Source organism: Mobula birostris, chromosome 1 (assembly GCF_030028105.1).
Source record: "Mobula birostris isolate sMobBir1 chromosome 1, sMobBir1.hap1, whole genome shotgun sequence".
Lineage (NCBI taxonomy): Eukaryota > Metazoa > Chordata > Chondrichthyes > Myliobatiformes > Myliobatidae > Mobula > Mobula birostris.
This window is the reverse complement of record NC_092370.1, coordinates 128,870,301-128,924,572: the sequence shown is the minus strand read 5'-3', so window position 1 is coordinate 128,924,572 and position 54,272 is coordinate 128,870,301. Positions and strand designations below refer to the sequence as shown.

The window sequence follows — 54,272 nt, the reverse complement described above, 5'->3', positions numbered from 1 at the left end:
TAGATAGGCATTTCTGTGGCTGCAAACGAGACTCCAGGAGGGTATGTTGCCTCCCTGGTGCAAGGGTCAAGGATATCTCTGAGTGGCTGCAGGACATTCTGGAGTGGGAAGGTGAACAGCCAGTGGTCGTGGTGCACATGGTTGTTCGTCCATCATTGACGTCGATGAGGACCTCGACACCATAATGATGGTGTCGCGACTGGCGCATGATTTGGATTTAAGTGAGGGAGAGTTGCGCAGCGTCAGCCTCACTCTCTCTTCCCAATTCCCATCTGGATCCAGTGGCAAGACAGAGTCGAGATGGCTGGAGATGGGACTAGGTGCAGTAGATGACCAGGACATCTTCTGTGTCTTGTCCTGCTCTACATGTTCCACGACGCTTGCAGAGACCGCCTTCTTGACCATTGGACTTTCCATTTGTCTCGTCCGCTCAATCCGCCGGAGTCTGTCTTCACATGCTGGGATAGACAACTCCCTATAGCTACACATAGGTACCAACGATATAGGTAAAAAATGGGATGGGTCCAACAAGGTGAATTTAGGGAGTTGGGAGATAAACTAAAAAATAGGACCACAAAGGTAATAATCTCTGGATTACTACCAGTGCCACGTGCTAGTCAGAGTAGAAATAGGAGGATATTTCAGATGAACACGTGGCTTGAAAAATGGTGCAAGGGGGAGGGATTCAAATTTCTTGGGCATTGGAACCAGTTCTGGAGGAGGTGGAACCGGTACAAACCGGACGGTCTGCACCTGGGCTGGACTGGAACCAATGTCCTAGGGGGAGCGTTTGCTACTGTTGTTCAGGAGGATTTAAGCTAATGTGGCAGGGGGATGAGAACAAGTGCAGAGAGACAGAGGGGTGTAAAATGAGGGTAGAAGCAAAAAGTAGAAAGGCAAAAAGTAAAAGTGGCAGGCTGGCAAATCCAGGGCAAGAGTCAAAAAGGGCTACTTTTCAACATAATTGTATAAGGGCTAAGAGTGTTGTGAAAGCAAGACTGAAGGCTTTGTGTGTCAATGCAAGGAGCATTCGTAACAAGGTGGATGAATTGAATGTGCAGATAGTTATTAATGAATATGATATAGTTGGGATCACAGAGACATGGCTCCAGGGTGACCAAGGATGGGAGCTCAACATTCAGGGATATTCAATATTCAGGAGGTATAGACATGAAAGCAAAGGAGGTGGGGTGGCATTGCTGGTTAGAGAGGAGATTAACACAATAGAAAGGAAGGACATTAGCCGGGAGGATGTGGAATCGATATGGGTAGAGCTGCATAACATTAAGGGGCAGAAAACGCTGGTGGGAGTTGTGTACAGGCCACCTAACAGTAGTAGTGAGGTTGGGGATGGCATTAAACAGGAAATTAGAAATGCGTGCAATAAAGGAACAGCAGTTATAATGGGTGACTTCAACCTACATATAGATTGGGTGAACCAAATTGATAAGGGTGCTGAGGAAGAGAATTTCTTGGAAGGTATGCGGGATAGTTTTCTGAACCAAAATGTCGAGGAACCAACTAGAGAGGAGGCCATTCTAGACTGGGTGTTGAGCAATGAGGAAGGTTAGTTAGCAATCTTGTCATGCGAGGCCCCTTGGGTAAGAGTGACCATAATATGGTAGAATTCTTCATTAAGATGGAGAGTGATATAGTTAATTCAGTAACAAAGGTTCTGAACTTAAAGAAGGGTAACTTTGAAAGTATGAGACGTGAATTAGCTAAGATAGACTGGCAAATGATACTTAAAGGGTTGAGGGTGGATATGCAATGGCAAGCATTTAAAGGTCGCATGGATGAACTACAACAATTGTTCATCCCAGTTTGGCAAACGAATAAACCAGGGAAGGTAGTGCACCCGTGGCTGACAAGGGAAATTAGGGATAGTATCAATTCCAAAGAAGAAACATACAAATTAGCCAGAAAAAACGGCACACCTGAGGAGTGGGAGAAATTCAGAGTCCAGCAGAGGAGGACAAAGGGCTTAATTAGGAAAGGGGAAAAAAGATTATGAGAGAAAGCTGGCAGGGAACATAAAAACTGACTGTAAAAGCTTTTATAGATATGTGAAAAGAAAAAGATTGGTTAAGACAAATGTAGGTCCCTTACAGTCAGAAACAGGTGAATTGATCATGGGGAACAAGGACATGGCAGACCAATTGAATAACTACTTTGGTTCTGTCTTCGCTAAGGAGGACATAAATAATCTTCCAGAAATAGTAGGGGACCGAGGGTCTAGTGAGATGGAGGAACTGAGGGAAATATATGTTAGTAGGGAAGTGGTGTTACGTAAATTGAAGGGATTGAAGGCAGATAAATCCCCAGGGCCAGATGGTCTGCATCCCAGAGTGCTTAAGGAAGTAGCCCAAGAAATAGTGGATGCATTAGTGATAATTTTTCAAAACTCTTTAGATTCTGGATTAATTCCTGAGGATTGGAGGGTGGTTAATGTAACCCCACTTTTTAAAAAAGGAGGGAGAGAGAAACCGGGGAATTATAGACTGGTTAGCCTGACATCGGTGGTGGGGAAAATGCTAGAGTCAGTTATCAAAGATGTGATAACAGCACACTTGGAAAGCGGTGAAATCATCGGACAAAGTCAGCATGGATTTGTGAAAGGAAAATCATGTCTGACGAATCTCATAGAATTTTTTGAGGATGTAACTAGTAGAGTGGATAGGGGAGAACCAGTGGATGTGGTATATTTGGATTTTCAAAAGTCTTTTGACAAGGTTCCACACAGGAGATTAGTGTGCAAACTTAAAGCACACGGTATTGGGGGTAAGGTATTGATGTGGATAGGGAATTGGTTAGCAGACAGGAAGCAAAGAGTGGGAATAAATGGGTCCTTTTCAGAATGGCAGGCAGTGCCTAGTGGGGTACCGCAAGGCTCAGTGCTGGGACCCCAGTTGTTTACAATATATATTAATGACTTAGACGATGGAATTAAATGCAGCATCTCCAAGTTTGCAGATGACACGAAGCTGGACGGCAGTGTTAGCTGTGAGGAGGATGCTAAGAGATTGCAGGGTGACTTGGATAGGTGAGGTGAGTGGGCAAATTCATGGCAGATGCAATTTAATGTGGATAAATGTGAGGTTTTCCACTTTGGTGGCAAGAACAGGAAAACAGATTATTATCTGAATGGTGGCCGATTAGGAAAAGGGGAGGTGCAACGAGACCTGGGTGTCATTGTACACCAGTCATTGAAAGTGGGCATGCAGGTACAGCAGGCAGTGAAAAAGGCGAATGGTATGCTGGCATTCATTGCAAAAGGATTCGAGTACAGGAGCAGGGAGGTACTACTGCAGTTGTACAAGGCCTTGGTGAGACCACACCTGGAGTATTGTGTGCAATTTTGGTCCCCTAATCTGAGGAAAGACATTCTTGCCATAGAGGGAGTACAAATAAGGTTCACCAGATTGATTTCTGGGATGGCGGGACTTTCATATGAAGAAAGACTGGATTGACTAGGCTTATACTCGCTGGAATTTAGAAGATTGTGGGGGATCTTATTGAAACGTATAAAATTCTAAAGGGATTGGACAGGCTAGATGCAGGAAGACTGTTCCCGATATTGGGGAAGTCCAGAACGAGGGGTCACAGTTTGAGGATAAAGGGGAAGCCTTTTAGGACCAAGATGAGGAAAAACTTCTTCACACAGAGAGTGGTGAATCTGTGGAATTCTCTGCCACAGGAAACAGTTGAGGCCAGTTCATTGGCTATATTTAAGAGGGAATTAGATATGGCCCTTGTGGCTAAAGTGATCAGGGGGTATGGAGAGAAGGTCGGTACAGGGTTGTGAGTTCGATGATCAGCCATGATCATACTGAATGGCGGTGCAGGCTCGAAAGGCCAAATGGCCTACTCTTGCACCTATTTTCTATGTTTCTATGTTTCCAGAAGGCCAGAAGGCCAGAAGGGGACGTTCACTCATGATTGCACAGTCTTCAGCTCTCGTCAGAGTTCCTGAGGACTTGAAGCCCCCGTACCTGCGTGCAGCAAGATCTGGACAACATTCAGACGTGGGCTCAGAGTGGCAGGTGAGATTCCTGCCACCAAAGTGAGAGGCAATGAACATAGAACACGGAACAGTACAGGCACAGGACCAGGCCCTTTGGCTCAGCATGTGCTGAACACAATGTCAAATTAAACCGTGTGAGAGGGTGGTTGGATGGGAGGGTGGGAAAGGGGCTTGTTTTTCTGTCATAGTTGTTGATGATGATGATGCTCGTGTTGCTCTGCTGAACATGGTGTCATGCTGTGTTGGTGCCAGAATGTGTGGCAACACTTGTGGGCTGCCCCCAGCACATCCATAAGTTGTGTTGGTTGTTAATGCAAACGGGGCATCCCACTGTGTGTTTGGGTGTATGTGTGATAACTAAATGAATCTGAATCTGATGTTCCCATTATGCCCCTGAGCTACGCCTGGGGTTGGCGTGCCTGACACCGCCTCTCAAAATATCCATTCTGTTACCCAACCTGGCAGACATAGCAAAAGCAGACAACAGAGGTGCTCATAGTTTCCTTAAAAACTGCAATGTCCCCGCTGATCCTTGGGATTTGTCAGTCCATGACCGCTCAGAGTGAAGGAGGAAGATTCTGGGGTGTTATTGAGAACCTTGCGTCATTAATGTATACCCACAAGCTGTGTGTAGCATCTCATCGATTATCCACCCACCCACCCATCAAGTACCGACCGCTCCACTCTAAGGAAGAGGCTGTGTTCCCCACCTTGGCCCCCATCAGGCACCCACAAGTCCTCAGAACCAGGATGAACTAGTCATCCTCAATCGAAGGAAATGCCTAAGAAAAATAAGGCAAGGTGCCCCCGTGCATTAGTTGCTAGTTGACGTTCTCCATGGACTAAAACATCTGGGCCATGCAAAATACAGGTAACCACCATCTCCATGACAGAACCCTTGAAATGACTCAGCTAATTAGTGTGTGCCCAGCTCACTGTTTGCAGCTACAATCAGTGGCCACTTTATTAGGTACCTCCTGTATCTAGTAAAGTGGCCGCTGAGTGTATGTTTGTGGTCTTCTGCTGCTGTAGCCCATCTAGTTCAAGGTTCAATATGTTGTATGTTCAGAGGAGCTCTTCTGTGCGCCACTGTGGTAATGCCTGGTTAGTTTAGTCCCTGTTCCCTCCTAGCTTGAACCAGTATGGCCATTCTCCCCTGACCTCTCATTAACAAAGCCTTTTCACCCACTGAACTGCCGCCCATTGGATGTTTTTTGTTTCTCGCACCACTCTCTGTAAACTCTAGAGACAGCGGTGTGTCCCAGGAGATCAGCAGTTTCTAAGATTGTGAAAACCACCCTGTCTGGCACCAACAATCATTCCAGGGTCAAAGTCACTTAGATCACATTTCTTCTCCATTCTGATGTTTGGTCTGAACAACAATTGAACCTCTTGACCATGTCTGAGTGCTTTTATGCATTGAGCTGCTGCCTCGTGATTGGCTGATTAGACATTTGCATTAATGACCAGGTGTGCAGGTGTACCTAATAAAGTGGCCACTGAGTGTAGCTTTCAGCATTAAGGCAGTAAGTGTTATTGACAGTGCTGCCCAATTAATTTGATGGGAACTAGGACAGAGACAGAGACAGAGACAGTCTGGTCTGCAATCAGACCAAATTAGTATATGCAAGTAATTACAGTGCAGGAAAAAGCCGCATCGCTGACATTGAATTAAAAAGGACGTACTAACAGATCAGTTCAAATGTACAGCAGTAAATGGTTATACATTAGAATTACATGCATTCAGGGAATACTCTGGAATGGAGAAACGTCTATGACCGCTTGAAGGAAAATGGAAATGTCTTACTGCAGACAATAGAGCAAACACAGAAATCTGCTGTGTGCAAAGCCACAGGACAATACCTATTCCACCAGATTTTTCAAGAGTACACACAGAGTTAAGAATCACAAACTAGTGTAAGTTTCAATAACATCACAGGTGATGGTGTTGAAAAGCAAATGCAAAATCATAATTATTCATACATTCTTTCAATGGAGGCATGAACTAGTTTATTTTAACTGGGTTCATGTACTTTAAACATTTGCTGATTAATATTGCCGACATAACCTCCATTTTAAATGTGTTAAGTTGGCAATTTGTCATGTGAGTTGACACCTAACAATTTTCTACTTAATTAACAATCTGTACCAGTCTGAAGTTCCACTGGGAACCAGCATGCAGTTTATATGCTGGCACAGATAATCATAAAATATAAAAACTTGTAAAATGACTCAGTCGAGAATGACTTAGATCCCATGCATGTGAAAAATGGTAAAATAAAAAAATGTTTCTTTAGTTTAAACATGACTTTCAAAATTGAAATGCTGCCATTATTGCATTGAATAAATGGGATCATAATTTCAGATTATTCAGATTAATCTTTTCCAGTTTTGTATGTCATAAGGGGGCATTGATGGCGGACTCAAATGAAAGACGCAGACACTGAAGTACTAGGAACAGGACTAAGTGTGTCAAGAAAGCAAGGGAAGTGGGGAAGAAACAACGCTGGACAAGACACAGGCCCTGGACGAGACTAGGATACAGGGCCTGGGCTAGGACTAGCCTAAGAAAGCAGAACCAGGACAAGGAACTAGGAACTAGGAGCCTGGGCTAGGTCTCCGAGCCAGAGACTGGACAGGGACCCAGAACCTAGTTCTTGACTTGGGCTCAGACCACAGGACTAGGTGAGGACGAGACGTGGCTACAGGACTGGACATGGCTTGGGTTCTTCAAGACATGGCTACAGGACTGGACTTAGCTTGGGTTCTTCGAGGCTTGGGTATGGACTCTGAGCCAGAGACTGGTCTAGGACCCAGAACCTGGGTCTTGACTCGGGCTCGGACTCCAGAACTAGGCGAAGATATGACGTGGCTACAGGACTGGATGAGGCTTGGATTCTTCGAGGCTTTCCTGGGCAAGACAAGATACTCCTGGGCTGGACGAGGCACATGGACAGGACAAGAACCTGAAGCCTTGACTTGGTCTTGGCAGAACAGGAACACAGAGCCCTGGTCTTGGCAGAACAGGAACACAGAGCCTTGGTTTTGGCAGAACAGGAACACAGAGCCTTGGTCTTGGCAGAAAGGAATATGGAACACAGAGCTGGGACCCCTCCTTGGGAACAGGACTTGGGGCCGGGGCTCTACACAGAGTCAGGGCCCCTCCTAGGGAGCAGGACATAGGGCCAGGACTTATACACAGAACACTGAGAGACAGTTCTCCACTCAAGGTAGCGGCAAACAGCCGGACCTACCTAGCGAAGGCGTGGACACAGAGACAGTTCTCAACTCAAAGTAGTTGGCAAGTGGCCGGACCTACCTAGCAAAGGTGAGGACACAAAGAGACAGTTCCAAACAACAAAAGACAGTTCCTTATCTAGACACAGCAAGGCTCCGGTCTTGCTCCGGCAGTAGAACTTGACAGCGGTACAGGCGAGGTTGCAGACAAGTCTTCAGGCCAAGGCTTCAGGCAAAGTTTGCAGTCAAGGGAAGAGAACAGTCCACAACTGAAGCTGAACCCAGGAGCTATTTATGTAGCTAGCCCAAAATGAGAATCATGTGTTTCCATTAAGGCACACAACAGGACAAGAGAAAACCGGAAAACCTGGAATACTGATCGATGGACCGGACGGTGAACCAGAATATGGACTTCACAGACCGGACCATGACATTGTATCCAGCTCTTAGCTCCATCCCTCCCCATCCTGTCTTCTCTTATCATTTCAGATCTCCACCTCCCCCTCCCACTTTCAAATCTCTTACTATCTCTTCTTTCAGTTAGTCCTGACGAAGGGTCTCGGCCCGAATCGTTGACTGTACCTCTTCCAATAGATGCTGTCTGATCTGCTGTGTTCCATCAGCATTTTGTGTGTTGCTTGGATTTCCAGCATCTGCAGATTTCCTTGTGTTTGCATAATTTCAGATTACCCTGATTTGTATTGATTGAGGGAAGTGCTGCTTTGGAGGTTTGGGCTCTTGAAATTGTGACTGCGTTGTGAAATATAAAAAGGACTGCATTTGACCAAAGTGCAGCGTTGCAAATCTCAGCTGCATTGCGCTGCTGAGGAGAACACGTGCATGAGTCGTACTGATCAATGCAATGACTCTGAATAAGTTATCTCAACAGTAGTAGTAGAATTAGGCCATTCAGCCCATTGAGTCTGCTCCATCATTTTGTCCATCTCCACCCCATTCTTCTGCCTTCTCCCCATAACCTTTGGTGCACTTACTAATCAAGGACCTAACTTTAAATATACTCAAATGCCTTGGCCTCTAGCTCAAGAAATTCCTCCTCACCTCTGTTCTAAAGGGAATTCCTTGTACTCTGAGGCTGTGTATGTCCACTCTATCCAGGCCTTTCAAAATTCATTAAGCTTCAATGAGATTCCGCGCCCCCCACCCCCAACTCTTCTAAACTCCGATGAGTACAAGCCCAGAGCCATCAAACAATTCTCATATGTTAACCCTTTCATTCACAGTATCATTCCAGTGAACCTCCTCTGGATCCTCTCCAACGCTGACTGATCCTTTCTTAGATAAGGGGCCGAAAACTGTCAAAGTCAAAGAAAGTCAAAGTAAAGTTTATTATCAAAGTACTTATATGTTGTCATATAATACTTTGAGATTCACTTTATAGACAATAGACAATAGATGCAGGAGTAGGCCATTCGGCCCTTCGAGCCAGCACCGCCATTCACTGTGATCATGGCCGATCATCCACAATCAGTATCCAGTTCCTGCCTTATCCTCATAACCTTTGATTCCACTATCTTTTAGAGCTCTATCCATCTCTTTCTTGAAAGCGTCCAGAGACTTGGCCTTCACAGCCTTCTGGGGCAGAGCATTCCATATATCCACCACTCTCTGGGTGAAAGAAGTTTTTCCTCAACTCCGTTCTAAATGGCCTACCCCTTATTCTTAAACTGTGGCCTCTGGTTCTGGACTCACCCATCAGTGGGAACATGCTTCCTGCCTCCAGTGTGTCCAATCCCTTAATAATCTTATATGTTTCAATAAGATCCCCTCTCAGCCTTCTAAATTCCAGAGTATACAAGCCCAAGTCGCTCCAATCTTTCAACATATGACAGTCCTGTCATCCCAGGAATTAACCTTGTGAACCTACGCTGCACTCCCTCAATAGCAAGAATATCCTTCCTCAAATTTGGAGACTAAAACTGCACACAGTACTCCAGATGTGGTCTCACCAGGGCCCTGTACAGCTGCAGAAGGACCTCTTTGCTCTTATACTCAATTCCTTTGTTATGAAGGCCAGCATGCCATTAGCTTTCTTCAATGCCTGCTGTACTTGCATGCCTGCTTTCAGTGACTGATGTACAAGAACACCTAGATCTCATTGTACTGCCCCTTTTCCTAACTTGACTCCATTTAGATAATAATCTGCCTTCCTCTTCTTACCACCAAAGTGGATAACCTCACATTTATCCACATTAAACTGCATCTGCCATGCATCTGCCCACTCACCCAGCCTGTCCAAATCACCCTGCATTCTCATAACATCCTCCTCACATTTCACACTGCCACCCAGCTTTGTGTCATCGGCAAATTTGCTAATGTTACTTTTAATTCCATCATCTAAATCATTAATATATATTGTAAACAACTGTGGTCCCAGCACTGAACCCTGCGGTACCCCACTGGTCACCGCCTGCCATTCCGAAAGGGACCCGTTAATCGCTACTGTTTGTTTTCTGTCAGCCAGCCAATTTTCAATCCATGTCAGTACTCTGCCCCCAATACCATGTGCCCTAATTTTGCCCACTAATCTCCTACGTGGGATTTTATCAACTGCTTTCTGGAAGTCCAGATACACTACATCCACTGGCTCTCCCTTGTCCATTTTCATAGTTATATCCTCAAAAAATTACAGAAGATTAGTCAAGCATGATGTCCCCTTCATAAATCCATGCTGACTCGGACTGATCCTGTTACTACTATCCAGTTGTGTCGTAATTTCATCTTTTATAATTGACTGCAGCATCTTTCCCACCACCGACGTCAGGCTAACCGGTCTGTAATTCCCTGTTTTCTCTCTTCCTCCCTTCTTGAAGAGAGGGCCAATATTATCCGCCCTCCAATCCACAGGAACTGATCCTGAATCTATAGAACATTGGAAAATGATTACCAATGCGTCCACAATTTCTAAAGCCACCTCCTTAAGTACCCTGGGATGCAGACCATCCAGTCCCGGGGACTTATCAGCCTTCAGACCCAACAGTCTATCCAACATCATTTCCTGCCTAATATAAATTTCCTTTAGTTCATCCATTACCCTAGGTCCTTTGGCCACTATTATATCTGGGAGATTGTTTGTGTCTTCCCTAGTGAAGGCAGATCCAAAGTACCTGTTCAACTCGTCTGCCATTTCCTTGTTCCCCATAATAAATTCACCCATTTCTGTCTCCAAGGGCCCAATTTTGGTCTTAACTATTTTTTTTCCTTTTCACATACCCAAAGAAGCTTTTACTATTCTCCTTTATATTCTTGGCTAGTTTACCTTCATACCTCATTTTTTCTCTGCGTATTGCCTTTTTAGTTACCTTCTGCTGCTCTTTAAAAGTTTCCCAATCCTCTGGCTTCCCACTCGTCTTTGCTATGTTATACTTCTTCTCTTTTATTTTTATACTGTCCATTACTTCCCTTGTCAGCCACAGCCTCCCCTTACTCCCCTTAGGATCCTTCTTCCTCTTTGGAATGAACTGATTCTGCACCTTCCGCATTATTCCCAGAAACACTTGCCATTGCTGTTCCACTGTCATACCTGCTAGGGTATTGTTCCATTGAACTTTGGCCAGCTCCTCCCTCATAGCACCATAGTTCCCTTTGTTCAACTGTAATACTGACACTTCCGAGTTTCCCTTCTCCCTCTCAAATTGTAGATTAAAACTTATCATATTATGGTCACTACCTCCTAATGGCTCCTTTACCTCGAGGTCCCTGATCAAATCCGGTTCATTGCACAACACTAAATCTAGAATTGCATTCTCTCTGGTAGGCTCCAGTACAAGCTGTTCTAAGAATCCATCTCGGAGGGACTCCACAAACTCCCTTTCTTGGGGTCCAGTACCAACCTGATTCCTCCAGTCTACCTGCATGTTGAAGTCCCCCATAACAACTGTAGCATTACCTTTGCGACATGCCAATTTTAACTCTTGATTCAACTTACACCCTACATCCAGACTACTGTTTGGGGGCCTGTAGATAACTCCCATTAGGGTCTTTCTACCCTTAGAATTTCTCAGTTCTATCCATACTGACTCTACGTCTCCTGATTCTATGTCCCCCCTCGCAAGGGACTGAATATCATTCCTCACCAACAGAGCCACCCCACCCCCTCTGCCCATCAGTCTGTCCTTTCAATAGGACGTATATCCTTGAATATTCATTTCCCAGGCCCTGTCCACTTGAAGCCATGTCTGTGTTATTCCCACAACATCATACTTACCAATTTCCAACTGTGCCTCAAGCTCATCCACTTTATTTCTTATACTCCGTGCACTCATATACAATACTTTTAATTCATTACTCCCCTCACCTCCCACATCAATTCCTATTTCACTTGGCCATACTGTACGATCCCTTCTTGAGCTTTCTGCTCTGTTGATTCTGCTGTCTTTCTTAACTTTTCGTATTCTCACTTTCCCTTTATCTCCATCCTTATGTTTCCAGTTCATCCCCTCCCCCCCTCTACTTAGTTTAAACACACCTGTGTTGTAGAGGCAAACCTGCCTGCTAGAATGCTGGTATTGTTCCATTCTGCAGGTATTCACAGGTAAATAAAGAAATGCAATAGAATTTATGAAGAATGATACATTAAACAAAGACTGACAAAAACAATGAATGTGCAAAATGCAAACTGCAAGTAAAAATCCAAGTTCAAGTTTATTGTCATTCAACCAATCACATGTATACTCACAAATGAAACAACATTCCTCCGGACCAAGTTGCACAATAAAGTTCTTATAACGCACGCACAATATATAAAATAATATTACCACAAATAACGTAACAAATAATAAAGTGCATTTATGACACAAGTTAAAAAGTAAACAGCATAACTCTACTGGTGCTTCATTCGTGGTGAGTCTGGGTGGTGGCAGGGAGTTTAGTAGTCTCACAGCCTGGGGGAAGAGGCTATTCCCCTTATCCTAATGCCATTGTACCTCCTGCCTGATGGTAAGGGTGGGGGGGGGGGTCAAGGAGATTGCTGGATAGATGGAAGGAACCATTGACAATGCTAAGGTCCCTGTGTATACAAGCGTTCAAGATAAATATCTCGGATGGGTGAAAGAGAGACGTCGATATTATTATTTTTTAAATTATCCTGAGAACATGAACTGTAAAGAGTCCATAAGACCATAAGACATAGGAGCAGAATTAGGCCACTCATCCCATCGTGTGAGGCTCACTATTCCAACATAGCTGATTTATTATCCTTCTCAACCCCATTCTCTTGCCTTCTCTCCATAACCTTTGATACCCTGACTAATCAAGAACCTATCAACCTCCACTTTAAATATGCTCAATGACTTGGCCTCCTCAGCCATCTGTGGCAATGAATTCCACAGATTCACCACCCTCTGGCTAAAGAAATTCCTCCTAATCTCTGTTCTAAATGGATGTCTGTGCCCTCTGGTCCTAGATTCAACCACTAGTGGAAACATTCTCTCCAAATCCACTCTATCTAGGTCTTTCAATATTCAACAGGTTTCAATGAGATCCTGCCGCATTCTTCCACACTCCAGTGAGTATAGGCCCAGAGCCAACAAATACACCTCATGCATTAACCCTTTTATTCCTGGAATCATTTACATGGACCTATTCTGGATCCTCTTCAATGCCAATATATCTTTTAATAGATAAGGGGCCCAAAACTGCTCACAATACAAGTGTAGACTGACCAATATCTTATAAAGCCTCAGTATCATATTCTTGCTCTTATATTTCAGTCCTCTTGGATTGAATGCTAACATTGCATTTGACTTCCATACCACTGACTCAACACGCAAGCTAACCTTTAGGAAATCCTGCGCAAGGATTCCCAAGTCCCTTTGCACCTCTGATTTTTGAATTTTCTCCCCAATTAGAAAATAGTCTACACCTTTATTCCTTCTACCGAAGTGCATGCTTCCTCAACATTACCTACTCCTTCACTCATCTTTGTATCATCTGCAAACTTGGCTTCAAAGTCATCAATTCTATCATTGAAATATAGTGTGAAAAGTAGCGCTCCCAATACTGACCTAGACAGGACATCACTTGTCCCCAGCCAATCTTCTATTCATGCTAGAATATTTTCTGTAATACCAAGAGCCCTTATCTTATTAAGCAGCCTTATGTGCTGCACCTTGTCAAAGGCTTCTGAAAATCCAAGTAAACAACATCTATTGACTCTCCTTTGTCTATTCTTCCTGTTAATTTCTCAAAGAATTCCAACAGATTCGTCAGGCAAGATTTCCCCTAAAGGAAGCCATGCTGAATTCGGCCTACTTTATCATGCACCTCCAAGTACCACAAAATCTCATCCTTAATGATGGACACCAACATCTTCCCAAGAGGCTGACTGGCCTATAATTTCCTTTTTTCTAGCTTCCTCCCTTCTTGAAGATTGGAGTTATATTTGCAATTTTCCAGTCTTCTGGAACCATTCCAGAATCTAGTGAGTCTGGGAAGATCTTTACCAATGCATCCACAATCTCTTCAACCACCTCTTTCAGAAACTTGGGGTGTAGACCATCTGGTCCAGGTGATGTATCTACTTTCAGATGTTTCCCCTTAGAAATAGCAACTACACTCATTTCTGCACCCTGACACTCTCAAAATTTCTGAGTTACTGCTAAGCGTCTTCCATAGTGAAGACCGACTCAAAATACTTATTATGTTTGTCTGCCATTTCTTTGTGCCCCATTACTATCTCTCCAGCGTCATTTTTGCAATGGCCCAACATCCACTGTCACCTCTCTGATACTCTTTATATATCTGAATAAAGTTTTTGTTTCTTCTTTTCTATTATTAATTAGCTTACCTTCATATTTCATCTTTTCTCTCCTTATGGCTTTTTTAGTTGCCTTCTGTTGTTTTTTCAAAAGCTTCTCAATTCTCTACCTTCCCATTAATTTTTGTTATATTCGATGCCCTCTCACAAACATATATGAAGATCATTGCACTTAGGACACTCAACATTTTAGGCTACATCCGCAAATATTTTACACCTTTGCTGTATCTTTATTCCACTTGTGTTTCAGAATCAGAACCAAGTCCATTATCAATGATATATGTTGTGAAATATCTCGCTATTTTAAGGCAATGGTACGTTGCAATGCGTAAAATCTACTATAAATTACAATACGAAATGCATATTAAAAATTAAATAAGTGCAAAAATAATGAGGTGGTGTTCATGGGTTCATTGTCCGTTTAGAAACCTGAGGGCAGAGAGGAAGAAATTGCTCCTAAAAAGTTGAGTGGGTGTCTTCAGGCTCCTGACCGTCTTCTCTGATGGTTGTAATGAGAAGAGGGCATGTCCCATATGGTGGAGGTCTCTTGTGATGGATGTTGCCTTTTTTCTATGGCTCTTTGTGTAAACAGAAATGCTATTATAAATCCTACGAGAATCTTTCTTCACTTTGCAACCATGTGCCACCCAATACTTCACTCACACTTACACTTAAAGCAATATTATACATCAATATTTTCTCCTTCCCTTAACAATCAATCCATTACCATACAATTGAGATTTGGATTCAGATTTATTTATCACACTTATATTGAAACATACAATGAAATGTGTTGTTTGTGGTAACAACCAATACACCTAGGGATGTGTTGGGGGCCTTTCTAAAGTTATCTGAACATTTACTCAAAGCCCATGTTCTAGACACTGGTTCCGCCCTCTACACATCTCCAGAAACTGAATATTCCTCTTGTTTCTTCTCCAGTACTGGATGTGGTTGTCAAGGCCAAACCAAAAATTTGGCCATTCTCTTCTTGGGCAAATTCCACTGAGATCTGACAAAGTAAAGTGGATTGCAAATAAACATGATAGATCCCATCTAGGTCTCTATAAGGAGAGAAGAGCAAACTCTCATTCGATGCAGTTTGCACAGTAAAGTTAATATATTCTCCTGATTTTCAGGAAGAGCTCAACGTCTGTGGGGAGCTTCAAAGCTTCTCACTAGTGCCCTCTAGAGGGCCAGCAGTTTCAGGGGTTGTAAACTCAAGAGATTCTGCAGATGCTGGAAATCTAGAGCAAAACAAACAAAATGCTGGAAGAACTCAGCATGTCAGGCAACATCTAAGGGAACACACAATTGATATTTTGGGCTGGGAACTTAACAGTAGAATTAGGTAAGTTTTAAAGCAGTTAACAACAGCAATGTAAATGTCAAGTCTGGGTCAAAGTAAATTTGTTATCAAAGTACGTATATGTTACCATAAACTACCTTAATATTCATTTTCTTGCAGGAATTTACAGGAAAGTAAAGAAATACAACAGCATTTATGAAAAAAAACTATACATAAAGACTGACAAACAACTAATGTGCAAAAGAAGACAACATACAAATAAAAAATGAATAAATAGATAGACAGATAAATACTGAGAACATGAATTGTGGTGTATCCCATTGGGAAGGAGGTACAGGAGCCTTAGATCCAATATCACCAGGTTCAGGAACAGTTATTACCCTTCAACCATCAGGCTCCTGAACCAGTGTGGATAACTTCACTCACCTCATCACTGAAATAATTTACTACCCAAAGACTCTCTTTCAAGGACTTGACAACTCATGTTCTCAGCATTATTTATTTACTTATTTATTTTATTTGCACAGTCTGTCTTCTTTTGCACATTGGTTGTTTGTCAGTCTTTGTGTGTAGTTTTTCATTGATTCTGTTGTATCTTTTTGTTTTACTGTGAATGCCTGCAAGAAAATGAATCTCTGGGTAGCGTATGGTAGTACAAAAATGTACTTTGATAATAAATTTACTTTAAACTTTGAGTCCTTGAAGGGTGTCAGCCCAAAATGTTGACTGTTTATTCTTCTCCATAGATGCTGCCTGACCTGCCGAGTTCCTCCAGCCTTTTATGTGTATTGGGTCTTGAGCTGGTGTAGGTCTATGGAAAACATAAAAAAGCAGGTGCGTTTATTGGAAGCCCACTATGAATAAAATTTCCCAGTCCTTTACATTGCGAGAGCTAAATTGGTTGATGGACTTAGTAAAAATAAGCAGAAATCTTACCCCTTGGCATGACATTGTAATCAGATTTATTTTATTGATGAAAAAAAACAACTTTTCACATTCACGAGGAAATCTGCAGATGCTGGAATTTCAAGCAACACACACAAAAATTGCTGGTGAATGCAGCAGGCCAGGCAGCTTCTATAGGAAGAGGTACAGTCAACGTTTTGGGCCGAGACCCTTCGACAGGACTCTGGACCCCTGACCCCTCATCAAGAATTTTTCACATTCCTTTATATTTCCTTGTGCCTAACAGCATTGCATTGAATTGTATTGTTTCCTATCTAAAATCACAATGTTATTGTATCGAAGTACAATGTACAATTATGTATCACTTGGGATCAAAAACCTTAAAATCCACTGGACTGGAGACTGGAGAGCCGGAGGCCAGACCTGGAGTTGAAGGAGAGTGTGTGTGTGTGTGTGCATGCGCGCGCACGCATAGAGAGAGAGTGAAGGAGAGGAAAGGGCCTTGTTTTCTTGTTGTTGTTTTGTTCCTTGTGTTCTGTGTTGCTCTGGTGAGCATTGTGAACGTGCTACATTGGCACTGGAATGAGTGGCGACACTTGTGGGCTTTTCCCAACATATCCTTACGTTGTATTGTAAGCATCAAGAGATTCAGCAGATCCACATCAAAATGCTTAGGAACTCAGCAGGTCAAGCAGCATCTATGGAGATGAATATAAACAGCTGACACGCAAACACGAGGAAATCTGCAGCTGCTGGAAGTTCAAGTAACACACACAAAATGCTGATGGAATGCAGCAGGCCAGGCAACATCTCTAAGAAGAGGTACAGTGAACGTTTCGGGCCGAGACCCTTCGTCAGGACTAACTGAAGGAAGAGTTAGTAAGAGATTTGAAAGTGGGAGGGGGAGGGGGAGATCCAAAATGATAGGAGAAGACAGGAGGGGGAGGGATGGAGCTGAGAGCTGGAAAGTTGATTGGCAAAAGGAATACAAGGCTGGAGAAGGGAGAGGATTATGGGACGGGAAGCCTAGGGAGAAAGAAAGGGGGAAGGGAGCCCAGAGGATGGAGAGCAGGTAAGGAGTTATAGTGAGAGGGACAGAGAGAGAAAAAAGAGAGAAAAAAAAGGGAGAAAAGAAAAAAATGAACAAATAAATAAATAAATAACGCAAATACGAGGAAATCTGCAGATGCTGGAATTTCAAGCAACACACATCAAAGTTGCTGATGAGCGCAGCAGGCCAGGCAGCATCTCTAAGAAGAGGTACAGTCAACGTTTCGGGCCGAGACCAGCAAATTTTATGTGTGTTGGTTGAAATAAATGAATAAATAAGGAATGGGGTACGAAGAGGAGGTGGGGCATTAATGGAAGTTAGAGAAGTCGATGTTCATGCCATCAGGTTGGAGGCTACCCAGACGGAATATAAGGTGTTGTTCCTCCAACCTGAGTGTGGCTTCATCTTGACAGTAGAGGAGGCCGTGGATAGACACATCAGAATGGGATTGGGACGTGGAATTATAACGCGTGGCCACAGGGAGATCCTGCTTTCTTTGGTGGACAGAGCGTAGGTGTTCAGCGAAACGGTCTCCCAGCCTGCGTCGGGTCTCACCAATATATAAAAGGCCACATCGGAAGCACCGGACGCAGTATATCGCCCCAGCCGACTCACAGGTGAAGTGTCGCCTCACCTGGAAGGACTGTTTGGGGCCCTGAATGGTGGTAAGGGAGGAAGTGTAAGGGCATGTGTAGCACTTGTTCCGCTTACAAGGATAAGTGCCAGGGGGGAGATCGGTGGGGAGGGATGGGGGGGGACAAATGGACGAGGGAGTCACGTAGGGAGCGATCCCTGCGGAAAGCAGAAAGGTGGGGGTGGGGAGGGAAAGATGTGCTTAGTGGTGGGATCCCGTTGGAGGTGGCGGAAGTTTTGGAGAATTAATTTGTTGGACCCGGAGGCTGGTGGAGTGGTAGGTTAGGACAAGGGGAACCCTATTCCTAGTGTGGTGACGGGAGGATGGAGTGAGAGCAGATGTGCGTGAAATGGGAAATTGATGCAGTTTTAAAGGCAAAGGGTGATCACACCGAAGTTTGATTTGATTTAATTTTTTACTGTTTACTGCTCTCTATTGTACTTTACTTTTAATATTTAGAAATGTTTCCTTTCTTTATTTTTGGAAGTATCTTCACTTTACTGAATTTCTTTCTATGTGCTTAAGACTTTTGCACAGCACCGTACCTCCCCCTCGTCCCCTTTGCTTTCCGCAAGGATCACACTCGTTGGTTCCCTTGTCCACTCGTCCCTCTCCACTAATCTCCCTCTTGCCGCTTTTCCCTGTAAGAGGAAGAAGTGCTACACCTGCCCAATCACCTCCTCCCTCACTTCCACTCAGGTCCTTCCAGGTGAAGCAACATTTCACTTGCAGGTCTCTTGGGGTTGTTTGCTATATTGGGTTTTCCAGATGTGGCCTCCTCTACATTGGAGAGACCCGCCGTAAATTAGAGGTCTGCTTTGTTGAGCACCTTCACTCCGTCCGCAATGAGTAGGATTTGGAGGAGCAACACCTCATATTCCATCCGAGTAGCCTCCATCCTGATGGCTTAGACTTCAATTTCTCTAGCTTTTGGTAATTTTGCTCCCTCACCCTTCCCTCTTCTTCCATTCCCCACTCTGGTCTCCTACCTCTTCTCCTCACCTGCCTATCACCTCCCCCTGGCACCCCTCCTCCTGCCCTTTCTTCCACGGTCCACTCTGCTCCCCCACCAGATTCCTTGTTCAGGCCTTTACCCCTTCCACCTACCACCTGCCAGCTTCTCACTTCCTCCCCCCTCCCCCCACCTTCTTATTCCGGCTTCGCCCTCCTTCCTTTCCCATCCCGATGAAGCATCTCGGCCCAAAATGTTGTTTATTCTGTAGATTCTGCCTGACCTGCTGAGTTCCTCCAGCATTTTGATTGAGGTTGCGTTGGTCGTTAACCCAAATGTCGCATTTCACTGCATGTTTTGATGTTCATGTGATAAATAAATCTGATTCTGAACACCTCTTTTGAAAGATTTGTCTTCTTAACACATGAGATTGTATGAGCTCACTGACAAATCATTCAAACGCTTGTGACAGCACTGAGCCACACAACTCAGCTGACTGAGGGACTTTATCCTCTCAGGGTCCCACACCATCACCGACTTTATCCACTCAGGGGATCTCCCATCCACTGCTACCAACCTTATAGTTCCCACACCCCGCACTTCCCGTTTCTACCTCCTACCCAAGATCCACAAACCTCCCTGTCCTGGCCGACCTATTGTCTCAGCTTGCTCCTGCCCCACCAAACTCGTTTCTGCATACCTCGACACAGTTTTATTCCCCCTTGTTCAATCCCTTCCTACCTATGTTTGTGACACTTCTCACGCTCTTAAACTTTTCGATCATTTTAAGTTCCCTGGCCCCCACCGCTTTATTTTCACCATGGATGTCCAGTCCCTATATACTTCCATCCCCCATCAGGAAGGTCTCAAAGCTCTCCCCTTCTTTTTGGATTCCAGACCCCATCAGTTCCCCTCTACCACCACTCTGCTCCATCTAGCGGAATTAGTCCTTACTCTTAATAATTTCTCCTTTGGCTCCTCCCACTTCCTCCAAACTAAAGGTGTAGCTATGGGCACCTGTATGGGTCTTAGCTATGCCTGCCTTTTTGTTGGGTTTGTGGAACAATCTATGTTCCGTGCCTATGCTGGTATCTGTCCCCCACTTTTCCTTCGCTACATTGACAACTGCATTGGTGCTGCTTCCTGCACGCATGCTGAGCTCGTCGACTTTATTAACTTTGCCTCCAACTTTCACCCTGCCCTCAAGTTTACCTGGTCCATTTCCGACACGGCCCTCCCCTTTCTAGATCTTTCTGTCTCTGTCTCTGGAGACAGCTTATCCACTGATGTCTGCTATAAGCTTACTGACTCTCACAGCTATCTGGACTATTCCTCTTCTCACCCTGTCTCTTGCAAAAATGCCATCCCCTTCTCACAATTCCTCCGTCTCCGCCGCATCTACTCTCAGGATGAGGCTTTTCATTCCAGGACGAGGGATATGTCCTCCTTTTTTAAAGAAAGGGGCTTCCCTTCCTCCACCATCAACTCTGCTCTCAAACGCATCTCCCCCATTTCACGCACATCTGCTCTCACTCCATCCTCCCGCCACCCCACTAGGAATAGGGTTCCCCTGGTCCTCACCTACCACCCCACCAGCCTCTGGGTCCCACATATTATTCTCCGTAAATTCCGCCACCTCCGACGGGATCCCACCACTAAGCACATCTTTCCCTCCCCCCCTCTCTTTGCTTTCCGCAGGGATCGCTCCCTACGTGACTCCCTTGTCCATTCGTACCCCCCATCCCTCCGCACTGATCTCCCTCCTGGCACTTATCCTTGTAAGCGGAACAAGTGCTACACATGCCCTTACACTTCCTCCCTCACCACCATTCAGGGCCCCAGACAGTCCTTCCAGGTGAGGTGACACTTCACCTGTGAGTCAGCTGGGGTGATATACTGCGGCCGGTGCTCCCGATGTGGCCTTCTATATATTGGCGAGACCCGACGCAGACTGGGAGACCGCTTTGCTGAACACCTACACTCTGTCCGCCAGAGAAAGCAGGATCTCCCAGTGGCCACACATTTTAATTCCACATCCCATTCCCATTCTGACATGTCTATCCACAGCCTCCCCTACTGTAAAGATGAAGCCACACTCAGGTTGGAGGAACAACACCTTATATTCCGTCTGGGTAGCCTCCAACCTGATGGCATGAACATCGACTTCTCCAACTTCCGCTAATGCCCCACCTCCCCCTCGTACCCCATCCGTTATTTATTTTTATACACACATTCTTTCTCTCACTCTCCTTTTTCTCCCTCTGTCCCTCTGACTATACCCCTTGCCCATCCTCTGGTTTCCCCCCCCCCTTGTCTTTCTCCCCGGACCTCCTGTCCCATGATCCTCTCATATCCCCTTTGCCAATCACCTGTCCAGCTCTTGGCTCCATCCCTCCCCCTTCTGTCTTCTCCTATCATTTTGGATCTCCCCCTCCCCCTCTAACTTTCAAATATCTTACTAACTCTTCCTTCAGTTAGTCCTGACGAAGGGTCTCGGCCTGAAACGTCGACTGCACCTCTTCCTAGAGATGCTGCCTGGCCTGCTGCGTTCACCAGCAACTTTGATGTGTGTTGACTGAGGGAGGTTATTTTTCTCTGAGTGTACTGGAAAAGTTTAGTGACAAAGCTGGCGAGCCTGGGAATGACTCTGCTGCAGGGTCTCTCTCATTCTACCCCAGTGAGGCAAGGTCTGCTTTCTGCTAAATTAATAGTTCTGAGGGGGGCTTGTGCGGTTGGAATGCGTGAGGGACTGAAAGAAGTCTCTGATTAATAGTTTGCTCTCAGCTGATCCAAGAAGCTGAATGAGCAACAAAAACTCGGAGTGTGCATCAGACACTGTCAAGGTCAAAGTCAAAGTAAATTTATTATCAAAGTACGTATATGTCACCACGTGTGACCTTGAGATTTATTTTCTTGCAGGCATCTACAGGAAAAGAAAGGAATGCAATAAAATTTATGAAAAAGCAATAATGTGTAAACAGCCAATGTGCAAAAGAAAACAAAATGTGCAAATAAAAAATAAATAATTCTGGGAACATGAGTTGCAGAGTCCTTGAAAGTGAGTCTGTAGGCTGTGGAATAATTTCAGAGTTGAGGAGAGTGAAGATTTATCCACACTGGTTCGGGAGCCTAATGGTTGGAGGGGAACAACTGTTCCTGAACCTGGTTTTGTGGGACCTAAGGCACCTCTACCTCCTTTCTGATGACAGTAGTGAGAAGAGAGCATGGCCTTGATGGCAAGAGTCCTTGGTGATGGATGCTGCTTGCTTGTGGCAGCACTCCATGTTAATGCGCTCAGTGGTGATGAGGCCTTGGCCTGTGATGGACAGGGCTGAGTACTGTATACCACTATCTGTAAACCTTCCACTCCTGAGCATGTGAGGCCTTGGCCTGTGATGGACAGGGCTGAGTACCGTATACCACTATCTGTAAACCTTCCATTCCTGAGCATTGGTGTTTCCATACCAGGCTGTGATGCAATCAGTTCGGATACTGTCCCAGCAGCACACACAGAATGCTGGAGGAACTCAGCAGGCCAGGCAGCACGTGTGGAAAAGAGTACAGTCGACGTTTTAGGCTGAAACCCTTCATCAGGTCTGATGAAGGACTTCAGCCCAAAACATCAATTGTACTCTTTTCCATAGATGCTGCCTGGCCTGCTGAGTTCTCCTTGCATTGTGTGTGTTTGTGTGTGTTGCTTGGGTTTCCAGCATCTGCAGATTTTCTCTTGTTTTATGTTAGGACACTCTCCAATCTGTGCACCTACAGAAGTGTGTCAAAGTTTTAGATGACGTGCTGAATCTCTGCAAACTTTGAAGAAAGTAGACGTGCCTGCTTGTGGGGGCACTTACATGCTGGTCTCGGGACAGATCCTCTGACACGAAGGAATTTAAAATTACTGACCCTTCCACCTCTCACCCCTAATGAGGACCAGCTCGTGGACCCCCAGTTTGTTCCTCCTGTAATCAATAATCCGTTCCTTTGGTTTTGCTGATATTGAGTGAGAGTTTGTTGTTGTGGTACTATTGAATGATTCAACTGTCTCAATGGATGGAAAATGATTGGAGGGGCCTGGTGGATAAAAGCCTTATTTATACCTCCTGCATGCATTGAAGAGCTCTGACAGATGAACATCCTCAGCAACACACACAAACTGCTAGAGGAACTCTGCAGGTCAGGCAGCATCTATGGAAGGGAATAAGCTATCAACATGTCGGGCTGAGAGCCTTCACCAGGACTGGAAAGGAAGGGGGAAGAAGCCCGAATAAGAAGGTGGGAGGGGAGAGGAGAGGAGGAGTATAAACTCGCAGGAATTAGGTAAGACTAGGTGAGACAGGTGAGGGGGAAGGTGGTGTGTAGGGGAGAAGGGGATGATGTAAGAAAACTGAGGGTGATAGTTGGAAGAAGTAAAGGTTATAGTTCCTTTTCTGTGTCTGTCGCTGTAATTCTTTTATATGAGAACAGTTGAGCGGAAGTATCATAGAACAGAATTATAGAGATTGACACAGAACAGGAGCTATAACAGGTTCCTGCCAAACTTGGCTACTGTGCTCCACCCTTTGAACTCATTACTGTGGATCGGAAAGAAATAGTAATGGACAAAGCAGTGAGAGGAGGCTTTCAAAATGTGTAGTGATGTCAGGCACTGTACTGACACGTTATGATCTACATCGTCCACTGAAGCTTGCCTGTGATGCCTCACCTTATGGTATAAGTGTAGTCATGTCACACGTTATGAGTGATGGAAGAGAATGATCCATAACCTTTACATCACGTTCCCTTACCATTGCAGAGGAAAATTACGCGCAGATTGACAGAAAGGCCTTGAGTCTGGTTTGGGGTGTAAAACGTGCCTGATTCTGTACAGGAGAGAGTTTACAGAATCAGATTACAAGTACTGGTTGAAACAGTACTGATTAATGCAGCTGCAAAGAATGCGCTACAGCGCCTATATTTCATTGGGAATTTGAGGGGATTTGGTATGCCACCCAAGACACTCAGAAATCTCTACGGATGTATTGTGGAGAGCTTTCCAACTGGTTGTTTCACCGTCTGGTATGGGGTGGGGGGCGGTGGGAAGGATCGAAAGAAGTTGCTGAAAGTTGTGAACTCAGTCAGCTTCTTCATGGGCACTAGCCATCATTGGTATCCAGGATACCTCTAAGGTGCAAGGCCTCAGAAAAGGTGGCGTCCATCATTAAGGACCCCCATCACCCAGGGCGTAGCCTCATCCATTGCTGCCAACAGGGAGGAGGTACAGAAGTCTAAGCCACACACTTTTAGTGACTGAGGAACAGCTTCTGCCCCTCTCCCATCTGATATCTGATTTCTGAATGGACATGGAACTCATGAACTTTTTGCACTAATTATTTAATTTAACTATTTTATATACCATATATGTATGTGCTGCAATTCAGATATTTTATTATTTTGTATTGCGTAATAATAATAATGTGCTAAAACAACAAATTTCGTGACGTGTGGCGGTAATGTTAGACCTGATCCTGGTCTCATTCTGTATGGTCGTCAGCAAGGTGCTCCACTAACAGCAGCAGCATGAACACAGAGATGGGCTCCATTTCTTGGAGGACACCATTACAAGATTGAATTCAAGAGGCCGACCAATCATGGAAATGCTGATGGATTGGCCTGTTTACCTTCAGAAACAGAAGCACTGGAAAAATTTACTGAAAAAGACACTCCTCTTGACGTATTCTCCCTAATGCAAGTCCAAAGTCTCCCTGTTACGGCAGAGATGACTCAAAGGGAAACCAGAAAAGGCACCACACTGTCTCAGGTCTACAGGGCAACCCAACATGGCTGGAATGTGGAGCAGAAATTCCAGTTCCCCCATTGTTACCATCGCTGGGATGAACTTGCCCTTGACAGGGGTTGCCTTAGGTGTGGATTGAGAGTTGCTGTACCATCCAAGCTGAGAGTTAAAGTGTTGGAGGAGCTGCTCATCTAGGCGTGGTCAAAATGAAAGCATTGGCGCAAAACTTTGTCTGCTGGCCTGGGAGAGGTCAGCAGACCGAGCAGCTGGTCATGCACTGGACAGATGCCAACACGTCCAGAAGATGCCTCGCAGTCCCTGAGATTGTCCTGCATTGCCCAGGCAGAGGATTCATCTGGCTTTCGCCAGACTATTCATGGGTACAAATTTCTTGGTAGTAGGGGATGAAACTACGAAGTGGCCAGAAGTAATGCCAACAGTCTCCATTACGTCCTCACACACTGTTGATGTATTGATAAGTCACTTTTGAAGGACTGGTGTTCCAGAACACCTAGTCTGTGGCAATGGAGCACAGTTCAAGGGGGAACAGTTTCAGTCATTCCTAAAAATACACGGAATAAGACATATCTGCACCGTACCGCCCAGCTACAAATCGCAGCTTGGTGGACAGGTTTCTCCAGAGTCTGAAAAGCGCACTGCGAGCAATGTCAGCAGAACACACTGCACTGAATCAGAAGCTCACCAATCCCTCCTTGCACACAATACACTCCACACGCAACACCCCATCAGCTGTGCTGTTCCTGGGTCATCCCTTGCCTTAACGCTTGGATCTCCCCAAGCCCAGTGTCAGAAGCAGGACACAGGACGAACAGCTGAGACAAACTGAGGGCTCTGCAAACGGGGAGGTTCAATGTTTCACTCCTAGATAAGCGAGGGACTATAGAGAGGATCAAAAATGGGTACATGGAAAGATTAGGGCCGGAACTGACTTAGTGTTGGTGTAGTGTGTTCTGCTGATGTTGTTCAGGTAAATGTTCTTTAGACTCCAGACAAAACTTAGCGCCAGGCTGCCATTTGTAGCTGGGTGGTTTGGTGCAGATGTAATATGGCTTATTCTATTCAATTTCAGGGATGATTGAAACTGTTCCCCCCCAAACTGTGGTCCATTGTCACTGACTAAGCATTCTGGAACACCAGTCCTCTTGAAGAGATTTCTCACTCTCCTGCACGGTGGAGATTGCATTGATGTCATCCGGAGATGACACATCGATCAGCTGAGGAGAGCAGAGTCAATTGTTAGAGAAGGAAATTGGCTACCGCTGTCAGACCCACTTCCTGCACTCCCAGAGTCAGCTCCCACAACCACGAAGGAGGGCCCAGAACCCGAGATTGCTTCACACCCACACCTCTCACCTGCCAAGCAGAGTGAAAGATGTTATCTCCCAAGAGTAAGGAATCCTCCACTGTGATTAAATCTTTAGGCCTGAATGGAGCAATTTAAAATTTACTATGATGTGGATGCCTGTATACAGTAGTTGTATTATATAGTAAACTATGTACAGTATATATTTGAGATGCATTTTATGAGGAAGTTTATAATATAATAAGTTTATAACTAAGCAGGGAGGAGTGTTGTGTCTTTAATATTTCAGTAATTGAGTAATCTTGTATATATATACTATTTGGTTAAACATTCTTGTTCGTTTAAACAATTTGTTATGGGTTATATGTATAAATATTTGAATTGCATATGTCTTCACGCTACCAGGGGATATGTGCGCACCTCACTTAATAGTAAACTCGAAGTTATACCCACATTTCGTACTCCCATGTCTTCATTTGAATTAGTTTAATGTATTGAAGTTACAAAACATAACAAGGGCCTCGGCCTGAAACACCAGCCGTTTATTCCCCTCCATAGATGCTGCTTAACCTGCAGTCTTTTGTGTGCGTTGCTTTGTAATGTGTTGTTTCAAAAACAAAACTCTCATAACTCCTACATGTCCCTCCCAGTTTGATGCCAGAGCATCTGAAACAGACCATTGCTACCAAAGCCCTCTCTGCAGAGTCCGATTGACCGAGGTTTCACTAATGTTTTGAAAGGGACAAAGGAACATAATACTGACCAGTTCACAATGAGATAGGGAATTTCCCCTGTGGTGTTTAGTTAGCTTTGTTCTCAGGTGGTTTAAAATGCCTAAAAAACTTACCTCATTGTTGGACGGGCAGGGGAGTTCGGGGAACTGCAGGCTGGGTGAACTGGAAGAGAAGTTGTGTGCCTTCTGAACCCATCAGACAGGACAATGCAGACATGAACCAGACTTAAAAGCAGGTACGTCACACTGGGTAAATACAAGGGGAGAGACAAGTAATGAAGGAAAATAAGCAGAGGTGGCATGGAGCGTCGTGGTTGACGTAATGCGCTTCCAGCACCAATGACAGGGGTTCAATTTCTGCCACCGTTTGTAAGGAGTTTGTGCATTCTCCCCTTGACCATGTGGGATTTGTCTGGTGCTCCGGTTTCCTCCCACATTCCAAAGACGTACGGGTTAGAAGGTTAATTGGTCTCGTGGGTGTAACCGGCCGGCACAGGCTCGTTGGGCTGGAAGGGCCTGTTAACGCACGGTATCTCTAAATTCAAAGAAGAAATTTGAAAAAGAAATTAGTATGTTTTAAGTGTCCAGTAATCTCACAGGCTGTCACTGATCGGAGAGTGCAGAGAAAGGCCATTGAGAAAGCACACTTTAATAGTAAGTTCTCAGAGCTGTTAACAGCTTTGTACAATTGTCGGAGCAGTAGACTTGTACGTGAAATGAGCAGACTGAACATCCAGTGGTTCCAGTGGGAGGGTGCCTCCTGGAATCAGATCAGAAACTGCACTCCCAGAACTCAGCTGAATTAATAACTGCTCCTGTGCTGAATCAGAATCAACATTATGTTTATTTTCACTAGCATGTGTTGTGAAATTTGCTATTTTGTGACTGCAATACATTAACAATATACTATAATTTATAATAAGAAATGATCATGAAAAATAAGTGCTTCAAAAACAGAACAAAAACCTTTCCCAATCTTTTTATTAATTTTCAAAATTATAAACAAAACAATAATATTAATAAAAAGAGAATGGGATTACATTATTGATAGCTAACATTAGCAAATATAAAATTGCTGATAGTACAAGTATGTTAGATCTCCCCAACTCTAAATATAATTGAACATGGTAAAGGATAAATGGAAAAAAACTAAAAAAAAAACCGCAAACTAGAAAAGAAAAAAAAACATACTAAATTAAGCTAAGCAAAACTAGACTAACTAAACAAAACTAAAGCAAAGTCAGGCTAACATATTACATCGGATACAATCATTAATGTTGTTAACTCCACTCCTCGATCCATATATTTTTAGTTTAAAAAAAGGATTCGAGAAAGGTCAAACTACATAAAAAAAACCAAAAAGAACAAAAATCGCGAGGGTAGTGTTCGTGGGTTCACCATTTGTTGGGAAATCTGATGGCTGAAGGGAGGAAACTGCTCCTAAAACTTTGAGTATGTGTCTTCACAATCCTGGCCTTCTCTCTAATGATGTCACCCCATGGTACAACTACGTACCAGTGATGGTCACCCATATTGTGATCCGCACCCACCAGCCCCTTCACCTAGTGTCAGTAATTGAATTGAATGATCTCAACCTATTGCTCATCTGACATTGGTAATAGATCAGCACTGAGCAGTCCCATTCCGCTGCATATCTAATCTCAATGATGGTTCCTGTATACCAAGTGATCTCATGCCATTTCACAGCTAACATTTGTAACAGCCCGGACAGAGTTACCGAGCAGGAGCTGTTCACCGATGCCTGGTATTGTTTTTGTCACTCCAGAGCATTGTTCCCGTCATGGACCAAAGAGCTGAATTTCCGAGATGAAGTAAGAGTGACTACCCTTGACGTTAAGTGTTCAGATTCAGATTTATTGATCAGATGTAAATTAAAACAGACAGTGCAATGTGTCATTTCTGTTAACAGCCAACACAACTTAAGGATGTGCTGGGAGCAGCCCACAAGTGTCACCACACACTCTGGCACCAACGGAGCACACCTACGATGCTCAACAGAGCAATACAGAACACAACAAGCAACAGAATAAGCCCCTTTCCTCTTTCCCACCACAAACACGACAGTGCTCCACCTCCAGGACAAGTGTCCTGGCCTCGACCATCAGTCTGTGACTTCCAGACTTCAGGCACCCATGTCCGGTATCAGCCCCTGGACAAGTCAATGACAGAACCCTGTGGCACAAACTGCCAACACACTGACTCACCAGCCCTTGTGCTTCCTCGGGCCTCCTGCTCACCAGGACATACACCGACCCGGGAAAGCCTGACGACTATGGATGTCCTTCATCCCCATGTCCACCTGTTGAGTTCCTCCAGTATTTTGTTAATGATGCTAATATCAGTCTGTTGGATTAAGGTCTAAATGGTTTTATTTTGTAATTTAACTTTCTTTATGCTTGTATAATTACCTGTTTACCTGTAAATGTTTAGTGGATTTTCAGAAACGTAGTATAACTGGTTATATACTTTGTTTTTCTGACTGTAAGCATGAGATGTCATGGTAACGTAAATTAAGACTGCACTTGTTGTCTGTCAGGCTGTTTTTATTCAAGACTGAAGATTCCAGATTGTTTAATGTCATTTTCAGTACATGAATACAAAGGCGAATGAAATAGTGGTTACTCTGGATCAGATGTAGCACAAAAAGAAACACAAGATAAAGAACACAATAATAAAGACACAATAAATATAGGTACATAAGGTAGCTTATATACACAGATTGATTGTATGTAAAGTGACACTAGGTACAGGAATGTCTTTACTTAAGGTGACTGGCAGGAAATGATAAATTCATGGTGGTGGGCTGGGTTAGTAGGTGGAGCTGTTGGTCAGCCTTACTGCTTGGGCAAAGTAGCTATCTGGTGGTCCTGGTGTGGATGCTTATCAGAGAAGATTCCTTTCAATTGTCCAGTTTGAACTGGTTTTCAGTATAAAGAAGGAGCACAAGGCAGGTTATTTGTTACAGTGAATTGGTTACATTTGCCATGTTACATGCTGCAGTAATACTCTGTTATTTCTTTGTTACGAACATCTCATAAAACACCTGATCCAGAGGGTTGTAATCTACTCCTGACTCCCCTGAGTGTCCCTAGCAAATTTCTTCTTTTTTACATTATTAGTCAATGATTTAGATGATAAAATTGATGGCTTTGTTGCAAAGTTTGCAGATGATATGAAGATAGGTGGAGAAGCAGGTAGTTTTGAGGAAGAAGAGAGGCTAGAGAAGTACAAACGTACTTAGATTAGGAGAATAGGCAAAGAAGTGGCAGATAGAATATATAGTCAGGAAGTGTATGGTCATGCACTTTGGTAGAAGAAATTAAGGGGTTGACTATTTTCTAAAAGGAGAGAAAATACAAAAAAAACGGAGGCACAAAGGGACTTGGGAGTTCTTGTGCAGGATTGTGTTGTATCTCAATGCACGGAGTATAAGAAATACGGTGGATAACCTTGTTGCACTATTACAGATTGTCAGGTGGAATGTTGTGGCCATCACTGAATCGTTGCTGAAGGATGGCTGTAGTTGGGAGCTGAATGTCCAAGGTTCAATATTGTATCCACGGGATAGGAAGGTAGGCAGATGGGGTGGTTTGGCTCTACAGGTAAGGAATGGCATCAAATCAATAGAAAAGATGTGACATAGGATCGGAAGGTGTTGAATCCTTGTGGGTTGAGTTAAGAAAGTGCAAGGGTAAAAGGACCTTGATGGCAGATATATACGGGCCTCCCAACAGTGGCTGGGAGGTGGACCACAGGTTACAACAGGAAATAGAAAAGGTGAGTCAAAAGGGCAATGTTATGGTAGTCATGGGAGATTTTAACATGCAGGTCGATTGGGAAAGTCAGGTTGGTAATGGATCTCAAGAGAGTGAGCTTGTTGAATGCCTTAGAGATGGCTTTTTAGAGCAGTTTGTCATTGAGCCTACTAGGGGTTCAGCTATACTGGATTGGGTGTTATGTAATGAACTGGAGGCGATTAGGGAGCTTAAGGTAAAAGAACCCTTAGGAACCAGTGATCGCAATATGATTGATTTTAACTTGAAATTTGATAAGAAGAAATAAAAGTCTGATGTAGCAGTATTTCAGTGGAGTAAGGGAAATTACAGTGGTATGAGAGAGGAGATGGCCAAAGTAAATTGGAAGGAGCTGCTGGCAGGGATGTCAGCAGAGCAGCAATGGCATTCGTTTCTGGGAAAAATGAGGAAGGTGCAGGACATGTGTATTCCAAAAATGAAGAAATACTCAAATGGCAAAATAATACAACTGTGGCTGACAAGGGAAGTCAAAGCTAATGTAAAAACAAAAGAGAGGGCATACAACAAAGCAAAAATTAGTGGGAAGACAGGATTGGGAAGTTTTTAAAAGCCTACAGAGAGCAGCTAAAGGTATCATTAGAAGGGAAAAGATGAAAAATGAAAGAAAGCTAGCAAACAATATCAAAGTGAATAGTAAAAGCTTTTTCAAGTATGTAAAAAATAAAAAGAGATGAGAGTGGATATAGGACCGCTAGAAAATGAGGCAGGAGAAATAATAACGGGGACAAGGAGATGGAAGATGAACTAAATGAGTATTTTGCATCATTCTTCACTGTGAAAGACACTAGCAGTGTGCCAGATGTTGTAGTGTATGAAGGAAGAGAAGTGGGTGCAGTTACTATTACAAGGGAGAAGGTGCTCAGAAAGCTGAAAGACCTAAAAGTACATAAGTCACCCGGACCAGATGAACTGCATCCTAAGGTTCTGAAAGAGGTAGCGTTAGAGATTGTGGCGGCATTAGAAATGATCTTTCAAAAATCATTGGACTCTGGCATGATGCCAGAGGACTGGAAAATTGTAAGTGTCACTCCACTCTTTTAAGAAAGGAGGAAGGCAGCAGAAAGGAAATTATAGACCAGTTAGCCTGACCTCAGTGGTTGGGAAGATGTTAGAGTCAATTGTTAAGGATAAGGCGATGGAGTACATGGACAAGATAGTACAAAGTGAGCCTCGTTTCCTTCAGGAAAAATCCTGCCTGATGAACCTGTTGGAATTCTTTGAGGAGATTATAAGTAGGATAGATAAAGGGGATGCAGTGGATGTTGTATACTTGGACTTTCAGAAGGCCTTGACAAGGTGCCACACATGAGGGTGCTTACCAAGTTAAGAGCCTATGGTATTACAGGAAAGTTACCAACATGGTTAGAGCATTGGCTGATTGGTAGGAGGCAGCTAGTGGGAATAAAAGGGTCCTTTTCTGGTTGGCTTCCAGTGACTAGTGGTGTTCCGCAGGGGTCGGTGTTGGGACCACTTCTTTTTATGCTGTATATAAATGATTTAGATGATGGAGTAGATGGCTTTGTAGTCAAGCTTGCAGATGACACGAAGATTGGTGGAGGGGCAGGTAGTGTTGGGGAAACAGGTAGGATGCAGAAGGACTTAGACAGGTTAGGAGAATAGGCAAGAAAGTGCCAAAGGAAATACAACGTTGGAAAATGCATGGCCATGCACTTCGATAGTAGAAATAAATCTGTGGACTATTTTCTAAATGGGGAGAAAATCCAAAAATCTGAGATGCAAGGGGACTTGGGAGTCCTTGTTCATAATACCCTAAAGGTTAACTTGCAGGTTGAGTCGGTGGTGAGGAAGGCAAATGCAATGTTAGCATTCATTTCAAGAGATCCGGAATACAAGAGCAGCGATGTGATGCTGCGGCTTTATAAAGCACTGGTGAGGCCTCACCTTGAGTACTGTGGGCCCCTCATCTTAGAAAAGATGTGCTGGCATTGGAGAGAGTCCAGAGGAGGTTCACAAGGATGATTCCAGGAATGAAAAGGTTATCATACGAGGAATGTTTGATGCCTCTGGGTCTGTACTTGCTGGAATTTAGAAGAATGTGCGGGGATCTCACTGAAAACTTTCAAATGTTGAAAGTTCAAGACAGAGTAGATATGGAAAGGATGTTTCCCATGGTGGGAGAGTGTAGGACAAGAGGGCACAACCTCAAGATAGAGGGGCATCCATTCAAAACAGATGTGGAGAAATATCTTTAGCCACAGGGTGGTGAATTTGTGGAATTTGTTGCCACATGCAGCTGTGGAGGCCAGGTCATGGGTGTATGTAAGGCAGAGATTGATAGGTTTTTGACTGGACATGACATCAAAGGTTACCAGGAGAAGGCCGGGAAATGGGGTTGAGGAGGAGAATAAAAAAGGATCAGCCATGATTGAATGGTGGAGCAGACTCGATGGGCCAAATGGCCTATTTCTGCTCCAATGTCTTAAGGTCTTATGATTCCCTTAAGATTAATTTGCAGGTTGAGTCTATGGTGAGGAAGGCAAATACAATGTTAACATTTATTTCAAGATGACTAGAATATAAAAGCAAGAAAGTAATGTTGAGACTTTATAAAGCACTGGTGAGGTCTCACTTAGAGTATTGCATGCAGTTTTGGTTCCCTTATCTTAGAAAGGATATACTGAAACTGGAGAGGATTCAAAGGAAGTTCACGAAAATTGTTCCAGATTTGAACGGCTTGTCATTTGAAGAACATTTGATGGCTGTGTTACCCCGTTCAGATATGGCCCAAGTGTGGAGTGAGAGACACTGAAGCAGGTCGATAGTTCACAAACTTTAATGTGAACAGTGTTAAAGGGAAAATAAACAATAAACGCCAGGCCAAATAGGGCCATTAACTAAAACTCTCAAATGGGAAACAAAGCCTATACTGCAGCTGGAAAGACTATCTAAACATTAAACGAATACCATTAGTCTTCGGAATCAGTTGTCTCGCAAGTCCAATTTCTCAGGCAGGGCCGAAAGCAAACAGGCAGTGAAATGTTGCTGTGCTCTGTCCAAGTCTCGACTAGCACTACGACGACAAATATGGAGTTAAATACTATCACGATTAAATAACGATTAGCTGACACGTGCAAATTCACAAGCGCAATGCCGTATCTACTGCGCTGCTGAATCCATGGTTGTGACACTCTGGGCCTGTATTCACTAGAATTCAGAAGAATGAGTAGTGACTTTATTGAAACCTATCGGATGGTGAAAGGCCTTGATAGAGTGGATGTGGAAAGGATATTTCCTATGGTGGGAGAGTCTGAGACTAAAGGTCACAGCCTCAGTATAGAACAGAGATGAAGAGGAATTTCTTTAGCCAGAGATTGGTGAATCTGTGGAATTAATTGTCACAGGCAGCTGTGGAGGTCAAGTCTGTATTTATGTTTAAGGCAGAGGTTGACAGAGTCTTGATTGGTTAGGGCATAAAGGGATACCGGAAGAAGGCAGGAGATTGGGGCTGAGAGGAAAAATGGATCAGCCATGATGGAATGGTGAAGCAGACTCCATGAGCCAAATAGCTGAATTCTGCTCCTATATCTTATGGTCTTATGTACAATAGAGAGCATCACCTGGTATTGGAGGGGCCACTGCACAGGATCGGAAAAAGCTGTAGAGGGCTGTAAACTCAGCCTGCTCCATCGTGGGCACTAGCCTTCCATCAGCAAGGGCAACTTCAAAATGCGATGCCTCAAGAAGTTGGCATCCATTGTTGAGGACTTCCACCACCAGGACCATGCTCTTCTCATTGCTACCATGAGGGAGGGGGCTGAAGACACACACTCAACGTTTTAGGAGCAGCTTCTTCCCCTCTGCCGTCAGGTTTCTGAACAGTCCGTGAACCCATGAATGCTACCTCATTATTTTTTTTTCTATTTTGCATCACTTATTTGATTTTTTATATATTATGCAGCAGAATATATTTCATGTATTGCACTGTACTGCTGCTGCAGAGCAACACATTTCACAGTATATATCAGTGATCATAAAGCTGATTCTGATTTGTGATTGTCCCTTGTGAGTCCATTCCCAAAATTGTCCCATCAAGGAATCCTCATGCACCCACAGGCTGCCCTGGTGCATTGATTTTCACTCTGATAAACCGACCTGCACACGCGACACCATCTGGATTCATCACATCCTGATGCTGTGACTGTTCTGGCCAAGACTGCAAGAAACTGCGCACAGCTGTGGACACAACTCAGTCCATCATGGAAACTTCCAGACTGAAAAATAGCTTTTTCCCCAGAGCTATAACTGCTGTGAACCAATCGATCAATCATCATCCATAAATTGTTATATTGCTACTTTAATACTGGTTTTATGGCTGTCATGCAACTAAGTTGCGCTTTTGTACTGCTGGACATTGCTTGTACTAGCTGGTTACCTAATTTTATTTATTGTTTATTTATTTTATTTGTTGTTTTATAGCATTGAGTACGAGAGTTGCAAACTCATTTTCACTGTATTGGTGCATGATGAATTGTACTATGCAACGACAATAAAAATATTTCATTTCATTTCAAACTAAACTTCTTTTAACTGAGTCTCTGCTTTGCACTGCCAGGGGAAAGCAGCCAATATAATCCAAGGTCCCTCCCACCCTAAGCATTTTCTCTCCACACCACCCCCCCCCCCGCCAACCGCCCTTCCATCAGGCAGAAGATACAAGAGCTTGAAAACTTGCATCACCAGGTTCAAGGACAGCTTCTATTCCACTGCATATAGACTATTGAACAAACCCCTTATACAGGAGGGGATACTGCACAAGGGCTACTGCACAGGATTGAAGTACGCTGCAGAGAGTTGTAAGATTAGTCAGCTCCATCATGGGTACTAGCCTCCACAATATCCAGGTCACCTTCAAGAAGCGGTGCCTCAGAGTAGGACCTCTACCACCTTTTCTCACTGTTACCATCAGGAAGGAGGTACAGAAGCCTGAAGGCAAACACTCAGTGATTCAGGAACAGTTTCTTTCCCTCTGTCATCCGATTGCTAAATGGACAGTGAACGCATGAAAGCTACCTCATTACTTCTTTCACTTCCTATTTTTTCTCCACTACTTATTTAATGTAACTATTTTATATACACTTACAGTAATTCAGTTTTCTGTTCTATTATCGTATACTGCATTGTACAGCTGCCACAAAGTTAACGTATTTCACAACGTATGCCAGTGATAGTAAACCTGATTCTGATTCAATACAGATGAAAACTTGACTTCACATCTACTGTTAGATTAGGTGCACAATTGTTACGTTTCTTGTAATTCAACTTTCTTATGCTTGCTTATATTTTTATATAATTGGATGCAATTATTTAATGTATTTTCTAGCAATTATGGTACAGTCACTTCTGTATTTTTCTAGAAATGTCTTAGTTTTCAGTAGCACAGGACCATGCCACTGGAATCTGGCTGTGTTGTAGGTTAGTTGTTATCACCGGAATTTTGTTATTTCTAGTCTGAGTATGACACGATCACGACTACTTTTTTCCTTTATCTTTTCTTTGTTTTCTCAACTCTTCCTTCTTGTTCATTCTTTGTTCTTGTAATGCTTAATGAACAGCTGTAAGCAGTAAGTTTTGTGCTTCATTCTTGATTTCCAAAGAATCTTTGAATCATAAAAGCACCAGGATTCAACATGGCCCATGCACCTCATTGTCTGCCTGCTCTACACCCAATAATGCAAATATCTAATCAGTCAATCATGTGGCAGCAACTCAATTCATAAAAGCATGCAGACATGGTCAGAGGTTCAGTTGTTGTTCAGACCAAGCATCAGAATGGGGAAGAAATGTAATCTAAGTAGAATGATTGCTGGTGTCAGATAGGGTGGTTTGAGTAGCTCAGAAATTGCTGATCACCTGGGATTTTCAAATCAACTAGTAAACTCTAGCCTCTAGTAAAAACTCTAAACTTTAAAAACTCTAGTAAAAAAAACCAAAAAAAACATCCAGTGAGCAGCAGTTCTGTGGGCAAAATATCTTGTTAACGAGAGAGATCAGACTAGAATAGCCAGACTTGTTCAAGCTGACAGGAAGGTGACAGTAACTGAAGTAACCACACGTTACAGCAGTGAAGTGCAGAAGAGCATTTTGCAATGCAAACATTGAACCTTGAAGTGGATGGGCTACTGCAGGAGAAGACCACGAACATACCCTCAGTGGCCACTTTATTAGATATGGGAGATACCTAATAAAGTAGCCCCTGAATGTATATTCTGCATTCTGTTGTTGTTCCCTTTGTACTACCTTGATGTGTTCATGCTTTGAAATGTTACGTATGGATGATATGCAAAACAAAAAGATTTTCACTGTATCTTGGCACATGTGACAATAATAAAGCAATACGAAATCGCACTTTTCCCTGTAGCCCTTTGACCTTATGGTTACCAACAGCCCAATGAAGTCTCAGTCAAAGAGATCATAGGATATAGGCCTGAACATCTAACCCAGCAAAGTACAGAGGGCAAAGCTGAGGGTCAAAGACCAAAGGTAAAGGCCCAAAGAAGTAGTTCCGAGGGCTGGGTTACCAGGGAGGGAGGTCCTTGCGAATCCAGAAGTTGAGGCCCAAAGGTCAAACTCATGATTGGAGAGTCCTGGCGTGAAGTCCAAAGCTGAAGGTTGAGAATCCAGGGGACTAGGATTGGCAGCACAGAGTCCTGGGGTTGGGAGACATGTCTGGGTGTGTGAGGGGGTGGGTGGAAGCGATGGGACAAGGGCTTGTTTGGCTGTTATCTTTCGTTTTGTTGTTGTTGCTGCTTGTTTTGGTCTGTGGAACACTGTGGGCATGCTGGAATGCGTGGTGATACTTGTGGGCTGCCCACAGTACACCATTGGGTGTGCTGGCTTTCAATACAAAAGATGCATTTTACTGTTTGTTTCGATGTATACTGTATGTGATAAATAAATCTGAATTTGATTCTGCACCGTGACTACAGCCAAATTACTTTGTTATTTTATGCGGACATTAGTATGGGTAAGTTGTCCAGCAGCTAGAGAGTGATGGCTGAGGACTGAAGGGCATTATAATCCTCACCTGGGTTGGGGTGGCTCATTGGGCTCACAGGTGGTACAGTGCAGACAGCAGAGATGTATTCTGCCTTCACAGCAACACAGCAGGTTCCATGGGTATATACACGAGGGCAACCTCCCCTAACCATATTCCTCCTTATTTGGAGAGCCATCAATTAGTCAGCATCATCAATTAGGGCACTTGGTTCTGCAGGGCTGGCTACATCTGACCATGTGGATTTCCTCCGATGTAGTTAGGGATAGTAAGTTGTGGGTGTGCTCTGTTACTGCCAAAACTGTGCCGACAGTTGCTGGCACGATCCTCGCTGATTTGCTTTGACGCAAATGATGCAGTTCACTGTATGTTTCAACACACGTGTGACAAATAATCTTTATCTTTATAACAAGACTCTCGCTTGTGTCCTATTCCTTGTGAATTGGATCACTTGAACACTAAGGGGCTAGATCCTGTGTAACTTCATGGGTACATGGTTGTCTGATAATTTCAGTATATCCCACATCTCTCGACAACCAGTGCAGCATTCTTTGAAGTGTTGCTGTCTTATAATATTAGAAAATAATGCAGGAAACACCAAACTGCTACAAACAAGAGCAACATCAGCCATGATAGAATAGTAGAGCAGACTTGATGGGCCAAATTACCTAATTCTGTTCATGTGTCTTATGGTCTTAAGTTTGCAAACGAGAAGAACAACGTCATTAGAGGGAGCAAATGAGCTGTACACCAAGAAGACAAGCACAAAAAAAGTTAAGTGACCAAGTAGATTATTAATCAATAGTTTGTGATAACAGTATGAAATAAATAAGTAGCAACACAAGTAATTACAAAACATGTAAATGTATACAGTGATACGTAAGTCATAAACTCATATTGTAAGATATGACATGTTTCCATCTTTGCTGAGAAAAAGAACAATTAATTTCCTTTTTGTTATATTTGCAAATCTGGCAAACATTTAGTCACAAAAATAGCTAGTTTAAGTATTCGCCCATGACAATTTTTAAATCAGAATTTGGACAATTGTCTTCATCCCCTCTGGCCAGAACTTCATAAGGCAAAGATAAATACTCGGGGGAGAAAATTTGGTATGGGCATTGTGATCTGCTTTAGTTGCCTGTTGATGGCAAGTCCCAGCATTCAGCTCCAGAATATTTGGTTGTGCTAATGCAATCCCACCTACTACACAAATAGAAATTTCTACCCCAACATCTTGGGCAAAAGCAAGTATGGGGTAAATATGTATATTTGCACAATTTATTGCCCTTTGCACACTGGTTGTTTGTCCACTTTTGTGTATGATTTTTCATTGATTCTATTGTGTTTCTATGCATTTACTGTGAATCCCCGTAACAAAATGAATCTCAAGATAGTATATGGTGACATACACATTCTTCAATAATAAATTTATTGTGAACTTTGAAGAGTGTGCTTCCTTGCCGTCTCAGACAGCGCCCGAAATCCCCTACTGTTTTCCCCCCGTTACCCTTTCCATTCACTAGATATGAATGCAGGAAGATCCTGATCCTTCACTTCTCCTTCCCTCCTTTCACCGCTGAGAAGTGACACACTGTGTACAGCTGCCACCCGATACTTCAGACCACAGCTCACGTAGACTTCGGTGCTGGCAAGCATACTCACCAGCAGTCTGCCGCTTCTGGGGCCAGAGACGGTGAACAACTAACTCGCTTCTCTCACAGTTAGAGGTCACCTTACTCGCTGCCTTCCCAAAGTGTGCACTGTGCACGTAAGAACTGCATTTAACCAGTCATTTTTCAGAAGGTAACATATTCCCTCCATACAAATTTCATGTATTTCTGTAATCTCTCAGTTCAGCATGCTATGCTCTGCTTACATCTAAGCATAAACATTTACAAGATACATACATAATACATAAAAACTTGCATTCACTCAGTTCCATCATTTTCAGCAGAACTGAACGACCGTTCCCATTAGGTGATGCTTGCACTGGTTAATGTGAATATGACTGCTGGAGTCACAAGGACTAAGGAGCTGACACTGGGGAGATGGAGTCGTTCAGCTTCTTCACTTCCACCTGCCAGTTGCTTAGCTTCTTAGCAGAGAGGTGGCGGCGAGCATGCTTGGTCAAGTGATCGCTCCGCATGAACCGCCGCTCGCACATGGGACACACAAACTTCTTTTCTCCCGTGTGGGTCCTGCGATGTCGAGACAGCTCGTCGGAGCGTGCAAATTTCCTGTCACAGTCTTCCCAATTGCAGCTGAACGGTTTCTCACCTGTAATGGGATTCATGGTGCAATTTACAATACATCTCTGGCACATCATGTTAAATCAAAGTCAGTCTTACCCTCGAACTAAAAAAAAACTTACACATTTCAATTTAATTTGCTGCAATGCAATCCATAATTATCATTTAATTAGGTTGGAAAATTCAGATACTGTAGCTTAATTCAGGATAGTTCACTGTCACTCTTCAGTACACGCACATTAAAGAGAACAAAATGATTGTTACTCTGAATCCAATCCAGCGTTTAAAAAAAATAATAAGCATAAAGAACACAATAAATATTTAACCTCTTCAGCTTGTCGGATGATTGCAGTTCTTACATTAATGGCTAGAAGATCCATTTTACTGAAATGGAAAAAGATTAATCCTCCCACCACATTTCATTGGTTCTCTCAAACTATGTTGTGTTTAAACTTAGAAAAAATTAGAAGTGTTATTTATGATTCCTCTATTAAATTTGAAAAGACTTGGAGGCCATTTCCATATGATGTAATTTGACCTTTTCCAAACTTATTCTATTTCTTTTTAATATATGTTGAGAGGAGCAGAGTTGATGACACTAATGGTTCCTTTTTTTGATGTTACATAACAGCCCATGTCTTTTTTTCCTTAGTTTAGTTGATTAACACTGTTTAGGTTAGTTTTTCTTTTGGGGTATATTTTTATATTTTTTTTCCTTTTTCATGATTTTTTTCTTTTTTTTTGTATATTACATTTGCATCCTGTATGATTGGGAGGTTTAAAACCCATGTGTCAACTGGGTTTATATTTAACTATGTTAATTATAACAATGTCATCCCAATAACTTTGTATCAATACTATGGTATGTTTATCATTATGAAACCAATAAAAAGATTAAAAAAGAACAATAAATATAAATACATAGGATTAGCTTATACAGTACACGTATACATTTATGTACAAAAAGTGACACTACGTACAGGAGTATCTGTATATAAGATGATCTTGACAGGAAATGATAAAGTAGTGGAGGTTTGGGGTGATGGAGTGGGGTGATGGAGTGGGTTAATGGGTGGAGGTGTTGATCAGTCTGATGTCTTGGGGAAAGTAATTGGTTTTGAGCCTAGTGGTCCTCATGCAGATGTTGCATAGCCCCTTCCTTGATGGGAGTGGGACAAACAAAATTTCTCATCCTTTATAGGAAAATTAATACAGATACGGTAGAAGGACTTGGACAGATTAGGAGAAAGGGCAAAGAAGTTGCAGATGGAATGCAGTGTATAGAAGTTGATGGTCATGAACTTTGATAGAGGAATAAAGGCAAAGACTATGTTCTGAACATGGAGAAAATTCAGAAATCAGAGTTGGAAAGGGACTTGGGAGCCCTTGTGTAGGATTCCCTAAAGGTTAACTTACAGGTTGAGTTTGTACTAAGGAAGGCAAATGGAATGTTAACATTCATTTCGAAAGGACTAGAATATAAAGGTAAGGACATAATGCTGATGCTTTATAAGGCACTGGTCAGACCAGAGTTGGAGTATTGTGAGCAGCTGGGAGCCTCTTATCTAAGAAGAAATGTGCTGGCATTGGAGAGGGTCCAGAAGAGGTTCACAAGAATGATCCCTGGAATGAAAGAGTTAACATATGAGGAGCTTGAATGGCTCTGGATTTGTACTCTTTGGAGTTTAGAAAAATGAGAGAGGGAGCTTATTGAAACCTATCAAATATTGAAAGGTCCAGATAGAGTGGATGCAGAGAGGAGGATTCCTATTGTGGGGGAGGTGTAGGATGAGAGGGCACAGCCTCAGAATAGAAGATTGTCCCTTTAGAACAGAGATGAGGAGGAAATTCTTTAGCCAGAGTGCAGTGAATCTGTGGAATTCGTTGCCACAGATGGCTGCGGAGGCCAAGTCATTGGGTGTATTTAAAATGGAGGTTGATAGGTTACAGGGTGAAGGCAAGAGAATGAATTTGAGATAGTTAGTAAATCAGCCATGATGGAATGGCAGAACAGACTCAAAGGCTGAATGGTCTAATTATGTTCCTAAGTCCTATAGTCTTAACCTGCACTCCACTGCAAAAACAAAAAGGCACCATTGCCCAGGCCTTGGTCAGAGGTAGTTAGCTGCCCAGCACTGGGCTCTGGGGTTACACAATCAGTAAAGATTCAACAACTTCTCGCTGGACTCAATTCAATTCTACCTCCTGGTGGCAAATTATAAGCAGAGCTGAGAGTGTACTCCCCATACCTGTGTGGGTCCTCATGTGGGCCTTCAGATGGGAGCTTTTGAAGTAGGTTTTCCCGCAGCCTGGGTGGTGGCAGATGTGGCTGCGATGTCGACACACATCAATCTGGGCTTCTTCCTTCTGGACAGGTGGCAGGATCCCGGGGGCAGGGGCAATGGGTGACAGTCGGGTGCCATTGAGGCTGGTGACCCCCGGCTTCACTTGCTTGACCGCGGGCTGTGGCATGACAAACATCAGGGCTCCCTTCGAAACTGGAGTTCCCATGAAGACAAGGGGAGGAGGGATCATGGTCGGGTGCTTACCCGGAGTGTTGGGCACTACAGCAGTCATAACAGGGTTGCCTGCAGCGACCGGTACAACTTGGCAGATGATGGGCAGTGGAGGGGCACTGGAAGAGGCCGGAGGCGAGACCAGCACCGAATTTTGCCGAATCTCAGTGTTGCTGGGAGGATGCGTCCTTGAAAGAAGAGCTTGTCCTGTAACTACTGTGGAATTAGTTGCTAGAGCCAAGTTTTGGTTTTGTTTCTTATCTTCGTTTGGTCCTTCATTGCTTTCATTTACTGGGTTGACAGAAGAACTCAGTTCCTGCGATATACAGTTTCTCTTTTCAGCGCCATCGCTTCCCATCATTTTCCCTTCAGTTCCACCCACGGCTGCTGTTTGCAGCCTAGCAGATTCCTGGACCATCCTAATCGGACAAGAACCATCTGTACAGGGCAAGACATCAGCGGTGTGGCGAATCACGCTTGTTGCCTGGGACCGCTGGCCTGTGGCTACCTTGGCTGGTTGCGGACTCCTTACATATGCTGCATCTACGGGCACCAGCTCCGGCACTGCCGTAGCCCTGGTCGTTTCTCTGGATAACGGAAGTCCTCCTTTAGGTAGAGCGGAGGGGGTCGGAATTGTAGGGTGGGCCATTTGAGATGCCTCAAACGTTGGAGGACTATATGGTGGGGTTAAACACTAGAAACAGAGAAAACAAAAGTGAGAGTCCATCCATTCCCAAAGTACACTCGGTGGTCACTTTATTAGGTACACCTGCTCATTAATGCAAACATCAAATCAGCCAATCATGTGGCAGCTGCTCTGTGTATAAAAGCATGCAGACATGGTCAGGAGGTTCAGTTGTTTTTCAGACCAAACTCCAGAAAGGAGAAGAAATGCAATCTAAGTGACTTTGACTGTGGAATGAATGCTGGTGCCAGACGGGGTGGTTGATATCTCAGAAACGGCTGATCTCCTGGAATTTTAAACACACATGCTCTAGAGTTTACAGAGACTGCAAAAAAAAACAAAAAAAATCCAGTGAGCAGCTTTGTGGATGAAAATGCCTAGTTAATGAAATGTGTCAAGAGGAGAATGGCCAGATTGGTTCAAGGTGACAGCAACTCAGATAACCAACAGCTACAACTGTGATGTGCAGAAGGCCACAAACACCCACTCACAGGCCACCTCCTTAGGTAGAGCAGGTACCTAATAAGTGGCTACTGGGAGTACATCTTATTTCACACACAGATTGCAGATAAAAAATACAGAATAGGGCAGCACTGAGGATTCTGTGTTCAATGATGTAGACATGAAGATCAGATGTTAACATGAGCCATTCACATGTAAGTGAAAATTCTGGAGACTATTCTTCAACAAGCTAAGTCCTTACTTTCTGACTAAAATATTGCAAGTTACTCTTGGTTATTCATCTTGCTGTTATGGATCTTGTGAACAATGCTTTAGAGCAATTCGTTGTGCGTGAAGCACTCAGGACTTTCTTATGATGCAATGCTCTCTTCTTGCTACTGTCATCAGGAAGAAGGTACAGGAGCCTTAAGCCCCTCACCAACAGGTTCAGGGACAGTTATTACCCTTCAACCATCAGGCTCCTGAACCACCTCAACTCTGAACTGATTCACAATCTAAGGACTCACTTTGAAGAACTGTACAAACTGATGTTCTCAGTATGCATGTATGTATTTAAATTTGCATGCTTTGCCTTCTTTTGCATGCTGATTGTTGTCAATGTTTGTATGTGTGTAGTTTTTCATCTAATCTATCACATTACTTTCTTCCACAATGAACGCCTGCAAGATAATGAATTGCAGGGTAGCTTATGGTGTCATAAGTGTATGTCAGTAATAAATTTAGTTTGAGCTTTCTTTATTTTCCTGTGAATGCCTGCAAAAAAATTAACGTCAAGATAGTACATGGTGACAACTACGTATTTTGTTAATAAATTTATTTTGAACTTTGTAAAGTACGTTGAAAAGTGAATCCCTCTTTCTCTGCTCAGATTCTTTCCTCTCCTTTTCATCAGTGTCCACGTGTTGAATGCTGAGAAACTACGGCTCTACAGGAGCAAGAAGTCTTGGATCTGATGACTCAGTACAACTCACATTTACCTAGGGCACCAGTGCAAAGCCAGTCTTCATTAGGTTTTATCTACCATTCTTAGTAGATTTAACTGCTACAAAAGTTACTTACAAGAAGGGGCAATGTGTGGAGATCTTTAGAAATGGACGGTAAACTATCCTCGGATTCTTCAGATACATCGGAGGCCGGTGTTAGTGGTCTCAGATCGGTGTACCTTCTGCCGTCTGACTTCCAGTTGCAGCTCATTGACACGAGTGCTTCGACAGCCTCAATGTCCCCTTGTTCCGTTCGGCTGCCCCAGTAACACTTACTGTCTCTGCGTGCTCCGAAGCCCATCTCCATCCTTTCTTCCTGTTAAGAGAAAACTCACATTGAGTCCTGGTTTAACTGATGGTGTAGATTAGCGGTTCCCTCTTTCTCCAAAAATTTAACAAGATTAGCTTCATTTGTCACATGTACCTGGAAGCATATAATGGAATGTATCACTTGCGTCAATTCAGGGGATTGTGCTGGGGCCAGTGCATAAGTCCCACCATGCTTCAGGCAGCAACATAGCACGTCCAGAACTTACTAACTCTAACCTGTATGCTTTTGGAATGTGGGAGGAAACCAAACAACCTGGGGAAACCCGGCGCATTTACAGGGAGGGTATTCAAATTCCTAACAGATAGCAGGGAGGTTGGGGATGGGGGGATTTTGCCCCAGTCGCCGGAACCGTAAAACTTTTAACTAACCACTGTGCTGCTGTGCCACCTCCCCTCCCCCCACCCCAGTAAATCAATGCTCCAGGTGTCACTCTTCTGAAACTTGTTGGTCTGCCGACAAGTCAAGATGGCTGTTGAGGAATGCTGCCAACTGGCACATTCAAAGCTGTAACAGTACTTGCTGAAGGATGCACTGAAACTCGTTACGGCCACCGCAAAGGCTCAGTGGAGAAGGACTGTAGTACAGGGTTCTTCTGCTACTGGAGACAGAGGGGCTGGGGAGGGTGAGGAAGCCCCTCAGTTATTGTAGTAGTTTACCACTCCAGGGGGTCTACACATTCTGGCATTAACACAGAATGCCCCACGATGTTCGGCAGAACAACAGTAATCTTGAAACTAACAGAATTACGATCACTGGATCCGAAGTGTTCCCCTTCACACATTTCTGTCACCTGCCCTGTCTCGTTCCCTAAAAAGGACATCCAATATCATGCTCTCTCTAGTTGGGACCTTTATTTATTGATTAAGGAAACTTTCCTGAACACAAACTCTATCCCATCCAGCCCTTTTACAGTATGGAATCTTGATCAATATCTGGAAAGTTAAAATCACCTACTATCACAATCTTATTTTTCTTGTAACTATGTGATATCTCTCCACAAATTTCAAATCTCCTTTAAATCCCGCTGTTAGGAGTATATTCCATTAATGTAGTCAACTCTTTCTCATTTCTCAGTTGCATCCATATTGCCTCAGTAGACAAGTTCCCTCGTCTGTCCTGACTGAGCACTTTCGCTGACTGCTAATGCCACCCCTTCCCCTTTAAAACCTCTCCCTCCGTCATGTCAAAAACAACGGAAACCCTGGAACATTCAGCTGCCAATCCTGCCCCTCCAGCAACCAAGTCTCAATATAATTCCACACACTGATCCATACTCTAAGTTCATCTGCCTTGTCCACAACACTGTATTGAAATAGATGCAACTCAAGAGTATTAGTCCCACTATGCTCAACATTCAGGTCCCTGTCTTTGTATGCAAGCTTAACAACATCTTCCCCACCACCACTCCACTATCTGCCTTGGCACTCTGGTTCCCATCCCCCTGCAGCTCCAGTTTCAACCCCCTATGCAGCACTCACAAACCTCCCTCCAAGGATATTGGTCCCCCTCCAGTTCAGGTGCAATCTGTCCCATTTGTACAGGTCCCAGTGATCCAAAATACAGGCCTTCCTCCTGCACCAACTCCTAAGCTACATGTTAAACTATTAGCTTCCTATTTCTGGCCTCACTAGCATGTGGCACAGGTAGCAATCCCGAGTTCAGGAGGACCTGTCCTTTTACTTAGCACCTTACTCCCTGAACTCACTTTGCAGGACCTCGTCACCCTTCCTATCTATGTCACGAGATCTGACGTGGTTGTTCACCGTCTCCCTAAAGAAAGTTGTAGACTCAGTCCGAGATGCCCCTGACACTGGCACGTGGGAGGAACATACCATCCAGGAACCTTGTTCTCGTCCACAGAATCTTCTGTCAGTTCCCCTCTCCAATAAATCTCTTATCACGACAGCTAAACTCTTCTATCCCCTCCCCTTCTGAGGAACAGAGCAGGACTCAGTTCCAGATACATTACTACTATGACCTTCCTCTGCTAGGAATAAAGCAGTGAAAGGTTTACACAGCCACCATACACTCTGCAGACACTTTATTAGCTGCACCTGCTCATTAATACAAATACCTAATCAGCCAATCATGTGGCAACAACTTAATGCATAAAGGCATGCAGACATGGTCAAGAGGTTCAGTTCTTGTTTAACCAAACATCAGAATGGGGAAGAAATGTGACCTAAGCAATTGTTGGTGGCAGACAGGGTGGTTTAATTATCTCAGAAACTTATTATCTCCTGGGATTTTCACACACGACAGCCTCGAGAGTTTACAGAGAATGATGCAAAAACCAGAAAAAAAAAATCCAGAGAGCATCAGTTCTGTGGGTGAAAATGCCTTGTTAATGAGGGAGGTCAGAGGAGAATGGCCAGACTGGTTCAAGCTGACAGGAAAGCGACAGTAACTCAAATAACCACACATTACAACAATGGTATGCAGAAGAGCATCTCTGAACACACACGTTGAACCTTAAGGTGGGCGGGCTGTAGCAGAAGTCCACAAACCTACTCAGCGCCCACATTACTGGGCACAGGTGGTACCTAATAAAGTGGCCACAGCATATAACTATGGACATGGGAATTCATAGTGGGATTAAAAAAACAAACTTGTATTAAGAAGAATTTGTAATTCTAACATGTTAATAATGAATAAAGTAATCCAAATAATGAAAAAATTGACACACAGTTTTAAAAAAAAGAATTTTTTACCCATAATTCTGTTTCATAATTTCAAAATGATGAGACAGCCCTCTCTTTTCTATACTTAGAATCCTCACGGTCAGTTGGAAGCCAGTGAGCAGTACTCAGAGCACAAATCACACATACCTCTATAGACCCTGACTAATTCACAAGTGAGGTTGCACATAGAATTGCTCCGGGTAATGTTCAAGTTGGGCTTAGTGTGATTCATACTTCAGGGAAAGTTACTGTTTGACTGTACATGGAGTTCAAGGGAACCAACAAGCTGATGGACTTTCTGGTGACAGCAATTTTTAGTGTAATAAAACAAAACCCTGAGGCAGAAAGTCAGTAGTACCTTTTGAGCCATAGGCAGGGTCAGCAAGTATAACATTCAAAAAAAATGATGATAGTTCTCTTTAACCCCAATCTTTGACAGAAGATTTGCTTTGAAAATAGAAAATGCTGCTCGGATGTCTTTCACATTTATGAATATTTCCCAAATGCTCCCCTGGTGTTTAACTGTTTGTCACATAGGAGTAACACATGACAACACTTTGACCATTCTCAGTCCTTGGTCTGTAAAGGAGGCACACTTGTAGAATATCGCAACTGGATCCCATCCGACTCTACGGGGAGGCACACAAATTCAGCTATATTAAGAGTGATGGGTAGAATGGAGCATACCAAATGAACGGCTCTTCAGAGCAAGATTCATTTATTTATCACATATACATCAAACGTACAGTGAAATGTGCTGTTTGCGTTTACAATCAACACAATCTACGATTGTGCAACTATTGCCACACATTCCGGCGCTAACGTAGCCTGCCCATAATCATCATCAGAACAGATCCTATCAATTATACAGCTACACAGCTAATACCTTCATGCCATGGGATTTTAACTAACGGTTCACAGAATATAAAGCTGCACAACCAGGAAAGAGAAGTAATTCAAAACAGCTAAATTGCATCAGAGTCAGAAAGCTGCGAATTAAAGACTCCTTCTTGGGAAAAATCTCTGCTTCGGTGCAGAATTAACAAAGAGCTGAACGAGTGATGATGCTGCCGTTAGGATGCAACGCTGATCCAAGTCCAATTCACTCCAACTAAGGGATTTCCAGGTGGCCGCCTATTTTAACTCTACTTCCCATTCCCACAGGATGATCCATGTCTTCCTCGACTGCCACAATGAGGGCACTCTCAGGTTGGAGGAGCAGCACCTCATATTCCGACCGCATAGCCTCCAACCTGACAGCATGAACATCAATTCCAGTAATTTCTACCTCTCTCCCTTCTCTCTTTTTACATTCCCCATTCTGGCTCCCCTCTCCGCTGGTGCCCCTCCTCCTTTTCTTTCTCCCTTGGGCCACTCCCCTCTCCATCAGTTTCTTTCTTCAGCGCTTTACCTTTTCCACCTATCACCACCCAGCCTCTCCAAGCCCCCTCTCCACCCATTTACTTTCCCCCTCATCTGGCCAACTTCATTCCTTCCTCTCCCCAACCTTCTGAAGACTCTTGGCCAAAAGCATCAGCTGTTTATTCCTCTCCATAGGTGCTGCCGCACCTTCTGAGTTCCTCTGGCATATTGTGTGTGTTGCTCTGGATTTCCAGCATCTGCAGAATCTCATGCGAACAGTCATATCTTTCCTGTCTTGTGCTCATCAGTACTTTCCACTTACTCAGTGGAGTACATGTTTTGGCCTGCTCGACAATGGTTGATTCTCCAGCGTAATGAAGTGCCCGACAATGAATGCTGCCAGCTGGCACATTCCAGGGTGCAGAGGAGATGCACAGAGTCTGGGTACAATCTCCACAAAGGCTCTGAGGGGAAGGGCCATGGTGTAGGGTCTGCTTGCTAATGGACACTGAATGGCTGGGTCCCATGTAACAACCCTCAAACACTTTAGGGGTCAACCAGGAAGAATATAAGACATAGAGCAGGATTAAGCCATTCGGCCCATCAAATCTGCTTCACCATTCTATCATGGCTGATTTATTATCCCTCCTAACTCCATTCTGCTGCCTTCTCCCTGTAACCTATGACCTCTAGTCCTAGACTCCCCTACTATAGAGAACATCTCTCCATCTCTAGGCCTTTCAAAAGGATTTGACGAAATACCCCCCTCGTTCTTCCAAACTCCAGCGAGTACAGGCCCAGAGACTAAAAATCCTCATATATTAACCCTTTCACTCCCAGACTAATTCTCGTGAACCTCCCCTGGCCCTTCTTCAATGCCAGCACTTCCTTTCATAGATAAGGGACCCAAGGCTGCTCCAAGTGCGTTGTTGGTTTGGTGGTATAAAGATGTGTACTAATTTTATTGTATTATCTATGTTTTAGGAATAAAGTATTAAGGGCACTACAGCACATTATTCGACCCGCATCTGGACCATAGTCCTCCATACTCCTCCCCTCCATGTACTTAATAGCGTCATAGAGCACATTACAATAAAAATCTAAAGTAATAAAGAAAATGCATTTTGTTAACTCTGCCGGCTGTTTTTATGGATCGGTGGTCATGTAGCCCGAACCTAATTTCCCCTCGTTTACTGTGCCTTTTCCCACCTCGCCCAATACACGCCCTCTTCCTCTCCCAGTCCCCACAAACCTTTCGCATTCTTCAATATTTTAAGAGTCCTAGTATTAGAATTTCTTGGCAGCGTTATAGCACAAAGTCAGTCACCTCGCTTTTAGTTCAGGTTTATATCAATTACAGAGATGTGGTTTGTAGAGGGAGAGGATAAGGAATGCAGACGTCCACGCAGGCAGTCTCGGGCGCTATTCTACTCACTAGCCAGCTCGAAGAGACTTGATAAGCCGAGGCGAGGTGAGGACGGCCCCCACCCGCGGGAGCCGCGAAGTCGGCGCAGGCTCGGGCTGGGCCGTGCGCGAACTTGAACCAGTCACCGCGGCAACCTTTCACCCACTTTCCAGACAAGCTCCGACACAGCCTTTTCCCCTCCCCCGAGCGAACAAGGCAGAGAATAGGCGGCGGCGTCACTTGCATCAGTGTTCCCAGGGAAAACCCGGCGCAGGACAGGGCAAAGAACTATTTTACCAAATTACAAAGGGAAAAAAAACAAACTTCCCCTCATCGACACGTAATTGTGCCCGAACCTAGCAACCGCGTTCAATTTAAAGCGACCGCCGGTTTATTCCCAATGAGACTGGGTGGGGGTGGGGGGTGCGGGGGGGGGGGGAGAGATGAAATCACCAAGCAGCTTTTTCTTAAAACGAACATTGCTGCTCAGAGGCTTGTGTTAGCATTGCTGTTGCGTTAGAATGAAACACTTACCCAGTGCTTCGCCACACGTATGCAGAATGGACTTGGTGAAAATCTATCTGATTCACCCCCCAAAAAAGCGGCACGAGCCTGTCCCCGGGCACATCACTAAAGCGATCCGCTGCGAAGGGCTGGAGGCTGTTAAATGCACCCAGTAAGAGAAGGGATACTCACACGCTTCCCGAATCGTGGCTCTCGGCGACGAAACTCATGAACCGGACGCAGACGCGTTCACAGCAGCGGCGCCGCACGGACACAGTGAGCCGCTTTTCGCAGCTGTTGACACCGGCTCGCCAGGCCCCGCCCCGCTCAGCGCTCCATTCAGGTGGAGCGCGCGCGGGGGCGGGGCCGCGGGCCCCGGGCGCCGGCCAATCAGGCACAAAGGTGTGCGGCGCAGCGACCAATGGCAGGGCGCGGGCTGCGTGATCAGCGGCTGGTGGCTGGCATGACCGGGTGCTGGATACGGCGTTGATGCGCGGTTCGCGGGCGGCGAGTTGAGTGTGTGACCGAGGGTGGCTCCTGGAAAGTCCTGACTCACAAACTCGCCCTTGGAGCAGCAGTGCGTGACTCATCAGTCGCGATACATCACAGAAGCAAACAAACAACCGGAGACGTGCAGGGAATCAGAACTTTATGATGTTATTTATGCAATTGTACGTGATGATGAGATCTGGCTCCGGAGAAAAGGAAACCGCAAAGATTGTCGCGAAATTACATTGCACACCTATAAGATAGGACACGAAGTTTATCTTGCGGTGCTCCGTGACTAAAGTCAATTGGACCAGTGCGGACATTCGGCCACCTTTGAACCAGTCACCAAGGACGTGCATTGGCAGGGCGTTGGCTACCCGGTTGCTAATTGATGGCTCACTGTTGCCCCCAAATCTCAAGAGTGATAGCACTCTCCATTTTTGAAGATGTGATTTGCAAAGAGCCAAAAAGAAAATGAAATGAAATCACAAACAAGAGAAAATCTGCAGATGCTGGAAATCCAAGCAACACACACAAAATGCTGGAGGAACTCAGCAAATGAAGTGCAATTGCGCTTCAGAAACGGGAGAGGTGCTTGATAACCTTGTTGCCCTGACTCTGGAAAGGTCGACTGTCCATTCCTCGCCACAGACGCTGCTTGGCCTGCAGTGTTCCCTCAGCGTTTTGTGTGTGTTGACTAATCTTGGTTCTTTGAGGATGGATTGGCAGGTTGCATGCTAGATTTGACAATATGGTTGAATGGTGCCATAACAACAAACCCTCATTCAATGTCAGCAAAACCAAAGAGCAGATTATCGAATATAGGAAGAAGAAACTGGAGGTCCATGATCCATTCCTTATTTGGGGGATTGGAGGAGGAGGGAACTTTAAATCCCTTGGCCTTATCTGTCCTGGAACCAGTACATAAGTGTCATCACAAAAAAAGGCACGACAACACCTCAGTTGTCTTAGATGTTTGTGCAGATTTGGCATGTCATCTAAAACTGTGACAGACCCCTATAGATGCACAGTTGAGAGTTAACTGGTTTCATCACAGCCTGGTTTGGAAACACCAATTCTGGGAACACCTACAAAAACTGTTGGACACAGCCCAGTCCACCACAGGCAATGCCCTTCCATCACTGAGCACATCTGCAGGGAATGCTGCCACACGAAGCCAGGCCCCTCACTATCCAGGCCATGCTCTCTTATCGCTGTTGCCATTAGAAAGGAGGTACAGGAGCCTTAGGTCCCACGCCCACCAGGTTCAGGAACAGTTATTATCCTTCAGCCATCAGGCTCCTGAACCAGAGTGGATAACTTCACTCACCTCAACTGTGAACTGATTACACAATCTACAGAAACAAGAGGAAAAACTTCAAATGCTAGAAATGCGAGCAACACACACAAAATGCTGGAGGAACTCAGCATTCTGTGTGTTCCAGAACCTACAGACTCACTTTCAAGGACTCTGCATCTCATGTTCTCTGTATTATTTATTTGTTTTTATTTCCACAGTTCGTCTTCTTTTGCACATTGGTTGTTTGTCAGTCTTTGTATGGAATTTGGCATTGTTTCCACTGTATTTTTTCTGTTCTGCTCTGAATACCTAGCAAGAAAATGAATCTCAGGGTAGTATATGGTGAAATACAATATATGTTCTTTGATAATAATTTCCTCCTGCTGGAAGTGTGCTGCATCAGGGGGCACAGCCATGTATGATTGAGATGAGAAGTGTCTTCACTCAGAAGACATTGACCCTGTTGAATACTCCACCCTGAGTGGATGCAGAATTCAATAATTTTGTCGATTTAAAAGAAACATTGATATAGAAACATAGAAAACCTACAACACAGTACAGGCCTTTCGGCCCACAAAGTTGTGCTGAACATGTCCCTCCAATAGAAATTACCTAGGGTTACCCATAGCCCTCTATTTTTCTAAGCTCCATGTACCTATCCAGGAGTCTCTTAAAAGACCTTATCGTTTCTGCCTCCACCACGGTTGCTGGCAGCCCATTCCATGCACTCACCACTCTCTGCGTAAAAAACATACCCCTCACATCTCCCCTGTACCTGCTCCCCAGCACCTTAAACCTGTGCCCTCTTGTGGCAGCCATTTCAGCCCTGGGAAAAAGCCTCTGACTATCCACACGATCAATGCCTTTCATCACCTTATACACCTCTATCAGGTCACCTCTCATCCTCCTTCGCTCCAAGGAGAAAAGACTGAGTTCACTCAACCTATTCTCATAAGGCATGCTCCCCAATCCAGGCAACATCCTTGTAAATCTCCTCTGCACCCTTTCTATGGTTTCCACATCCTTCCTGTAGTGAGGCGACCAGAGGTGATCACAGTACTCTAAGTGGGGTCTGACCAGGGTCCTATATAGCTGCAAATATATCTGCAAACATTGATATATTTCTGAAAATTAAGGGGATCGAGGAATGTTGGGAAAGTGAGGAGATCAGCATGGATTTGATGAACGGCGAAGCAGGCTCGAAGGACCAAGAAGCATATTTGGTTTCTATTTCTTATATTTTCCTCCTCAAAACCTCCAGCAAATTAATCGAATGTGATTTTCCTTTGATGAGAAATCACTTTGATGTCAACTTTGCTCATTCATATTATTATTTTCCAAGTGTCTTAGATATTATAACATCGATGGTTTTCATTATTTTGGCAGACACCAATGTCAGGTGATTAAGCCAATGTAACCTACTCAAAGATCAATCTAACCCTTCCCTCCATTTTTCTGTTATCCATGTGCCTATCTATGAGTTTTGTAAATGTTCCTGTCTCTTCTTTCTGAATCATGCATCCCTGGGATCAGCAGGAACTTTTCCAGAAACTGTAGAGCATCTCGATAGCCACCTCCTTGGAATGCCTGTCCTTCACTGGGTCTGATCATATATTAATCTCTAACCCATTGGCTGAAGTTCCTGCTGTTTACACCCCTGTGGATAAGCCTGGAAATACGTATTGCAATGGCTACATAAAACATAGAACACTACACCACAGTATAGGGCTTTT

At 44.0% G+C, this 54,272-nt stretch overlaps 1 protein-coding gene across 2 annotated transcripts; it reads right to left on the bottom strand.

Annotated features, from left to right (window-relative positions):
* Positions 1-38,343: 38,343 nt before the first annotated feature.
* LOC140199618 (Krueppel-like factor 10) lies at positions 38,344-51,285 on the bottom strand. Of its 2 annotated transcripts, none has more exons than XM_072261999.1 (4): positions 50,945-51,285; positions 44,544-44,783; positions 42,071-43,031; positions 38,344-39,849 (listed from the first exon to the last, which is right to left on the bottom strand). In XM_072261999.1, exons 1-4 carry the CDS (start codon positions 50,978-50,980, stop codon positions 39,599-39,601), a joined length of 1,488 nt encoding a protein of 495 aa, XP_072118100.1. In that variant the 5' UTR covers positions 50,981-51,285; the 3' UTR covers positions 38,344-39,598. The 2 variants fall into 2 exon arrangements, with proteins under 2 accessions (XP_072118100.1, XP_072118110.1); XM_072262009.1 differs by lacking the exon at positions 50,945-51,285 and adding an exon at positions 50,781-50,904.
* Positions 51,286-54,272: the final 2,987 nt, after the last annotated feature.

Bases quoted from the DNA above. Each gene is read 5' to 3' on its own strand.
- LOC140199618 (XM_072261999.1), bottom strand. From the start codon at position 50,980: ATGAGTTTCGTCGCCGAGAGCCACGATTCGGGAAGC. The intron at 44,784-50,944 runs GTGTGAGTATCC...TTCTCTTAACAG, and splicing joins AGAGCCACGATTCGGGAAGC to GAAGAAAGGATGGAGATGGG. The intron at 39,850-42,070 runs GTATGGGGAGTA...ATCCCATTACAG, and splicing joins CCACATGAGGACCCACACAG to GTGAGAAACCGTTCAGCTGC.